The sequence below is a fragment of the Sciurus vulgaris genome, assembly GCF_902686455.1.
Source record: "Sciurus vulgaris genome assembly, chromosome: 7".
In the NCBI taxonomy this organism is placed as follows: Eukaryota; Metazoa; Chordata; class Mammalia; order Rodentia; family Sciuridae; genus Sciurus; species Sciurus vulgaris.
Genome location: NC_136467.1, coordinates 108,446,687 through 108,518,775, shown reverse-complemented (window position 1 = coordinate 108,518,775; position 72,089 = coordinate 108,446,687). Strand labels below are relative to the sequence as shown.

Here is a 72,089-nt window from a genome sequence, read left to right as displayed (position 1 = left end):
TGTTTAAAATCAATAAAAAGGAATAGGGTTTAAAATCAATAAAAAGGAGTTAAGGAATAAAGGTACACATGTATGCATTTATTCACCAACCTTGTGTTATAAAACAAAGTGTGTTCCTTTGAGTGTAGTGATTGAAATTTACTGTCTTTCTCCTGGCATAGACTACATAATATTGGCATTGGCTACAAGGTCCTATTCCAGGTTCTTAAAAGAGTGTAAAGCAACTTACAGTGTGAGTGAAGATTCTTCCTGGATTTGTGTTTACTTTCTGATCTCTTATTGTGGTCTTGCTTATACCTAATGTAAATGCTATTTATTTATTTCTTTTAAATTCTTTTTTGGTGTTTTCCTGATGTATTTAACATAAAAATTTCCACTTTCATTAAATACACTTCAAAAGCACAAGTGAGCTTTGAATTGGGTGTTTTGAAATGACTCCATCTAGGCCAATTACTTAAAATGCATTATTCAAACAAATATTGTATGAACTGAAAACACATAACTGAAGTTTGCCCTTTGTTCTCAGCCTCTGGGAGGTAACCCCTAAGTCCTTGGTATGTTCTACCTGATAAGAATGTGTGTGTGTGTGTGTGTGTGTGTGTAACATGTGTGTGTATATGTATGAATGTATATATGTATATATATGAAACCTGGAGACAAAGTCTATGTTAATGATTTATGGTATGAGATTTGGAGTCATGTGGCATCAGCTTAACCTCAGGAGGGCCTGAAAACTAAGATCAGCCATGTGAGTTGTCAATCATATCTATACAACCGAGTTCCAAAACAGGCCCAGGTGAGTTTCCCTACTGGCAATGCTCCAGGTGTGATGACACACATTACTGTTAAAAATGATCCTTGTCTGCTGGCCTCCAAGGGGAGCGGACGGCCAGAAGCTTGTGCCTGAAATTTTTTTGGCGCCCACCCTGGGCATCTCTTTCCTTATCTGATTTTAATCTGTATCTTTTTTGCTGAAATAAACTATAGCTGTTAATGTAATGTATTTGCTGAATTCTGTGAGTCTTTCTAACAATTATCAAACTCAAGGGTGGTTTGGGGACTCCTGAACTTTGTGTTTTCTACTATGTTTAATATAGGGTCATCTTTCTCTTTAAGTCCACCAATAAAACATGTGAACATTGAATGGAACATTTTGAAAGGCAGGTTGCTAGAAATCATATCACTCAGACTAATATTAAGTGAACTAGTAATGTTTTTTAAAATTATATGATTATAATAGCATGTATAATGGGTATAAACATATTGGTGAACACAGGAGGAGACTGATGATCACTCAAACTAGGGAGCATCATATCGTGGGAGTTTTCAGCTTGCTGTGGGCATCTTGGTGTGGTTCATAAAGGGGACTCGACAGCCTTGCTTGATTTCATGAGCTGGGTAAAGAGGATAAAGAGGGTAAAGCAAAGAAAACATACGGCATGTTGATTAGGGAAGCGATGAGAAGACTCCTTTTGCCTGATTGTGTTCACTTTTGATACAAGATTTTTACACTAATGACTATGTAAGAACATATAATTGTATTACCCAGGACTTCGTTCAAAGATGTTGGAAGGACTTGATGCTGTTGGTGACGTCCAGCAGTGGCAGCATCATGATGTATGTCAGTGCTTGTGATCTGGTTCCTGCATCCCTTCCCGCCTTCCTTGGCAGCATTTTATCCATACGAGACCCCTATGTTCTGTACAATGTCATCAAGGCATGTAAAACTCACTTCAGACTAAACAGTGACTTTCTGCTTGAAAGCAAGTATAAGCTGGATTTCCTTAACGGAGAACAGATTAAACATCTGGCACATATTGAATCCACCGCCTATGGAGCAATGTTATTCAGATGTTGTTCATTTCTCATTTTGTGTATATTGCACTAGAATTTTGAGAGAAGGGTGGCTAGTAATTTGTCCTACTCAACATAGATGTAGTCCCTCATTCCTTCTATAAGATTAAAAGACTTTTGCAAAGTAAAACGGAGGTAATTCCATAATGGGAATCCAGAAAACAGACTTATCCTGAGGTGTGAGGTAAGTACTTTTTATTCCCTGTCAAAAATTGCAACTCTTTTGCTTCATCTTCCCCTCCCATTTCTTCTTTTAATGAACAATTCAGTTACATGACCATAAAGTTGAACAAAACAAGGTAGGCCTTGGTCTGGTGCTGTGGGCTGGCACAGCTGGTGCAGGTTGAGGTGGCATCCGTGCAGGGAAACACTGGCGAGGGGGTCTGATCGTGGGTGGTGAGGAGGCCATCTGCATGCAGGTTGGGGCAGCAGTACTGATGGGAGATTATTCATATCAGGAACTTGTTCCATTAAGTAACTATAATAAGGAGAATAGGCATCAAATTTTATTAGGATTGAGGAAGGGGACTCCAGCACAGAAAACTAGAATGAATTCTGGAACATTGGATTGAATTTAGACATATTCATGTAAATTTATAATTTTGAATAGTGTTCATTCTGTTATAACAAGATACACGCATTACTTAAAAGTATTATGCCATGGAAAATCACATAAAAGAAAAACACAGAACTTATGAGAAAATGGAGTTGGAGCACAAAACTCAAATATTTTCATCAGGAAAACACACACACACACACACACAAACGATTAGAATATAATAAAAATGGTAGGACAATATGCACATATTAAATGGGTAACATTGTAAAGAAAGGTAAAAAGAAACATGGCACTTTGTGCAACTTGTGAGTAATTGTGAAGCAGTGGAAGGAGGGTTACTTGTAATCAGAAAGCTTTGACACCAGAGGAAATGAATGTGGCTCTTACACCTCAGATGAACGGATGGAGCTGGTTAGAGGTTTGTGTATGTGTACATGCATAGGCACATTTTTTGGACTTTTTATTTATTTATTTTTTATTGTAAACAAATGGGATACATGTTGTTTCTCTCTTCATGGCATAAAGGCATACCATTTGTGTAATCATAAATTTACATAGGGTAATGGTGTTTGATTCACTCTGTTACTTTTTTCCTTCCCCCCACCCCTCCCACCTCTCTTTTCCCTCTATACAGTCCTTCCTTCCTCCATTCTTTTTTTTTTTATTTTTTTTTTGTTTTTTTATTTTTTATTTTTTTTATTGTAAACAAATGGGATACATGTTGTTTCTCTGTTTGTACATGGCGCAAAGGCATACCATTTGTGTAATCATAAATTTACATAGAGTAATGTTGTTTGATTCATTCTGTTATTTTTTCCCTTCCCCTCACCCCTCCCACCCCTCTTTACCCTCTATACAGTACTTCCTTCCTCCATACTTGCCCCCCTCCCTAACCCTAACTCTAACCCTAACACTAACCCTTCCCTCCCCCCCATTATGTGTCATCCTCCACTTATTAGCGATATCATTCGTCCTTTGGCTTTTTGAGATTGGCTTATCTCACTTAGCATGATATTCTCCAATTTCATCCATTTGCCTGCAAATGCCATGATTTTATCATTATTTATGGCTGAGTAATATTCCATTGTATATATATACCACAGTTTCTTTATCCACTCATCAATTGAAGGGCATCTAGGTTGGTTCCACAGTCTGGCTATTGTGAATTGAGCAGCTATGAACATTGATGTGGCTGTATCTCTGTAGTATGCTGATTTTAAGTCCTTTGGGTATAGGCCAAGGAGTGGGATAGCTGGGTCAAATGGAGGGTCCATTCCGAGTTTTCTAAGGAATCTCCACACAGCTTTCCAGAGTGGCTGCACTAATTTGCAGCCCCACCAGCAATGTATGAGTGTACCTTTCTCCCCACATCCTCGCCAACACCTGTTGTTGCTCGTATTCTTGATAATCGCCATTCTAATTGGGGTGAGATGGAATCTTAGGGTGGTTTTGATTTGCATTTCTCTTATTACTAGAGATGTTGAACATTTTTCCATATGTTTGTTGATTGCTTGTAGATCTTCTTCTGTGAAGTGTCTATTCATTTCCTTAGCCCATTTGTCCACTGGATTATTTGAATTCTTGGAGTAGAGTTTTTTGAGTTCTTTATAGATTCTGGAGTTTAGTGCTCTATCTGAAGTATGATTGGCAAAGATATTCTCCCACTCTGTAGGCTCTTTCTTCGCATTGCTGATAGTTTCCTTTGCTGAGAGAAAGCTTTTTAGTTTGAATCTATCCCAGTGGTTGATTCTAGCTTTTATTTCTTGTGCTATGGGAGTCCTGTTAAGGAAGTCTGATCCTAGACCAACAATGTGAAGATTTGGACCTACTTTTTCTTCTATAATCTGCAGGGTCTCTGGTCTGATTCTGAGGTCCTTAATCCATTTTGAGTTTAGTTTCGTGCATGGTGAGAGATATGGGTTTAGTTTCATTCTGTTGCATATGGATTTCCAATTCTCCCAGCACCATTTGTTGAAGAGGCTATCTTTTCTCCATTGCATATTTTTGGCACCTTTGTCTAGTATGAGAATATTGTATTCATTTGGGTTCGTGTCCGTGTCCTCTATTCTGTACCATTGATCTACCTCTCTATTTTGGTACCAGTACCATGCTGTTTTTGTTACTATTGCTTTGTAGTAGAGTTGAAGATCTGGTATTGCGATACCCCCTGTTTCACTCTTCCTGCCAAGGATTGCTTTAGCTATTCTGGGTTTCTTATTCTTCCAGATGAATTTCATAATTGCTTGCTCTATTTCTGTAAGGTATGTCATTGGGATTTTAATTGGAATTGCATTGAATCTGTATAGCACTTTAGGTAGTATGGCCATTTTGACAATATTAATTCTTCCTATCCAAGAACATGGAAGATCTTTCCATCTTCTAAGGTGTTCTTTAATTTCTTTCTTTAGTGTTGTATAGTTCTCATTGTAGAGGTCTTTCACCTCTTTTGTGAGATTGATTCCCAAGTATTTTATTTTTTTTGAGGCTATTGTGAATGGGGTAGTTTTCCTAATTTCTCTTTCTGAAGATTCATCACTTATGTATAAAAATGCGTTGGATTTATGGGCATTGATCTTGTAACCTGCTACTTTACTGAATTCACTTATGAGTTCTAAGAGTTTTCTGGTGGAATTTCCAGGTTCCTCTAAATATATAATCATGTCATCAGCGAACAGGGATAGTTTGAGTTCTTCTTTTCCACTTCGTATCCCTTTAATTTCTTTGGTTTGTCTAATTGCTCTGGCCAGAGTCTCAAGAACGATGTTGAATAGAAGTGGTGAAAGAGGGCATCCCTGCCTTGTTCCAGTTTTTAGGGGGAATGCTTTCAGTTTTTCCCCATTTAGAATGATATTAGCCATGGGCTTAGCATAAATGGTCTTTACAATTTTAAGGAATGTTCCCACTATCCCTATTTGTTCTAGTGTTTTGAGCATGAAGGTGTGCTGTATTTTATCAAATGTTTTTTCTGCATCTATTGAAATAATCATGTGATTCTTGACTTTAAGTCTATTAATATGGTGAATTACGTTTATTGACTTCCTGATGTTGAACCAACCTTGCATACCTGGGATGAAGCCCACTTGATCATGGTGCACTATCTTTTTAATATGTTTTTGTATGTGATTTGCTAAAATTTTGTTGAGAATTTTTGCATCGATGTTCATTAAGGATATTGGTCTGAAATTTTCTTTCCTTGATGTGTCTCTGTCTGGTTTAGGTATCAGTGTGATATTGGCTTCATAGAATGAGTTTGGGAGGGTTCCCTCCTCTTCTATTTTATGGAATACTTTGAGAAGTATTGGAATGAGCTCTTCTTTAAAGGTTTTGTAGAACTCGGCTGAGAATCCATCTGGTCCCGGACTTTTCTTTGTTGGTAGGCTTTTGATGACTTCTTCTATTTCAGTACTTGAAATTGGTCTATTTAAATTGTTTATGTCCTCCTAGTTCAGTTTAGGCAATTCATATGTCTCTAGAAACCTGTTGATGTCTTCGAAATTTTCTATTTTGTTGGAGTATAGATTTTCAAAATAGCTTCTAATTATGTTTTGTATTTCACTCATGTCTGTTGTGATATTTCCTTGTTCATTCCGAATTTTAGTGATTTGGGTTTTCTCTCGTCTTTTCTTTGTTAGTGTGGCTAAAGGTTTATCAATTTTGTTTATTTTTTCGAAGAACCAACTATTTATTTTGTCAATTTTTTGTATTGTTTCTTTTGTTTCAATTTCATTGATTTCAGCTGTGAGTTTAACTATTTCCTGTCTTCTACTACTTTTGGTGCTGGTCTGTTCTTCTTTTTCTAGGGCTTTGAGCTGTAGTGTTAGGTCGTTTATTTGTTGAGTTTTACTTCTTTTATTAAATGCGCTCCATGAAATAAATTTCCCTCTAAGTACTGCTTTCGTAGTGTCCCAGAGATTTTGATATGATGTGTCTTTGTTCTCATTTACCTCTAAGAATTTTTTAATTTCCTTCCTAATATCTTCTGTTATCCATTCATCATATAATAGCATATTGTTTAATCTCCAGATGCTGGAATAGTTTCTGTGTTTTACTCTTTCATTTATTTCTAACTTCAATCCATTATGATCTGATAGAATACAAGGTAGTGTCTCTATCTTCTTGTATTTGCTAACATTAGCTTTGTGGCATAATATATGGTCTATTTTAGAGAAGGATCCATGTGCTGCTGAGAAGAAAGTGTATTCGCTCTTGGTTGGATGATATATTCTATAAATGTCCGTTAAGTCTAAATTATTGATTGTGTTATTGAGATCTATGGTTTCTTTGTTCAATTTTTGTCTGGAAGATCTGTCCAGTGGTGAGAGAGGCGTGTTAAAATCACCTAGTATTATTGTGTTATGGTCTATTTGATTTCTGAAATTGAGAAGGATTTGTTTGACATACATGGATGAGCCACTGTTTGGGGCATAGATGTTTATGATTGTTATATCTTGCTGATTTATGCTTCCCTTAAGCAGTATGAAATGACCTTCTTTATCCCTTCTGACTAACTTTGGCTTGAAGTCCACATTATCGGAAATGAGGATGGATACTCCAGTTTTTTTGCTGAGTCCATGCACATGGTATGTTTTTCCCCATCCTTTCACCTTTAGTCTATGGGTATCTTTTTCTATGAGGTGAGTCTCTTGCATGCAACATGTTGTTGGATCTTTCTTTTTAATCCAATCTGCCAGTCTATGTCTTTTGATTGATGAATTCAGGACATTAACATTCAGGGTTATTATAGAGATATGATTTGGTTTCCCGGTCATTTGGTTCATTTTTTAAATTTTATTTCTTTATTTGTTTGACACAACTTGTTTCCTCCTTTATTTGACAATTCCTTTAGGATAATTCCTCCCTTTGCTGATTTGCTTCTTTGTTTTTCATCTCTTCCTCATGGAATATTTTGCTGAGAATGTTCTGTAATGCTGGCTTTCTTTTTGTAAATTCTTTTAGCTTTTGTTTATCATGGAAGGATTTTATTTCATCGTCAAATTTGAAGGTAAGTTTTGCTGGGTATAAGATTCTTGGTTGGCATCTGTTTTCTTTCAGGGCTTGGTAAATGTTGTTCCAGGCCCTTGTAGCTTTTAGGGTCTGGATTGAAAAATCTGCTGATATCCGTATTGGTTTCCCCCTGAATGTAATTTGGCTCTTTTCTCTCACAGCCTTTAAAATTCTGTCTTTATTTTGTATGTTAAGTATTTTAATTATAATGTGCCTTGGTGTGGGTCTGTTATAATTTTTTGTATTTGGAGTCCTATGAGCCTCTTGAACTTGATTTTCTATTTCATTCTTCAGATTTGTTAATTTTCTGATATTATTTCATTGAATAGATTGTTCATTCCCTTGGTTTGTTTCTCTAAGCCTTCCTCAATCCCAATAATTCCTAAATTTGGCCTTTTCATGATATCCCATAGTTCTTGAAGATTCTGTTCATGATTTCTTACCATCTTCTCTGTTTGTTCAACTTTGTTTTCAAGGTTAAATATTTTGTCTTCAATGTCTGAGGTTCTGTCTTCCAGGTGTTCTATCCTATTGGTTATGCTTTCTATGGAGTTCTTAATTTGATTTATTGTTTCATTCATGTCAAGGATTTCTGTTTGTTTTTTTTCAATATCTCTAACTCTTTATTGAAATGATCTTTTGCTTCCTGTATTTGCTCTTTTAACTGTTGATTGGTGCGATCATTCAATGCCTGCATTTGCTCTTTCATCTCATCATTCGTTGCCTGCATTTGCTCTTTCATCTCATTGTTTGCTTCCCTGATCATTTTAATTATGTACATTCTGAAGTCCTTTTCTGTCATTTCTTTGCCATGCTGTCATTGGGTTTTATTGATGTAACATCTAGATTTGTTTGGGGCATTTTCTTCCCTTGTTTTCTCATATTGTTCCGGTATCAGTGGACCGCTGAGATATTGCAGATTTCCTCTATTGACTTATAATGTCCCTGAAGATTTCTAGTATACCCCCTCTTAGCCTTCAGTAGGCTGAAGTCTTGGAGGAAGTTGATAGTGCAGTGCTCCACAAGGAAGCTGCCTCTCTAGGGGTGGTGGCCTTCAGGTGGGGTATATTCCCTGCTAGTGGGCAGAGGTGGGTCCACTTGTTGACCAATGGTTGTCCAAAGGGGAAGTAGGCTGCAGGGTGAGGCAAGGCCTGTTTGGGCCTGTGTCCCTGGTTTTTCTGTCCTTGTTGGAAAACCTCATCTGGCAGGGAAGACTCACCTGGTGGGGAGGTCTTGCTGGTCAGTTCCCTTCCTAGAGGTTCCCCTCAATCTACAACTACCGCTTGGGCTGGGCTGCCTTCCTCTGCAACATTCCCAGTGACCTACCTCCTGCGTCTGGGAGCCTCACCCTTCTTAGACGAGTCTCCTTAGGCTGCTTCTCCTCAGAGAATCTGCCTGCAGTCCTGGAACCTTCACTCCGCCCCTAGCATGTCTCTGAGTGGCTCTGCCACCAAGAAGCCTCCTAGGTCCTGGGACCCTGCTCTGCACCTAATCGCCTGACTATGAGGCCCCTCCTCTGAGCAGCCACCTAGAGCCCCGTACAATCGCTCCGAGTCCCAGCGACCCGCCATACGCCTCTTCCTCTGGACAGCCGCCCAGTGTTCCGGTGCAGTTACTAGGAGTCCAAGCAACTCAGTGTGCGCCTCATCCTCCCACCAACCGCCAATAGACCTTGGCAGTCACTCTGAGTCCAAGTGACCCACCCTGTTCCTCCTCCTCCTCTGGGCAGCCCTCTGTGTTCAGGAGCAGTCGCTTCGAGTCCAAACAACTCACCACTCACCTCCTTTTCTGAGCAGCTGCCTGGAGCTCTATGCAGTCACTCCGAGTCCAAGCAACTGACTGCGCTCCTCCAGGCAGCCCCCCCGGTGTTCAGAAGCGGTCGCTCTGAGTCCAAACAGCTCGCCGCACAGCTCCTCCTCTGGCAACTGCCTGTATCTCTGGTGCAGTCACTCCACGTCCAAGTGACCTGCCGCATTCCTCCTCCTCCTCAGTGCAGGCCCCGGTGTTCAGGAGTGGTCGCTCTGAGTCCAAACTGCTCTCTGCCCAGATCCTCCTCTGGGCCACTGCCCGGAGCCCCAGTGGTTGCTCCGAGTCCAAGCACTGTGCTGAGCGGCCTCCTCTACGATGCTCCCAGTTGTCCGAGTTCACTGCTCCAGCGGGGGGAGGGGTGTCTCGCCAGGCAGCTCTACTTCACAAAGTTCCCTGCATTCTGGGACTACCGCCCCATCTGTGATGCCTCCCCAATGGGAGAGACTCACCCGGCTGCTTTGAGTTGGTCCCAAGTCTCTCAATATCTCCTCTTTTGAATTCTGAGTCCTGGAGCAACATGAAATGCTGCCACCCTCTAGTCCACCATCTTGAAAACCTCTTTTGGACTGTCTTGTTCAGTGAGATGCAATTTTCTATGTTCACTTTGTGTTTCTTGCAAATGAGATCGTGCATATGTAAACATAAAATTTATTCCATGATTAATATGTTCCTTAATATGTCAGTTGAACTGGAACACATTCAGATTTTCAAAATGAGTGTTATAATAGCCCTCATTGTATATAGAAATATTTATATCAATAAAAATAATAATAGATGCAAATGTATATATTCTGACACATGTTTATATTTCCTATCTTTGACAATAACAGAGAGGGCCAAGAAGAGGCAATCTAGTTTGCAGAGAGGAAGTAGGACTCAGAGAAATGGCTGATGCCAGAGCTGGAGTAGGGAAAACAGAAAATGTCAGAAAGATATAGAAACCAGCTGGAACAGGTTTGCATAGGTCAAATCTGGGACAGTTTCCTCATAACAATTTTGTCTTGTGTTGTATGTAATCGAATGAAATAAAAATCATGAGACTATAGTGATATAAATTAGTAAATGAATATTTTTCAAGATTGAGGAAGAATAAGACATTGGCAAGGGGCATAGAACATTTTACATTGCTTCCCCACAAAATAATATTAATTTCAAAGGTAGAAAGAAGACTTTTTAAAGTGAAGAAACATGCCATCTTAATCACTGAGCTAAGTGAGCAACCCTCAATAACAGAACAAGAAAAACTGCTCCATGGGTAAGATGTGGTCCAGCAATTAGATTTCTTTTTATAACACCTCTGGTAAATTCATTTAAGCTGAATCTAAAGAGGAAACAGCAGACAAATGCAAACTGGGAATATTTTGTGACATAACTGGGCTATAGTCTTCAAAAGGGTAAATATTATGAAAAGGGGAAGATCGAGAACTTTGTCATTTATGTATTTAGAGAGTCTGGAACAGAGAAGAAAAAGTTTAAAAATATGTCCCTTTACCTTTATTTTTTTTTAAAGAGTGATTTCCTTTTTTAAAAAAACACTTCTCTATTCTTTAAAAAAAAATTATTTTTAGATGTGGTAGACCTTTATTTTATTCATTTACTTATATGTGGTGCTGAGAATCGAACCCAGTGCCTCACACATGCCAGGCAAACGTTCTACCATTGAGTCACAACCCCAGCCCTGGTTTCCTTTCTTAAAAAAATTCATTTGTTTATTTATTCATTCACTTACACAGCAAGCATCCATAAAATTTGCTTTTTATTACAAATGTGAAGGTTATGAGAAAAAATTGAGATGTGTTAGTTCTTAAGAAATTTATTTTGTCACACCTAAATGTAAAATACATGAAACCTCTATATCCAATTTAAGTTGGGGAGTTGGAAGCTTGAATGGGTCTCTTCTGATCTCATCCCACAATTTAAATGAACTATAGGATCTTTCCTGAGCTTGGTAGCAACCAGACCTGGAAAATGTAAAATTTTGGATTCTGTTGACCATTCGTATGGATTCTGGGGGAACAAATGAACAATGTTGATAGAAACTTTTCCTCCTTTGTGTTGGAGGAGAGTTTAGAGACTCTTGGAGGAGACCCAACAGGTAAAGATCTGAGTATTATTGGTTCTCAGAGATTTGTGAATTTCCAAGGGTTGGTGAAGTAGCTTCTCAATTGATGTTTCTGGGTTTGTAGTGGGTATTCCTGGTCCCTCATGAGCTGTAGAAGGTCTTAAAAGAAACATTAAGTCCCTTTCAGTCACAATTCTAGGTGAATACTAAGCTTTGCATGCTAAAAAGACTAGAAAACAGATTTTCTTGAGTTGTTAATCTAGAGGAAGTGTGTTTTGGTCCCCAGCAAATCTCTGAGTCATTCATTCAGAGATTGATGTGCTTCTCTATTATTATTATTATTATTTTTTTTTGGTACTGGGTAAAGGGGCACTTTATCACTGAGTTAAGTCACCAACCTTTTTCTTTTTCTTTTTTTTTTAATTTTGAGACAGGGTCTCACCAAGATGCTTAGGCCTTGCTAAGTTGCTGAGGTTGGGCTCAAACTTGCTATCCTCCTGCCTCAGCCTACTGAGTCACTGCGATTAGAGGTGTGGGCCACCATGCCTGGTTTACATTTTCAAGATTGTTGCCACCCCAGGAACTTCAGCTACAGGAACTCAACTTTTAGTGAATAGACAGAACAAATTGACAATCTACCTAGTAGGGTCCCAACACTCAGAGTAAAGAGAATCAAGAGACCAGTAAATTGTGTTTAAACAAAAATGGTTTCTAACAAGGCGAAGCTTGTAGAGACTCCCTTTGATCCCATCAACAGAGTTCTCTTATCTTGTGCAATAAACAGTTTAAAGACTATGAAAACAAGAGCTGGAGAAGCCTGAAGCTATCTCAGCTTTCAAAAAACTTTCTGAAATTGCAGTTAATAATTACGGGCCAATCTTTCACATTTAGACAGGAGTAAAGAATAACAAAAGCTTCCTGAAACTGATCATCTAGGTAGAACTTGAGATTTTTAATCATAGCAAACAGCTTACAAAATAGTGTTACTTGACAGCTTTATATTTGTGGGGAATAGATAAACAATAAATAATGTAATTTAATAGTAGGATTAGACTTCAAACTTGAACATAAATAAAACCTTCCCAATAAAAAAATTATGAAAAATATTAAGGAGATTTAAGAACAGCACATACACACCTGTGCACATATACACAAAACTTCATTGGATCTATAAAAATGGACAACAATTTTCAAACAAACAAGCAAAAACAAATTAAAGGAGTAAATGAAGTGAACCAATGAAATAGAGAAAGATAATAGATTTGGATATCAGATCCAGCAGACTTTTCATGAGACTGACATAAGTGCTAGAACAAAAATGAATAGAGGAATTTTATTAAATAGGAAGACAATTTATAGGAACAAAAGATTCAAGTCTTCAGATTAAAGAAATTCACTAAATTCCAGGTAAGATAAAAAGAAGTGATGCACTACTGAGAAAAAAGGATGCTAACTCAGAATCCAAAAAATAAGACTTTACAGTTTGTAAGAACTGCATTGCAGGGAGACAGATCTGAGTATTCACAATCCAGAACCTAATGACCCTCTCTACATAGTTTCTGAACAAATAAAAATGCCTAGACCTGAGTACAGCCAAGACCCTCTGAGATCTGCCTCACTATCAGCAGGGGCTTAGGCAGCCTCATACTACTCAGTAATGAAGGTGCTTTGCGATGATTGGCAAGGGAGGGGATAATGGACTTATTTGTAAAACAGCACACTTACAAGAGCTGTTTGAAGGAAGTCATGGTGAAAGAAGTCATCTAAATAGCCAGCGCAGTATTTAGGCTCTATAAGAAAATTATAATTTTTTCCCTGGAATAAAATATTAAGTGATATACTGCTAGTTGTAATTTTTAAGTCCTAGCAATCAGAAACTCAAGTTATGTTAATTATGGGGAGGCCCATATCCTTATTGATACTATACTCATTCTGGAAAAATTTCAGGACTTCAGGGATAGAGGAAAAATTTAAAAGCTTTCAGACATAAAAAAAGTTATTTGCATTTCCTGAAGGTTTTCTTCCTACCTTCCTTCCTTCTGTCCTTTCTTTTTACTTTCAGAGTCCTGGGGATCAAACCCCTGCCTCACACATGCCAAGCTTGTGCTCTACCACTGAGCCATATCCCAAACCCTAAAACTCAATTCTTTAAAACATTCTGTAAGACAATTACTTGATTTTTAAATACATAAGCAATACATTTTAATTAAGTATGGATGAAATATGAGAAGTATGTATGTATTACTAAAATGAATTTCAACCAACATAAAGGAGATCTAAAGACTAATACTTTATTTTATAATAACATTTAATTCTTTGAAATTTTATACAAAATGGATTTTGATCATATAGCATTTGAACTCTTATTGCGAATACTAAACATGCAAAAGGAATTAAGAATAGGAATATTCAAGTAAAAATGTAACATTACTAATGTGACCTATTAAAATACAAAAGCACTACCCAAAATAATAATACTGCTTTATATACAAGCATTTCTTTGATTTTTATTATATAGATTTCTTGTATACATTGTTGTTTCATTGGCTTCAATTTTATAATCATAGGGATTGAAGGAATTGTATCAATTGTATCTACATTAAGAGATTGACATGACTAACAAGTATTGATTTCTATGTAACCTACTTCTTTGGGAAAAATTCAAGAATATACATTGATTATCACTCTGTACCTACTCACTGGCAAAAGCATACTGGGTTCTGGATAGAATCCATTGACCATCTGTTTCATGAGCCACATCTCTTCAATTAAGCAATCATTTCAATATGAAGAGGCATCTTCAGACATTTTTACATTGGCTATATGGGAATTAGCATCTGTCCACTCCGGTCTGTACTCTCTTCAGATGCTACCTTTTTCTTTATTTAACCTTGACTCTGTATAATAGGAAAAGAAGCTGGAGCACAGCAATGGTATTAGACTTCAGGTTCCAGCGGGTTGTGATCCTGGAAGTGGCTGTCATGTTCTCTCTCTATAGGTACCTTTAAAGAAAACAAGATTGGGGCAGTTAGTAGTTTCTTTCACTAAGCCTGACAGAAGTTAGTATTTGAAACAATGGTATTTTCTTAATTATTATCTAAAGTTAGAACTGGGAATAATCTGGAGTTGAGGAAAAAAGTTAAAGAACAAAACCATTTATCTCATCCATCTTGATTCCACTTCCTCTTTCCCAAACCTCCTCTCTCCCTGGAAGTCCTACCTGACTTGAACTTTGCAAGAAAAAGTAGAACAAATGTCAATGGAGTAAAGAGGTAGAAAGTTGATGATAGAAAGAAGCTGGTTTTGTTATTATAGGACTCATCGATGTGTACTTGCTGAGTCTTCAATCTTACACATTTTATTTGCTTCTGTCTACTTTTACATTTTTATTAATATCTCACACTGTTGCTCAGGACTCATTTCTTTTTATAGGTAGCTCTTTTTAATCGTTATCAGAAGAGTGAAAGGACATTAGCAACTAAATTTTGTCTTTTCTTCATTTGGTTTCTGCTTTGGAAAAAAACCATAAATTCTGATTTTTATCTGGCTGGATGTACAGTCTCTATTTTTGTCTAAATGGAGATAGAAACCATTTTCATTTACATCTCAGGCATGTTTGCTTAAGGTGAGCAAAACTTACTAGTAGAGTTATCATTTACATTCTTTTTGTTTTGATTTTTATTTTTTGATACTGAGGATTGAACCTAGGGGCACTAACCACTGAGATATATCCCCACTTCTTTTATTTTCTTATTTCCAGACATGGTCTCACTAAGTTGTTGAGAGTCTTGCTAAATTGCTGAGACTGGCCTTGAATTTCTATCCTCCTGCCTCAACCTCCTGAGTTGCTGGAATTATAGGTGTGCACCACAGTTCCCAGCTATACTTTTGTTTAGGATTCTGTACAGTACCTCCCAATAAACAGAGTCATCATAGCAATTCTGGTCAGATGGCTGTTCCCAGATAGGTATCTTTAGAATTAAACCTGTGAGGATAGAGGGAAAATAAGTCATACTGTGATGCTGAAGAGAAAATAGTAATTAAAACACTGTTATAAAATCACCCCCTTAAACTGACATAATTACTTTACAGTCAGAAGATAAGAATATTCCAAATTTGCCATTTGACTTGCTTATTAATCAGCTATTATCCTGAGACCATAGGGTAAAGGGAAGTGACTTTTTTACTGACCTGTAAGAAGACCTCCAACAACTGCTGTTCCAATGGAAGAACCCAGGGCCGCTGCCTGCATGGCTATGGTAGACCTAAGAAGACAAAAGAATTTTGTTTCTCTTGGACACCATCCAATGAATCTCACCTACTGAAAGTGTGGGTTTCTGCCATCTTCAGGACAGAGACCAGCATTACACACTAGCAAATGTACAATCATTTGTTACAATATTTTTCTTTCATATTTTTAATTTCTTTGAGACTTTGGAGCAGTGGAAGAAAATTCTTAAATAAATTTAAGAACCATCTTTCGATCTTTTGGTGTTATCTCTAGAAATGATAAGAAGACCTTCCTTGGAAAGGGTTTAGCACTCTGAAAACCTGATCCCTGATTTGATTCATTCAATAAATATTTATTAAGTACTAGCTCTGTGTCAGCTTCTTTTTTTAAACAACGATTCATGTATAAAACAAAATCTACTATTTCTTCATCACACGTATAAACATTCATTGCAAAATTAGAAAATCTAGTAAAAGGCTATAGAAAGTTAATTTTAGTATATGTGTTAGAACTCATTGAAGATACTTAAGCTAATGCTGTGATTTTAGAAGTAGTTACCTTAACATAAAATTTGTAAAAAAAAATACCTCATAATTTTGGGAGCAGAAGAATGTGATAAAAGGTGATTGAAATGCTCCAGGGTGTTACATGAGTGACAAAGGAATTAGGAATGTGGGTGTCTCCTGGGCCTCTCTCATAGAAGCAATTAATATAGTTGTTGAAAGATGAAATGAGTGATTGCAGGAAAACAAACAACTGGGAAATGAGAGCTAATTGGTGTTTCAGCTTCATGATCCAAGGGAAAGAAGGCACTACACTCAGATTTCTTTTTTGTTTTTGTTTGAAAGTTTTAAAATTTTTCTTCTACATAAGAAAATTGTACAAATAACAAGATATCATTCTAAATATTAGTAACCACAAATAAATAAAAAGGAAGGGAAGAAGTTTAATATTCCTCAAAACCTATCAAAATAAAAATATAGAGAATTAAAAAAAAAAAAAAAACAAAAACAAAACCAATCAGGCCAGGCACAGTGGCACATACCTGTAATCCCAGCGGCTTGGGAAGCTGAGATCAGGAGGATCACAAGTTCAAAGCCGGCCTCAGCAATTTAGCAAGGCCCTAAGCAACTTAGTGAAATCCTATTTCAAAATGAAAAATAAAAAGGGCTGGGGATGTGGCTCAGTGGTTAAGTGCCCCTGGCTTCAATCTCCAGTGCCAAAAATAGATAAATAAATAAATAAGTAAATAAATAAATAAATAAATAAATAAATAAAAATACAATCAGGTTATAGCACTGATTTCCCCATTACATGTCTGAAGTATTCTTTCATTGCAGTAAATGTAGAACTGGACCATAATTTGAATTGCTACAGCATATGACTGAATAAAGGTACTATGATTATAGTTCCATAGGTTGATATTTAGGCTCCTCCCCGCATTTCATATTTTTAAAAATGTTGTAAGAACACAACCTTCTCCAAATACAATTTCAAACTTGTCCAATTATTTCCCTAAAATAAAGCCTATTTTAGAAATGCTATTATCAGTTTTTTACATATATATATTTCTTATGGCTTTTTTCAAAATTAAAAAAATTATTGTATAGTTTCTATCCGCACTTTTCTTCTTCGACCACCATTCGATATTATTATTCGTTTATTTTTTTATCAACTTGATGTGTGAAAAACTGGTAACTTGTTTTAATTTGCATTCCTCTGATCACTACTGTGGTTGGATATTTAAAACAAATTATTTGATTTCCTTCTTTCTAATTTATGTGCTAATTTTATAGGAATTTACTAAGATCATTTACAGAGTTAAAATATATTTTTGATGAAAATTATTTTCTTATCAAATAGATATGGAAACCACTGAGTTAAGGAAAATTAATAACATTGTTAGAGTCAGGCTGCCATCATCTGCAAAAATATCCCTTAAAAATATTTACTTCCCTTTGTTCTAGGTGTACCAAAACCCGATTTGAATTTCAACATTCCAAATGGACACATGAGTGTGTCTTGTCTCTCAGATGAGTTATTTTATTTTAAGTGTGAATTTTAGCCAGGTACCCCAGCTCTCGAGGCTTGCTCTCTTCAGTTCCCTTGCCATTACCCACCCTTCTCCGTGAATAAATGGAGAAGCTATTACTAAACCTGTATATGCAAAGCCTAAACCTTTAACCATGAGAGTAACACAAGGTTTGGCCACCCAGTGAGGCCTAGCTCTCAAGAGCTGGATAGACTTGTTTTATTACATCTGTGTTACTGGTCTGGGCATGATGCTCAAGAATTCCCAATCACGAGGCACCTCTTAATGTTGTTACACAGTGTGTACACATTATAGCACTTAGGAGTTGAGTTCATTGGCACATGCTTTTATCATTGATTTGCAAGAAAACATTTTCGTGTTCATTCTCAACAGCTTGTTAGGTCTTGGAGAGAACTGAAAAGAAAGAGTGGCTATTTCTGGGGTTGTCTTCCAAATTTCAAAAGAGGTTAAAAAAGACCATGTAGACGAAAGTGGTCAACTATATGTTTGAATTTGGAAGCTCATTTTCTACTCAGAAGAAAATGTGATTAAATGAGTTTTTCAGAAAGTTATTGCTAGTCTCAACAGGGTTAAATTTTAATTTGCTAATATTAAAGAGCTTTTTCTTTATAAATTATGCAACTCTAACCAGTGGCTATCCCGAGACATTTCTAGATATACATTCACTTTTTCTTCATGCTTCAACTGGCTTTTATTTTTCTATTTTTAATTTAATTTAATTTAATTTTATTTTTTGGTACTAGGGATTGAACTCAGGGACACTTAACCACTGAGCCACATTTCCAACCCTATTTTACATTTTATTTAGAGACAGGGTCTCACTGAGTTGCTTCGGGCCTTGCTAAGTTGGTAAGTCTGACTTTGAACTCGAGATTCTTCTGCCTCAGTCTCTGGAGTCACTGGGATTACAAGTGTGTGTGACCCCATTCAGCAAAACTGGCTTTTAAGACTGAGCATTCTGCTTCTTTACTTACTCTCTGAGTGATCATATCAAATTGTTTCAATCTTGTTGCTTAAAAGTGACAGTGATAGCCTTTGGTATCACTTCCATTCTGGGCTTGACTGCTGTTTTCCTTCTGGCCATTTACATAAACATTTATGGTCCCTTTGGGAAGAATCTATGTCCCTTAGAGCTAGAAGGGATTTTAGAGAACAAATAGTACAGTCTTCTCATTTTACAGAGGAGGAAATGGGGAACCAGAGAGGTTGAGCAACATGTTAAATGTCACATAACTAGTTGGTAACTGTGTTGGGGCCACACGCTAGTCTTCCTGATTTGCTAGATCCAACATGAAGCTAACTCATTCTTCATTTTGTAGATTTCCTGGAAGTGACTGTTTCAACTCACCTCATATGCCCCTCCTCTATTTTGGTGGGACCAGGAAAAATAGTAAGCCTACTGTGATCTAATTATGATCATTGAATTGCCTTGTCTGTCTGGAGACAGTTGTTTAAAGTAGAGAAATTTAAACAAACATCATTAAATAAAAAAAAAAAGGGCATTAATAATTTGTTAGGTTGCATCTTTCAATACAATTCTGTCTTCTCAGTTCTGTCCCTTTGACTGCAGTAGAGAGACTACTCACACATTTTGGCCTGAAATACTAAAACCAACCAACCAACCAACCAACCAACCAACCAACCAACCAACTAAACAACCAAACCAACCAACCAAACCAAAACCCCCCAAACAACCTTGTTTCCCCATATAGAATATCTCAAAGAATTAGAGAAAACAAGATAGTACCAGGAAAAGGACAAGCCATTCTTTGACTCACTGTTTAGACTTTCCCATGACTATGACCACGATGCTTGCGAGGCCTCCTATCACACCAGGTAAGCCGTGCAGATTGTGCACCCCGCATGTATCATGGATCCTCAATTTAGCAGCAAAAAATGGCTAAGATCATAAAAAAGGAAGGTTTATTATTTTGTTATATATATTAAATATAAAATAACCATACAGAAGAAAGATTTTATAAATTGATTTTTACTTTGTATCTTTAAGACACAAGGTATAATGTTATGGAATACATATAAACAGTAGAAAGCTTACCATAGTGAAGTGAATTAACATCTCCTTAGTTATCCCCTTTTTTTGTGGCATGAGAACTAAAAACCACTTATTTACCATGAATTTCATATTCGGCACACTTTTACATCTGTATCCCTCCTGTTGTACATTAGGTTTCTAGAGTTGTTTATCCTATATACCTGCTACTTTGTATTCTCTGACCTACATCTTTCCAATTTCCTCTCCCACCTCAGAAATAGAAAATTTATCTATGACTTGGTTCTCTTTCCATATCTGAAATCCACCAATGTCAAATATTTGAGTATATTGGTGGCAAAACTACCATTTCCGTCTTTAGTGGATGGGTTGGAATGGGAGTGATTTCAGGTCCTACTCCTCTCACTTTCCGATGACGTACTAAAAGAATACAGAGCCCTTAGTTACACAAAATAAACAGCAACATCAACAACAAAGTCTTCAGTGGAACTTCCCTGGAGGAAAGTCACACACAAGCACCTGATATTAAATTTATACTAAATTACAAGAAACTGATGTCAGAAGTTACTCCAGTTACTGCACAGAAGTCAAGGAAAAATAGAACTTCTGGACACCTGAAATAGGGGTGGGTATTTCTGAAAAGGTGATGACTCTCTTCCAAGCAAGGAAAGGTACTTATGAAAGGAGACTTAGGATCTTTCTTCTGCGGTTGGGATGAGAAAAGATAATGGTGCATATTCAAGGTTTGACTTAGAACATCTGCCATAAATCTGCCATACTTACAGTCAGGAACTTGTATCCAAGCACGGAGACAACTCCTGCAGTGCTCCCAATGATCATAGCCACAAAGGGACCAATATCCATGTCTGCACAGGTGCCTACAGCAACTCCTCCTGCGAGGGTGGCATTCTGAATGTGCACCTGTGTGGAGAATCATGAGTGAGGGAGCAGAATGAGGGAGGGTTCAGAAGGACAGCAGAAATGTGACGTTCAGTGGCTCACAGGCAGTTTTCAATTGCAAGGGACATTGATAATATAAAATTTTAAATATTAATTGCTCTCAATGTGTAAAATATTAAAACAGAAACCATAAAAATAACATGATTCATGTTAAAAATAAAAGGAGTAGCTGCAGATTTTTCTTTCAAACCTTTGACATTTGATTTTTCCAGAGTCTTTCGGTAGTAGATGGGATCAGTGGTGGGAGGGATGTGGGAAAACCCAAAGAATTTGTAGTGGAGGATAGGGTTTATAGAGCAAATATTCTAGCACTGTTTTGCCTATTTATGCAGATTTTGGAAAACATTTGTGTCTGTCTCAATCCAAAAGGGGGCTATGCAATGTGCCAATATTCAAACATTTGATATTCAATGTAGAAACATGGACATGTACACATTACATAGGAAAGACAACAGCTTTTGCAAGTAACACTATACTGAGAACATTTGGGGATGCAGAGAGGAATCAGTTTCTCCTTACCAGAATCCCTCCCAAGCCACAATTTAGTTGTTTGACTGAGGAAGAGAGGTTATCTGTACATTTATTTATTTGGTACTGGGAATTAAATCCAGGGATGCCTAACCACTGAGCCACATCCCCAGTCCTTATTATTTATTTATTTTTAAATTTTGAGGCAGGGTCTCACTAAGTTGCTGAGGGTGGCCTTGAACTTATGATCCTCCTGCCTCAGCCTCCCAAGTTAGGGGGTTTTGTTTGTTTGGTGGTACTGGGGATTGAACTCAGGAATTTACCCATACAACTGCCACTGAGCTCTATCCCCAGACTTATCTGTACTTTTTACAGTGAGTTGTAAATATGCGATTTTTTCTTATCATTGTTTCTAATTGCTTAGTTTATAGAGAATTGAAGTACACGTCCTCGCTCATGCTTTAAAAAATAAAATTATAATACCTTTTTTTCCTCCCTGAGGCTAATGGAAAGTGGGGTGGTCAATCTGAGGGTTTCTCCTTTACTACTTAGGCAATAAGGTAGACCACCCATAGGCAGATAGGTTAAGTGCCTTGGAGCAAGGAAAGAGGGAATGAGACCATGACATCCAGTAAAGAGACATGGGGTTTGGGGAACACCCTGTCACTGTTGCTGACAACTTCAATCACAACAGCTCTTCCTTAGTTACTCCTACCCCTACTCCTAGTGATGGCCAACCACAAAATCTTCTCTAAGCATTTCCTGTTGTACCAACAAACCCTCACCCTCACTCTTATGCTAATAAAGTCTTGAAAAACTGCTCTCCCCAGGTTTATTGAAGAAAACAAAATAGAGTTCATTAGCCCCTTTCTGGGTCCTATATCCCATCAGTCAACAATAGGGACAAAAACTAGATGGTGGATGCCTGTCTTGGGATCCCTCCCATCTTTGGGCTCTGCTTTCTTTCTATTACTCTAATAAATCCCATTACTTTGCTTTCACCTTTGTATCTGTGGATCGTATTCTTCATATTCGTGAGACAACAAACCCATCTGATATCCATGCTTCCTGTTAGACAACTTTTTCTCTAGCTCACAGGCAAGAAGCTCAAGATACCAGCTAGCATGCATTTTAAACAGTATGTTATGTTGGACTAGTTTTAGACATGTTAAAGTTGCACAAATACTTCAGGGAGTTTCCTTATATACCTCCCTCATCTTCCCCCATGTTAACATTTTACATAACTACAGAAAAATGAAATTAGCACTGAGTCAATAATTTAAAATCCTATTTGATTTTCACTTTTATTCCCACTGTCCTTTTTCTTTTCCATAATCCTATTTACGATCCCACAATGCATTTAGTAGTTATTTCTCTGAGAGTAATATGTACAGTTGAGAAAATTAAATCAACATATACCATCTTATTCTTTTTTTTCCTTCTCTGATGGGTCTTGTATTTGAGGAAGATCTTCTAAGAACTTGGGAACAGTAAGGTCTACTATTAAAGAAGTATACCTTAAAGCTTTGATTTTTATACTTTGATTATATAGACTGTAATTCTCTTGAGAGCACTTTAATTTGTCAGTGTACACATTTGATGAAGGAATGAACAAATATTATCATTTTTTTCAAAACATGCTCCAAGGTCTGCAGTTTTGTGGTTTGTCCTGGTAGCTGAGCAGTAAGGCAGGAATGGCCGACTTACTGGGGCAGCTGTTAGTGTCACTAAGTGAAATTTCCCCTGGGGTTGACATGGCACTCACCATATTGAGCTTGCCTCGGTGCGTGACAAGGCTGGAAAACGCGTAGGCTGTGAGCACACAGGCAGCAAGAGAGAGGTAAGTGTGGATAGCGGCCCTATTCTGTTTGTTTCCAGGTTCCGCAATGGCTGAATTAAAGCTGGGCCAAAATATCCATAGGAAAAGAGTCCCTGCAAATCATAAGAAGAAAAGAGTATTAGTTCTGAAGGGGGAAGACCATGAAAAGGAGGCAGTTTGCTCAGGTCACCGACTTTGTTTCTAATTTTAGACTTGATGATCTACATTTAGGAGAAAGGAGGAGCATTGAGCCAGCATAAACAGGGTGGTCGGCAAAGGAGGTTCCTTTTTAAGCATCTTCACAACCACATTGAAGTAACTTCCCTGCGTGCCTCACCAAAGAGATGAAAATCAGCCAAGGTCATCTCCACTCACCAATCATTGCAAACAAGTCCGAGTAGTACACAGACTCTTCGTTCTTATGCCTCTTTCTCAGACCAGATCGATATAAAATGCCTGCTACAGCCAAGCCAAAGTAGGCTCCAAAGGCGTGGATTGTCATTGATGCCCCAATATCAGAAGCCTGAGGGGAAAAAATGGCATATACGTAAATAGAGGTGAAACCAAGCTCATTACAGAAAGAATGTCAATGAAAGAACTGATTCACTAGTTATATAATAAAGAAATAGAGTGGGGGGGGGGAGAGAGAGAGACTAATTTGAAGGGTCATGTTTTAGTTGCCTCTTGAGACATGAGTGTAACCCGGTTTTCTGCATTTCCTGTCTCTAGAGGAAAGCAGAGTGCCACGGCTCCTTGGTTGTTCCACACTGATTCAGACAGTAGAAAGATACAAATTTAAGATTTTCAAATTGGTTTGGAGGTGAGGTAAAAATATTGTCCTGGTTGTGTCCATCTTCGGACATGGACAGATCTAGTTCCCTTGAAGATCCACACTAGGCTGAAATGAGTCTGGGCATCCTCATAGCACCTCTGAACTTTCTGGCAATCTTCAGTCTCCCAACAACACTTGGTCCCCTCCTAGTTGGGAAACCTTGCTGAGCTTCACCTTGTGGTTTCAGGAGAGTGGGTGGCAGCAATTAATCCCGCTTGGACTTTACAAACACCATGTGAGTCTGTGTCTCTCTTTAAAAGCCCACATTAATTTTGGCAAAAGAAACTGTTCTGTTTCTTCTTCTGGAGCTATCAAATCTCTGTAGAGTCTTTGATTAATCCAATTTTCTTACCTTTGTGTCTTCATTTGTACCAGCCAGCACCTTTCCTTTTGCTTTTTAATATTTTATTTTTTTGGGTCCCAGGGATTGAACTCAGGGACACTCAACCACTGAGCCACGTCCCCAGCTCTATTCTGTATTTTTTATTTAAGAGACATCATCTCACTGAGTTGCTCAAGTCCTCGCCAGTGCTGTGTGCTCGATCCATCAGTTTCAGCTTCCTGAGTTACTGGGATTACAGGCATGCGCCACAGTGCCCATGATCCCTTTGCTTTAATTAGAGGTTTCCCTTTGATTTCTTAATACCAGTTCAAGGCTCTATGCTTGCTGTTACCTTGGTTTACACTTCTCCCTATTAGTTACTTGGGAAACCCCTGCATACCCTTCAAGTCCAGCTTAACTGTCACTTACTTAGAGAAGACGCTCCTTGATTCTACAATCTAAATTAAATACTTTCTTATGTAGCCCTCACTACTCCCATTACTTATTTCTTGTGCCTGTAGCAGGTGGGATGGATGTAATTATTTGTTTGATTTTTGTCTCCCCCTCTAGATTGTAAGCTCTGTCAAGATAGGAACCTTAACTATTTTGTTTCTCAGTGAATCACCAATACCTGGAAAGTTCAAATATTTCCAATTGTATTAAATGTTGATTAGATGTAGAAACAAAATAACAAAATACTGGAGAGTACCTTGGAATACTCTGTTTATGATCCTTGGGGGAATCAATGAAATTTTCACGGAGAGAAAAATTTGACCTAGACCTTAGCAACAGCCTGTAAAGGATTTTTATAGGGTAATTTTCCTACTAGTTGGAATATGAACAGGAGTTAATCATTTGATAAGCAATACAGTGTAATAAAAAGAGTTGTGGAGTTAGAAAAAGGTGGGTTTCAATCCAGACTCAGGCAAATATTTTAGCATCTGTGGTCATCAGCTTTTTTTTGTGTTTTTATTTTATTTTATTATTTTTTTGTACCAGTGATTGAACTCAGGGGCATTCTGCCACTGAGCCATATGCCCAACCCTATTTTGTATTTTATTTACAGACAGGGTCTCACTGAGTTGCTTAGTGTTTTGCTTTTGCTGAGGCTGGCTTTGAACTCATGATCCTCCTGCCTCAGCCTCCTGAGCTGCTGGAATTATAGACATGTGCCACCATGCTCATCTTGGTCACAGTTTTATTGTGTATAAATAGTCACAACAATTATACTGCCTTACAGTGTTGTGAAGATGGGATGAGATGGTGTATAGAAACTCTTGTTTACAACACCACTCAGTAAGCCATGGTTATTGTCACTGCTGTGCTGTCACCCGTCATCGAGATTTACCCTAGCTTGGAAAGGCCACCCAGTACTTGTGGAGGCCAGAGCTCTTGGCTAGAGCCAGCAAAGTATAAACACCTTAATCCTTACCTGAAATATCTCACCAACCAGATATTCATTGCCAGCAAAGGCAGCAATTTCTAAAATTGTCATGACCAGCATTTGGATGGGACTTGTTTTTCCTAGGACAGCTCCAAAAGAAATCAAAACTGTGGCCGTACTGAAGTCTGCATTTATCATACTGAGGGGAAACAAAGAATAAATGAAAAGTAACGCATTCAAAATGTGAGTCCTAAGGTGAAACCACAGCACCACCCAGGTGGGGCACAGCCCCTCTCCCTCGGGCTTCATCCTGCATTCCGCCCAGGCCCACCCTTACCTCTCCACGTCCCCCCACCTCCTTTCATCCATATACTATTCAGTTGCTCTCACCTTTCTTTGTTTTAACTCACTTTGTCCTTTATCTCATTTAGAGTTTTACTTTAGTTTTGTTGATCCGAAAACAGAATTATTTCCTAGAGCAATTATTTAGGATCCCACAACAAGAATATATAATTCCATTTAAAAAATAATCTTCAAAAAGTCTAATGGCAGATTTTTGGTACTTATAGCCGAGATGAAAGGAACAATTATTTTATGAATGGGGATTTCTCATTCCCATAGGCTTTTAAGTCAGAGAGTTTACAGACAAGAATGGATGATCCAGTTCAGTAGAGCAAGGCACTGATGTGGACCCTTAGATTTCAATAATCTTCTGTTGCTTAAGGAGACAATTTACTAGATAATTCAGAGCCACAGTGGCAATGGAGAAAGCAGAGAAACAACTGATTTGAAAAATAAAGGATGATCTTACTCTTCTTTGGTTGCTAGAATAAAATACCATGTTAGTGGGTAGCTTATAAGCAACAGAAATTTATTGTTCATAATTCTGGAGGCTTAGAAGAGCAAGATCAAGAGTATATGCTGTCAGATTCAGTGTCTGGTGAAGACTTGCTTTCTGGTTCATAGATGTTACTTCCAGCTGTGTCCTCACAAGATGGAAGGGGAGAAGAGTTCCTCTTGGGTTTCTTTTATAATGGCACCTAACTTTTATGGAAGTTCTACCCTTCTGACCCAATCAATCACCTTCCACAGACCCCACCTCCTACTATCACTTTAGGGGTTAAGATTTCATCAGATGAATTTGGTGGGGAGGAGGCAAATACATTCAGATCATAGCAAAGATGCTTACCTTTTGATTCCAATCTGAATTTTCTGTCCACGGCTGTGCAGGATCCCCTGTACAATAATGCCCCATTGGAGGCCCAAAGCAGCAACAAATAGGTTGATACCCACACTGCTGAAGCCGTATTTTTTCAGGAAGGTCATGAGGAAGCCAAATCCAACAAATATCATCACATGCACATCTTGGAATACTGAAAAAGAGCAGAGGACAGTCTGCATGAGGGGAGCACAAAGAACGCGTTGTATCATAGTGGTAGCAATTTATTAAATCCACCTTTGCACAAAACATTGCAAGAGGAGAGCATCAACTGGGTAGCAAAAGTCTGATTCCAAAGCCAGCTTGGCTACTTACCAGTTACAAAACCTTGGCAAGTTATGCGCAACTTGAGTTTTTTCATAGAAAACTGCATACTATAATACCAGTGTGATTTTCATCCTCTCCCTAAAGATTTTCCAGGATGTGTGTGTGTGTGTGTGTGTGTGTGTGTGTGTGTGTGTGATTTTTTACCCAAGGAAAGCTTTCCAAAGCACACTGTGAATATTACACCCTTTAGAAAGACTTTCCCAATACTCCCAGAAAAAATTATATTTTTGTCATTTACACAGTTTCTGTATTTATCTCAGTTTTATTATTTGTCAAGATATATTTATCTTGCATACATCACACTGTAACAGTTAACCATTCTATGAGGCATTTATCTCCTGCACTAGATTGTAACCCTCTTTTTTTTAAAAATGTTTTTATTGGGAGCATTATAATTATGCACAATTGAACCATTATGTACAATTACAATTCACCAATAAAAATATGAAAAATAAAAATAAAAAGTGGGATTCATTATGCCTTATTTTGATGTTCACATAATATAACTTGATCAATCTCATTCCCCAGTAGCTTCCCATTCCCTCCCTACCTCCCTCTTCCTGATCCACTTGCTCTACTTTACTGATCTTCCATTATTATTATCATTTTATGATTTTGATTAGTGCATTACAGTTAAATATATAAGTGGGATTCACTGTGGTATATTTGTACTCAGACAGAGCATAATTTGGTAGATTTCATTTCCAGTACTTGCCCATATCCTCTCCTCCTCCCTCTTTCAATCCCCTTCCTCTACAGATCTTTCTTCTATTTTTGTGTCATGCCTTTTTGTTTTCTTTTTCTCTCTAGCTTTTGCACATGAGAGAACATAGTCAATACTTGCCTTTCTGAGTCTGATTTAATTCACTTAGTATGATGTTCTTCAAATTTTTTTTTTAAGTACTCGAGTTTGAACCCAGGAGTATTCTCCACCACTAAACTATAGCCCCAGCACTTTTTCTCTTTGTTACTGTGAGACAGGGTCTTGTTAAATTGCCCAGGCTGACCTTGAACCTGTGATCCTCTTGCATCAGCCTCCTGAGTGGCTGGGATTACAGATGTGGGATTATACATCTGGCTTATATTGCGAGTTTCTCAATTGAAGGGATTAGGATGCATTCATCATTTTCTGCCCTGAATTTAGGAGGATACCTTGCATATAATAGAAGCAGCAATAAATGTCTGGTGGATGAATGAATAAATAAAGGAATATCCGTCTATCAAATGGGCATAATAGTACCAACCCTGGAAATCTCACCAGATCATTATTTGATCCAATTAAAAAATGTTGTAATAGAAATTTACAAACCTTTATAAAACCATGAGGTTATAAACAAACAAAAGTTATGCCCTATTGAGGAAAAAACACTTGACTTGGTGTCTGGGACCATGGGCTTAGGTTCCTCTATTCTATCTCAGGATTATGTGACCTTGAGTAGTATCTATTGTTAACGAGTTTCAGTGTTTCATCTACAAACCTTATAACATAAGTGGGATGACCTATGTGGAAGCATTTGCATACTGTAAATTCGATACAAATGAAACACAAGGTCAAATGTGGTATAGTGAAACACAGGCTATTCCCTCAAGGAAAGTAGAGTTCAGTTGGCTGAAACATGTATTTGGATAGACAAAACTGATATTTTTGTGCTGACCTTGCCACTGAAAATGGTTGACTACTGGCAATTCCTGTGGTTCAATCTAGTAGATACACAAAAATTATTAAATTGTAAGCAAGTGTGAAATTATAGGGAGAAAATGAAACATTTTAAAGTGTTGAATTGGTGTTAATTATTGTACGTGGAGGTGTAAGTGGAAGTGACAGCAGGAAAGACTGTATAGAACATATGTACCAGAGGAAACTGAGATTAGAGGTCAATCAGTTTCACAAAAGGTGGAGTCAGGATTTGAATTCAGGTCTGATTCCAGGTCTGATTTGTCCATTAATCAAGCATGGTGGAAGTATTCAGATAACCAAGATCAGCCTGATCTCCCAAGCAGGCAGTCACGTTCCTACCCATTGGTTCCTCTTCTGTTCCACCACAGGCTCAGAAGTAGCATTTCTGAGGGTGGGAGACCATGGTACCCCAGTCAGGCTAGCCTCTGTATTGAATGAAAGCTGATATACCTCTTCAGAATCAAAGGACATATACCTCCAGATGACAGCACTAAACTTTGAATTCTTTCTGAAAAATGTTCTTATTTTGCTCATGATCACAGCCCTTCCCCAGAGTGGTCTGTGCCATTTAATGACTGAGTCACATGAACATTCCCTTATCTCAGGAGAAAACCACCTGAAGATGGGTAATCCCAGCCTCAGAGCCTCCTGTGGGAAGAGCTGAGGCCTTCTGCCCAAACCCTTCTTCAACAGTGTTAATCATTATGGCATTGACCCTCATCCCATACTTACCTAGGGAACCCCAGAGCTGGGATTGCACCTGGGCTGCTGACAGGCAACTGTCAACTAACACCAGCCCGTGAAATATAGTTGGCCATATATATTCATTTCTCTTTACAAATGGCCTCCATTTAACTTTTATATGTAACTATGTGATTTATATAATAGACTAAGTTGGAGGGCGATTTAGAGACTCTTATTAACTGTGATTTTACTAAACCTTTCTGGGACTCCATTTCTTCTCTTCTAAGGAAGATTTGGATTAGATGATATCCAAAGTGTGATGTAATATTTATTTAATGTAATTTTCAGATTAGGACTCTAAGGCCCAGAGAAGTTAGGAGAGTTGCTTGTAATGACAAGACTAGAATAAAATAAGAATCCTATAAAAATAAGGATTTAGTTTTGTGCTTCGAGGTTCTGCCACTACCTGCTTATTTCCCTGTTATTGTCATTACACAAAGTTATTTTCCTAAAGGTTCTTTTCTTATTTCTTAATCTCATTCCCTTTGTAATATACTGATTTTAAAGTATGCAGTAACCAACTAATTTTAAAATCGTTTTAATCTAATTTTGCACTGTGTTACACCGGGAGAAGTTAAAAAGGGCTGCTTCTTTTTCCTTTGATGGAAAACTTGACATCGTCCATAGGGGAGGGAGATTTCTGTATTAACTGTGTGCCAATGTGTTGTTTTTGTCCTCTTCCCCCATCTGATGCTTGTTACTGCTCTTTACCACAAGAGGGCATTCAAACCTCATCTATTATTTGTATTATCATTTACCCCTGCTTTAAGAATTTGTGAGCCAACGGAGAAGAGGCCAAAGTGTAGTTTGGTGCTAGTTTCGGCCACTAAAAGAATAAACTATATACTTTGTAGAGGAAGAAGGATTTTGTTAGGGATTTGCACATTGATAAGATTTTCCAAAAAGTTTTAAAGATTTTCAGGACTTTCCTAAATTATTTATTCTCGATGGAGGATAGTTTCAGCACCTAGAGTACACTTAGCAGAATCTGGAGATGTCTGTGGTTGTTATGATGTGAGGGGCTGGGTGGGATGGGACAGTCAGAGTCCTGAGCCCAGAGACTAGGAATGCAATGGCCAGGACAGTCCCTCTCAACAAGGAGCTCTTAGGTTCAAAATGCTAATAGTGTCACTGTTGAGAAACCTTCATCTAAGTCATATCACGCTTTTAAAAGGATTCAGAGTGGTATGCAACTTTGCTTTCCTTTAAACATTATAGACTGAAGGAGAAAACGCTGCCTCAATGTCCCTAGACTCTGCCTGGTACACGGCATGTTTCACACTGTTTTGAACCAGGATAGTAGGGATGTGGGTCCAGTTTTCTCTTGCTCCCTTCTCCCCACTTGTTGGTCCAGAGTCCGCAATCCCATATTGTTTTTATTTTAAACGCTTTCCTGATAATTGCAAATAGAAAAAGGAGATACTGCAACATACAAAAGTAGAGGAATTTTAAGGTATTTAAGTCCTATAGTGTCCTTAGACTTCTCCTTCCCTGACTGAGATAAGATTGTGTCCTTCACATTTTAAGGAAGTGTCACACTCATTAAGAGCACCATGTTAGCACTATGATAAATAATAATTCTATACTCCATTTGAATTTTCAATACTCTATGTGACCTTGGATAAGCAATGGATCTCCCTGAATCCTCATTTGTAAAATGAATCTCACTTTATATGTCTCCAAGAGGACCTGGACTTTATCGCTTCATGTCTCCAGTACTGGGTACATGCTAAATAAATACAGAATAAGCATGTACAACTCAGGTGAATACAGAATACTTAGTTTTTATGTTTAGTATTGTTATATATTAAGAAGACTATCATATTCAGGATCAGTCTTAAGGGAGGCCACAATATTTAGCCATACACACACACACACACACATACACACACACACACACACACACACACACAATACATACACACATATAAGTGATAATTTAAGCTCACTGTGGTTTATCTTGGGTATCCTCAGCAATTGCTTGGAACTGTACAGTTTGTTCAAAATCAGGAAATGAGATCATTCATCTTGTTGTTGCATTGAGTAAACTCATTATCCCACAAAGAATATCTTCTTGCCCTTTGAAAGTCAATGGATGTGTGTGGGGTCCAGAATTTACTCTGATCAATCTACTGGGGACAATACATATATGTAGATAGAGTGCCTAAATTCCAACCTGGTAAACAACACTGCCCATATGATGTAGTGGTTAAAGCAACCAGGGCTGAAATTCAACTAGACTCTTTATATTACTAACCATCTGAACGGGAGCAAACTGCTTAATCTCTTTAAACCCAAACTTCATCAAAGGTGTTTCTTTTTAATATGTATACTACCGGTTCTTTTGAGGACTAGAAAAAAGCCATTAAACTTCATTATAATTAAGCTTAATTTTAATTACTGACTTTATCATAAATTAAAATGTATGCTACTTTGCTACTACAAAGGATTTGAATTTAAGGTTGGACACCATACCTGCCAGGACCCAGCTATCTTCATCATCATCATCAACAACACTCGACATTAGTGAAGTTTAATTCACTTTGCTATTTTTTCTATTTTACTTCCACATATATCTTGTAATAAGATGTTGGGCAAGCCCTAGATAATTCCACATGTTTAAAACACACGTTCTAATCCTCTATCACCCCAAACAAGCACAATGAAATGCAGCTCTCCTTTCCCTCTGCTTCAGATACATGCCCGCTGCACACGTTGTCCCCTTCACCCATGCCTAGCATCTCCATCTGTGGAAGTTTCTAGGCACCTTCCTGCATATCACTCTTCTTGCATTTAATTTGTCTATGTCTGTTTTGTTGCTTTGTGTTTATTCAAACAGACCATAGAAGGAGCATATCCAGAGAGACACTTTTCAGGGAAAAGTGAATGCAAGTCTGCAGGTAGGAATCATCAAGTAGTTTGTGCAAAAATCCCAGCACTTGGAGCTTTTCAGGAAATACCTCAGCTATCCCTGAATAAAGGGATCACAGGTGAGGGCCACTGGAAATTCCTCTAAATGAGACCACAGGCTTTTATTCAGAAAATGTGTTTGTAGGACTACTGGTGAAAATCGCAAAGCTTCTTTCTAATTAGAGACTTTCCTGTTTCTTTTCTCTCTCTCTCTCTTTTTAAATGGCTCAGGGAGGGGAAGATAAGTTTGCTGTACGTGTAGGAGTTTGGCCTTAGTGAATTCAGTCTTTTGAACCCGGGGGATTGTGTTCTGAACTCATCTTTTCTTTTTTTAAAGAGATGTTTTTATTGGCACATTATAATTGTACACAAGAGTGGGATTCATTGTGACCTATGCATGCAATAATTTGGTTAATTTTATTCCTCAGTACTTTTTTCTCCTCTTCTTCCCCCTTTTCCTTCTTTAATACTCTACTGATCTCCCTTTTATATATTTTTTAAATTGATGTGCTATAATTAAACATAACAGTGGGATTCATTGTGATATATTTGTATATGAACATAGCATAACTTGGTGGATTTCACTCCTCAGCATTTCCCCTGTCCCTTTCCTCCCTTCTTGTTGATCCCCTTCCTCTACTCTGCTGTTTTATTTTCTAATTTTATGAGATCCCTTCCTCTTATTTCCTTTTTCCTCTCTAACTTCCACATTTGAGAGAAAATAGGACCCTTGACTTTCTGAGCCTGGCTTATTTCACATATACTTGATATATTTTTTTCCATTCCTCTTTTGATGGACACCTAGGATTGTTCTTTACCTGGCGATTGTGAACTGGGCTGCTGTATACATGAGTATGCATGTATTGCTATAGAATGCTATTATAATTCTTTTGGATAAGTACCAAGGAGTGGTATAGCAGGGTCACATGGTAGTACCATTCCTACCCTTTTGAAGACTCTCCATACTAATTTCTGTAGTGGTTGCTCTAATTTGCATTCTACAAAAAATGTACAAGTTGAACTCATCTTTACTAAGAGAGTAGTGTCCTTAGAGTAATATCTTCCCTTCCCCCTCATATTTCAAATATTTAAAAGAGACAATACAATGAAAACTTACACACACTATTGGCCTACATTTTTCAGTTATGAATATTTCCTTCTCCTCTCCTCTCTGTACACACACACACACACACACACACACACACACCTAAACCATTTAAAAGTAATATTTTGTGATATTTTGTCCCAAACCACTTTAGCATGAATCTCCTAAGTGAAAGTACATCATTCTAAAAAACCACAGTATCATCACCATATCGAAAGAAATGCAAGACTGATTTGTAAATATTATACTGATATATAAAATACCCTTTTATGTAGATGGACACTATATCTTTATTTAATTAATTTATTTTTATGTGGTGCTTAGGATTGAACCCAGTGCCTCACACATGCTAGGCCAAGAGCTCTGTTACTGAGCCACAACTCCAGTCCCTACAATATTCTTTTTTTTTTTTGCAGTGCTGGGGATCGAACCCAGGGCCTTGTCCTTGCAAGGCAAGCACTCTACCAACTGAGCTATCTCCCTGGGGAGATATAAAAGAATATTTATAATATTCTTATAAATAATAATTTTTGAATTAATTATCGTCTACAACAAAATTGCTCTTTTGCAGAATTTTTTGCTTTGTTATCCACTCATGTTCTCTGTGTTGTCTCTGTATATCACGTGTCTTTCGACTCCCATATTCATGATGATTCTAAGATGTCATTTGCTTTATTCACTGTGTCGATATGTCCACATCTGGTGGAAAACGATGGTGTATAAAACTTCTTTTGCTTTGGCGGATATGAAAAAAGCAACACCAAAGTAAATACTGGTCATGCTAGTCTCCGCAACACACTTGCAAGGAAAATAGAAGTCGATTTTACTTAAGAATTCCTTGATGAAGAAGTAAAAAAATCCCTAATTTTATTAACTACTAACCCTCTCATACATGTCTTCTTAGTCGTCTATGTGAATCAGTCTAGTGAAATGCAAATGCATATACAGCACTTTTGAAATCAATGGTATCATAGAAAAAAGGCCCTTTATGCTTGTTTGAGTTGTTCACTGAATGAATATGTTTTTCTTTTTATTGGCTCTTTTTTAGTTATACAAAACATGAGGATTCACTTTAACATAACTATAAAAGCATGAAATATAATTTGCTCTGATTTGGTCCCCAATTCTTCCCCTTTCCCTCCTCTTTTCTCTCCCCTCCCCCGTTCCCCTTCCTTTCTACTCTATGGATCTTTCAGATATTTACTGTAAGGTTTTTTTTTTTTTTTTTTTAAGTTAGTGTCTTTGGATATACATTCCATGACTATGATTCACTGTGGTATATTCATATAGGTACACAGGAAAGTTAGGTCAGATTCACTTCTCTGTTCTTTCCTTGTCTCATCCCTCTTCCTTCTCCCTCAACCCTCAAACCCCTTCCTCTACTCCACTGATCTTGCTTCTTTTTTGATAGAATTCCCCTTCCCCTTTTCCCTTTCTTGTACTAGCTTTTGCATATCAGGGAAATTATTTGACCTTTGACTTTCTAAGTCTGTCTTATTTCACTTAGGATGATAGTCTCCAGTTCTACCCATTTACCAGCAAATACCATAATGACATTCTTCTTTATGACTGAGTAATACTCCTTGTGTATATATACCACATTTTCTTTATCCATTCATCTGCTGAAGGGCACCCAGGTTGGTTCCATAGCTTGGCTATTGTGAATTGTACTGTTGAATGAGAATCTTTCTAAGGAATTCGATTGTTACTTGAAAGAAAGACTGACATATAAATTAAATAAGCCAAACTCAGAAAGATGAGAGTTGTATGTTTCTCTCATAAGTGGAAGCTAGAAAGGAAAAATGAAATAAAAGGTGGGGGATCCCACAAAAATTGAAAGAAGATCTGTAGAGGAAAAGGAACAGGGGAAGGAGGAGAGGTGGAGAAGGGAAAATACTAAGAACCAATACTGACCAAATTATACTTTTATACTGTCTGCATGTATGAATAGTAACCACAAGATCCACTATTATGTATAATTATAATGCACCAATAAAGTATGGAAAAATGGCTTCAGATTTGGTTATCTGGCAGTTTTTTTTTTTTTTTTTTTTTTTTTTACAAAATGGATGAAGTGAAGCTGTCAAATCATTTAAAAGAATTGACAGTATTTGTTGCCATGAAATTGTTTGAGTTTTTATAATATTAGAATTTCAGAAAATTTGTCACTACAAGTTTATCAAGTTCCTGTTATTTACTTCTTAATACTTTTCTTGTGAGATTGTTGCTGATATTAACAAGAACTTTTTTGAGGGACATTTTGTAATGCAATGTGTTAACTTGTGGAAGATCTGCATCTCAGTGAGTCAATATGTTTCAAGTCAATGATGAATAATATACAAAATTACCCATTAAAAATGAAAGAATATACCAAAGGATTTTAGTATAACAGGAGTATGAAAAGATCATTGGTATGATTTTAATGTCCCTTAGATACCAATGACCCAAAATTTGTGTAGTTTCTAATAGGATGTAAAGGATCTTCAAAGGGCCTTTTCTTTCAGCTCAAGTTTTCTCTTATTTGTCTGTTTGTTAGCAAAGATTAACTCAAGCTTCAGTCCTTGTCAAATTCTTTGACTCGACAGAATTATCAACACTTTTGTAGAGAGATGGAAGTCAAAAAAAATCAAAGCTAGTTTCTCAAATGAATATCTCAGAGGTCATTCGTGACATGAAGCATGATATTCAGATTATAACACATTTCCATGGGATGTGTGCTACCCAAGGGTTGTATAACACTGTTCCTTTTCTACTATTCAAAGAAGCATAGAAGAATATAAGTGGGATTGTGGAGAACAAAATGACATCCACTTTTAACTCAAGCAAAATATTAGTTACCATACCTATTTGTGAAAAACTGCAAACTTTCACCAACCTGTGGCTGAGGATTCCTCCATTACACTGGACTTCTTAAGCAGTAAATGGAGCTCTCTATATATTTGAATCCCTGCACTTGGCACACTGCATGGCACTAGGTAGGCACCCAAAATGTTTGTTGATTTGACTTGAACCTTGTTTTCTTTTTTTAAATTGAATATTGTTTTCTAATAATGAAAATTAACAATTTGCTCTCCAATGACTTATGCTGTTACATAAACTTTGTATAATTGTTTTGAATGTAGGAAAAATATATGTTGAACCACAATCATGCAGTTTCTCAGACTATACTGTAAACTATGTTAGACAGGGATAGTGTGTGTAGCTGAACCGAAATATTAGAATAATCTAGAATTTTAGGTCTTGGGAGTACTCTTACCACAAAGAGTATTGTGTACAGTCTAGAAAATGAGCAGCATTTTGAATGGATGGAGGCTGCCTTGTGTAAAATTTTACTTTGTGGCATCTTACTACCATCTAAATGTGTACATCTACATATTTAAATGTACATACAAATATATCTTTGCTCATTTGAGTATCATTCCAGATGCAGGAGAGAAAATTTAATTAATTGCACACAATAATATTAGGGCTTACATCTCTCACATAATCCTGGATGAAAAAGGTTGAAAGGACATCTCTTGTCCTGATGCATTAATTTTCCTAATCCTGGTTCCCATTTAGAGCCAGGGCATTTTATTACTCTTCAATCCTATGTATGTGTGACACGCACACGCCTTTTCCCACTGGAATCTATATTTCATGAGGGTGTGGGTTTTGCCCATTTTGTCTGTTTTAGTCATTGCCTAGGGTCTAAAGTCTTGAAAATTCTTGACAAGAAGTAGGAGTCTAATAACCATTTTCTTAACAATTTATAAAATGAAGGAATTTATATATTTCCTACAAGTAGGAAATAGATCATTGATATATAAACATTATATATATTTGATATATAAACATTGTGCATTTGAAGTGTACTATGTACATTTTGATGTGTATATACTTTGTGAAATGATTATCATAATCAAGCTAGTCAACATATCCATGACCTCTACATAGTTACCACTGCAAGTATGTATATGTGTGTATGGTGAGAAGTTTGGAGATTTATTCTCTTAGCAAATTACAAGCACACAATACAGTATCCATTATCATCAACATGCTGCATGACAGATCTTGAGAAATTCTTCATCTATTGCTAGGCTATTTTTAGTAACTTCCCTCTAACTTGGTTTTTATTTCAAATTCTGAATTGAAATTTTACTAGGAGCTTTGACACTGAAACTTAGAAAGTTTAGCTTGTGCAATGGAAATTAAGGTCTTAATGTAATTTTATTTGAATAACAATCTTAGATCATATTTTTGGCATATTATTACATTTTATTTTCATGTTTTTACTTATATCTGTTGTAGACAGTGAAGTCTTACAATGAAGACATTGTATTTCTTTTATCTCTGAATAAATTTGCTAGAGCACATGTTTGGTACTTAAAATATTTATTCAATGAATAAATGAATGAATAAATAAAATGCATCCAAGCATACAGAGTTGAACCTAATTCTGATTTTTTTCTATTGATTTTGAACCTGAAAATTATAAAGTTTATTTAGTCAAGAACCCTCTTATTTACACAGTGTAAGGAAAATTAGACTTGGAGTCTGAGTCCTAACTTTGCTCTTAACTTTCCATTTTGTATTTTTGCTAAGTCACTCTAGGTCCTAATTTCTACATGGGACTATTCTCCATTGTATTAACTCCTTCAGAAAAAACATAGTTTTTAAAAAGCTTAGACATACACTATAAACTATAATAAGCTCTGCTACTATTTTAAATAATTAAAAAACTAAATTACCTGAGCTTTATTAAAAAAAAAAAATCGTATATGTAATAATGACTATCATCTCCCTTCCTGGTCAGCAAGATAATGAATATGTCTGGCTCATAATAAGCACTGAGCGAAGGGTAGCTATCATTGTTAACTGTTTCATAGCCTGCCCTTCCACACTTGAAACCCAATTTATCCTTTCCCTTAGTCACCATTTCCAGGGAAGGATTCTGCTTTTATAACATGTCAGGTGCTCACAATTTTCTTTTCATCTTGAAGGAACAAACTACCTTCCTTTCAGAACATTATAAAACCTGGAGTATCCCCTTCAACTGAACTCCAGTAACTTCCTCTGTCATCCTAAACACCACTTCTCACATCTGAGGACTCTGCCTGGAGTCCAGAATTCCTTTTCTATCACTCTATTTTGTTTCCATTCCCTCTCTTTGGTGTTGTTGTTGGGGGAGTTAATATTTTTATGATTTGTGGAAATAGTGACCAATTCAAGGGACAAAGAAGGTCATTTAGTAGTAGTAGGTAGGTAGGCAACACAACAAACTGATCAATTATTTTAATTTTCAGTTTCTTGTTTTGACATTTGATTAGGCACAGATTCTATCCAAACATCTTAACCATGGAGAGAAGATCAGATGCTCCAGAAGAAATGTATAATACCCTCAGCACTTGCAACTGTCACATAATTTTACAAGGTCAAGAGCTAACAGTATTACAGTATTCAAAGATCTCATATTCTGAGAACTCAAAGAACCCCCAAACAAATAATACGAAGTAAATTGCCTACTCACGAGGATATAACTGGAGGAATCTCTCTGATTTTGGTAGCTTGGTGGCATTGGTCTGCTTGATCACAATCGGATCCATCTCATACTCTACAAATAATGCAAATAAAACAATCATAGTAACCTCCAGGCCTAAGGCCATAAGAGGGAAACTGAACTTCATGTTTGTGGCAAAGAACAGGACGCACTGAGGCCTTCACAGACTGTAAGAGGGTGATAAGAAGAGAGGGCTGAGCTCTGTGTGAAATTAGGCTGCATGTTCAAGGCACCCTAATGACATCACAAGAAAGAAAATGGGCAATACTGGTTAAAATGCCCCACCCATTGGGAAAATTATGCTCTGTAATCTAATTATTGTTTTGAATGTTGGTTTGAAGAACATACATTGTGGATTGGAAGAAGTCAAGTCCATTATATATAAAAGTAGGTCAGGAGACATGAAAACATCTACTGTTATGTACATATGTGAATGTATTACTGTGAATTTCACCTTATGTATATCTATAAAGCACCAACTAAAAAAACTATAAATAAATAAAAGGAAGATCAGTAGAGTAAAAGAAGGGGAATAGGGGGAGGAATTAAAATGGAGCAAATTCTATTTCATGCATGTATAATCATGTCAAAATTAACTCCAATATTATGTAAATATACAGCACTAATAAAAAATGGTCTATCGCACAAGTTCTTAGAGTCCTATTTAACCTACTTCAGTAGAAACTTCTTAAGTGCTTATAACATGCCAGACACTACACAAGGCTGTATAGGAGACCCAGACCTAAACAAAATATAGAACAGAAATATGAAGTAGAAATTTGGAATTAGAAGGCAGAAATATAAGAAAATGATGGTAGAAAAACAAATAAATAATAAAAATCATGACTATAAAAATACTAGAGAACATAAATATGGCAGATCATAATTTCACCTTTAATATGTAAATAATATAATAGTGGCTATAAAAGTACTAGAGAATATAAATTATTATAGAGTTATTTAACTTTAATATACTTTGCTTTGGGCCAAGACCACTAATATGTGAGGTGACATTGATATGGAAAATAAGAAAAAAATAATGGACCTTTGGTAGCAGGAACAGTATAAGTCTTGGAAGAACATGGTAGGTTTGAGGAATATCAATGGGTTAAGTAAAACTGGAGAGTTAAGTAAAACTGGAGCATAGGTGAGATGTGGAGGGAGGGAGGAGTAGCTGAAGACAAAGCCGTACTGTCAGCTGGGCTGGATTGTTAAGGGCCTTGTATTCAATAGGAAGGATGCCAGTTGTTGAGTATTATCTCACTGGCAATGGGGAACAGATAGCACTGTATGAAGCAGTTTTGCTTATTTAGTTAGCATCATATTTTTTGATTTCTTACTCTGATTAACACATATGTATTTACAAGTAAAGAAACATATATATATATATATACACACACACACACACACACACACACACAGGCACACACACATACACATACACAAATACACTGGGATATACAGTGTAGTCTTAAAAAAGGAGAGAAAAAATATTAGCAAGGACATGGTGTATCTGTTATCCTGATGGTGCAAATAAGATGGTAAGCAATTCAAAATGACCAAATGGATGGAGAGCTTCTAGTCTCTAATCTGAAATTGTTCTTATAGGAGAATAGGTTGTTTTTGAGAACTTAGAGCTACCAGCAAAATAAAATTTCTTTTTTTCTTTTCTTTTTTTGGTGCTGGGGATTTGAACCCAGGGCCTTGTGTTTATGAGGCAAGCACTCTGCCAACTGAGCTATATCCCCAGCCCTGAAATTTCTTTCACTAATGCCCATTTCCAAAAGATTCGATGTAAAATATGGAGAAGAGAGGTATAAATGACTGACAGTACACCATAATGTTTATTTTTTAAAATAACAGCAAATGTGGTGCGTACGTGTGTGTGTGTGTGTGTGTGTGTGTGTATGTTTCTGGTACATTTTCCTACAATAGAACACCAAATATTAGGACTAAATATTTCCTGGAATTTCATAAATGTACAATCCAAAGCTTTAAAAAATGACTGTTTCCATTGCTCTTTATAATAGATTCACAAGCCTAACTGTGGAAATTACCGTGTCCATCAATACTTGGTTTTAGCTTTTGTAGTGGTATAGTCTTCGTGAGAACTCTAGTAAGCTCTCCATTTTATGTATTTATATTAATAAATGATACACATGTTTGTGAAAGTCAAGTAAAAAATTATCCATAACAAGAACATTCTAAGCAATACCAATGTGGCTCAAAATTATTTAGTGAAGTGGTAAAGTCACCCAAGATCGATCACATCACTGTTTCTATGTGACACTTCTATCAGCTCAGTAATCACTCAGCATACCAAGGACAGAAGTTTCTATCTGTATAGGTGATGGGGCTGTTGAGGGGTTTGACTTCAGTCTGTTCATTTTGAGGAGTTCAGGTTTGTTCCCTTTCTTCTGAATGTAGACTTTCAGATGCTTTATCAGGTATGACATGGAAAAGAGCTATTTCCTTTAGATTCTTGTGCATGATTTTCTTTCTAATTGAAATACTCTTTCCACAAATTCTGTTCCCCCAACCCATACACATATCTCTCTGGTATTAGTCAGCTTTCCATCACAATAATGAAATACCAGAGACAATAAACTTATAAGAAAAAATGTTTATTTTGGCTCACTGTTTTGAAGGTTTTAGTCAAAGACTGGGCAGACCTATTGCCTTGGTCTCTAGTGGGTATGCTGATGGCAGTGGGGAGTGTATGGTAGAACTAGTTGGTCATCTTATGGTCAAGAATAAAAAAGGAGAAAGAGAAAGAACCTAGTATTCCATAATCCCCTTTAATGGCATGCCTCCTGTGACTTAAGGCCCACCCAACCCCATCTCCTAAGGGTTTTATTACTTTCCTATAGTGCCACTCTGGGACCAAGTCTTCAGCACATGGGCCTTTGGGGGGATATTTGACATCCAAACTGTAGCACTCTTATTAAATTATGAACTTTTCTTAGCACCTAGCATAGATGGCTGTGTGTACCGCATCTGTGTGTAATTTAAAGCAAATGGTTGTTTCTCTTCTTGTTAGCTTCACGAGGATGGGGGCTGTGTCGCTTTTGCACATCATTTGTTATCTAGAGTGATACCATGCCTAGCACAATGTATAATCGTTAGATATCTCTGGAGTGAACTGAATTAAGGGAAAATTTGAAGGAGGAAAAAACATCAGAAAGCAGTCCAAATAGCATGAGGAAGAAAGAGAGGGACAACTTTACCTTAATGAATTGCATATTAAATTATGGACATGTTGAATCCCAACTTTAATGTTGTTACTTTCTCCTTGTTCAAATTGTGAGAGCTAATCTTTGTGTTTGGAACATAATTGAGGACTAAACTCAAACCAAAAAACTAGGAAAGATCAAAGATTTGGTAGGATGGACACATGGCGGTATGACCCTGAAGATTTCAACAACCTTTTATAAAAATCTGCCTTGTGACAGTTCTTGGTCATGAAAGAACAGACTGGAGGGTGCAGGTGTTCTAAAGTGCAAATGATTTACCTGTTGCTTTGTCTGTTCTGCAACCATAGGCTGGATGTCTTCTAATGCCTTTTAATAAGTGAGATAAAATTGTAAAGACTCATGAATGGGGAATGACGTTCTCATCTTAGATGTATTGTTAACTTGCTAGTAGCTTTAGAAAAGTGACATAATTTCTTTGTATCTATTGGTAAAATATATATGGAATGCACCTAATAGCTGTTATGAGGAACTCTGATGTGACTGCTTATTTCTGTTGGCAAATACTAATTGAAATAGGACCACCACTGCTTTGATACTGTCCCTCTCCCTCTACTTTGTACATCTGTAATAGCAGAACAGGGGGCAGCTTTAGAAGGATAAAAGTGCCAAAAGGTTTTCAACATTTCTCTCTTCTGGGTGCTGTGTTAGGTGTCTATTTAGCCACCTTCTTTAGTTTCAATGCAATTTGATACATCTTCATATTTTACAAACCCTAACTTGCTTCACTGGTTCAAATGTATTGCTGAACCATCTGACTGTCGGTCTGTTACAAAGTTCAGTGGGTATGTAGATACAGATACATAGATGAGCAATGTGTTGTTAAAGAGGTAGTAAGGTGACAAATGTATGCAGATGTTGTTTGGAAACATTTGAAACATCTGTAATTTGCTTAATAAATTGTAAAGCTGAAGTTATGCTATTTAAATAATAAAGTCATCAAAATGGTCATAGCCTATTAAAGATAGAAATCAGATCAAAGTTTAAATTTTTAAAAAATTTTTGAATAATTTTACATTTATAGACGAGTTGCAAAGAAAGGTATCAGGGAGTTGCTTCTTACCCTTTACTCATTTTCCTCCAGTGTTATCCTCCAACATGATCCTAGTACAATTATAAAAAACAGGAGGATAACATTGATCCAATAATACTAATTAGACTCTAGAGGTAAAATGCCCTTTCATCACATTACTATTAGGGCATACATAATATTGCTGTGTATTAGCACTGATGAAGTGAATCTTAATTATTTGGTTAAGATAGAAAAGATTTTAAATTAAAAAAATATTCTCTCTTCTCAACCTTGCCAAGAAAGAATTATGTCCCAAAAAGGTACCCCAAAATTTTCTAATTATAAAATGACCATGGTAGCTGCTATACAAAATTAATGAACAAAAAAGAAGGAGGAGCTAGCCAAGCAGAAGGTGGCATTGGAGGAGGGCAGGCGACAGAAATTTGCATCTGGGTTCCAGAGAGATCCCGCCTGATTAATGGTCAGGCAGTTGGGCCCTTAAGAGTATGCAGCTAAAATGAAAGAGAAGTCACCTAAGCCAGGCGCGGCCATGAGCAAGCTGCTTTTCAAAGATAAGGTGGGAACTGAAGGACTTCCTAGAAAACACGACAGGTCTTTACTTTTTTTTTCCTTCTAGAACTTGGTCTCATTCCCCACCACATTTTATCAGCACACCTCAGCTTGATGAGCGTAGGCATTAATAAGTCTTCAGAGTAAGCATTTGGTAGCATTTTTAACATTCATGGGCACCTGATTCCTGCCAAGCTCTTCACATGTCTAATTATAATCGTTAGAACCGTCCAGCAAGGTCGTTTTTTTCTCTTTATAATCATTCTACAAGTGAAAAAACTAACAAACTAAATGACTTCTGAATCTCAGAAAATCCTGGCACCTAAAATTAAAATGCAAATCTGTCTGATTTTAAAACTGTCATTCTTTTTCTCAGGCTGATTGATTTTGGTATGCTCCTCTTCTTTCCGGCATTATACCCTAGGGCAGGGGCTTCCCTTCACAGTGATAAGAACAATAACTTAAACCCACACAGGTCCAATAACATATATTTATAGTTTTTAAATTATGAAAACTGAAAAGAGTTTTGTTCTTTCAAATTGAGTCACATCAGAAAGAACCCTACAGAGTAAATGTGAATGTTCAGCAAGAGTTTGGAATTCATGTTTCTCATCTCCCTCTGCATAGCTATATACAAATATGTTCTCATATACAGATATCTTATTTTAAAATAATATTGTGATATAGTATTTTTATTGTTAGTTTTTTGTTTTGTTTGTGATAGGTTCTTGCTGTGTTGTTTTGAGCTCAAGTGATTCTCCTGTCTTGGCTTCCCTAGTAGCTGGGACTCTAAGTATGTGCTACCAAGACCAGTTTAGTGTATTTCACTTAAAAACTTAACCACATGTTTACGAATACCAGATTTACACTCCCCCCTTTATTTTACAGTACTGGGAATTGAACTCAGGGGCATTTTACCATTGAATTAACCATAGCTCCTTTTATTTTTTTATTTTGAGACAAGGTCTTGTTAAATCACAATGATTGGCCTTGAATTTCCAATACTCCTGCCTCAGCCTCCTGAATTGTTGGGATTACAGATGTGGGTCACTGCATTCAGCTACCTTTATGTTTTAAAAGATGGTACAACTATTGTATGAAGAGATGAACTATTTATATTAGTAGAGGTTTACTAAAGATTTTTACTACAGAATTATAACCCAATGCATAAAAGCTGTACCCTGAAACTTTCAGCATTACCACAAGCAGGGGCAGGAAGTGTTTGGGGACATTTTGGAGCATGCAGGATAGATCATTGCTTAGAATCAATCTCAGAGAATCCAGATTCCTCGCCTTTCCATCCAATCTTCTGTGTCTTATGATATTTGAACTTGGGCAGGTCACAAGTTCTGTTATTTGATTCCTTTTTTTACAGTATGGGAATAATTATTTCATAGGGTCATAATAAATTCCTTTAAGAGCATTATATTAATGCACATAAAAGGTAGAACAATCATGGGTATAGTAGGGACACCATAAATGCAATTATTATTCTTATTTTTGGCTACCCACATTTAAGATTTTTTTTTGTATTTTGAATACATTTTAAAATAAAGGCCTTACTTTCCACAGCGGAAAGTCACATCGGGGCAGGTATTTCCAGTTCTTCTTTCCTCCCTCCACTCTGACATTTAAAGCCTATGAACTTGACTTTGGTCAGTTGAATTATTTTACTTGGAACTTAAAGAATTGTGAGGGAAGTATGCAAAATGATGCTGTGACATCAGGAAACTTGGTGGGATGTGTATCCTGACCTTTGGGTCTCTAACCTTTGATTTTGTGTATTTCCTGGTACGCTTCTAACAATTCTCAGTTTAGAGAGGATATGGATCCTGCAGATTGTAACTAAGGCACTTACATTGGTTATTTAGTGTGTTCTCTATATCCTTCTTTAATTCACTATTCACTGAAAATATTGACTGAAAACTTTCTGTGTACTGACAGAAAGCAGTAATATGTGATATTACTGAGCAAAATCAGAGACGTTCTCAGGAAAAACACATTCACATAGTGGGAGACTCTGACCAAACTGCAAGGGCTTGTGGGATCTGCCAATGAATTTATGGTGTTTATGAAAGTCAGAATCAAGAGGCTGTTGTTAGAAATAACAATTTGCAGCAAGAAGTTAAATGGGTGCTGGAAAGCCAGTTGGCAAGGCAAACTGTATTTCTGCCAGAAGGGCGTATTACAGGAACCTGGCTAGCAAATGCGCCTGGGCAAATAGTCTGGTCTGCTTTCTGACTGAACACAGCGCTGCCCTTCATTCTGATTGGAGGAGTCTGGAGTTACAATCTACGTGATTGGCTAATTTTTAGAATTAAGGCGGACAAAAGGGAAGGGCTACAATTGGATCCAATTGAGGCTTAATATTATATCCTGAAAATGGACCACCATACTTTGTATTTCTCAAACTATTTATCTGCAAACACATTTGTGAAAAAAAGTCACTTTAACTCAAACAAGAAATTAAGCATCTATGTTCCATGTTTAAAAAAAGATTTTTTGAATGAAGTAAACTTTTATTCTGGAACCACTGTACATGTAGGAAAAGCAAATCAGCAGGCATCCTCCGTGTGTAACAACTTGGCAATTTCTACTTAGACGTTTGTCACTCTGCTTGAAGTGGGCATTGGATTATTTTTATGGCTGGAGCTTTTTATTTACAGTGCTGTCTGTTTGAGACAATGCATCAACCTGAGATCTTTCTGTTCACATTCAAATACATTTCCAGTTATCCAAAACAAAAACAAACAAAAAACCCCAAGAAAATCCTCAGGGTAAATATGCTTACTTGACTTTGTTCTTATCTCAGCTCCCAGCTTTAAAGATTAGTTCACTTAGGACCTAACTGCCCACAGAATAATGGACACAATTATTAGGGTATTTTGTGGTCTTTAATTAACTGTCTTTGGCTTTTTGGTTCTTGCCTCTGCTGTTTTGATTTTCTTTCACTTCAAAGGATCCATGAACTCTGCTCCTAGGGAGACAACACCACTCACTGACCAACACCTACAAAGCCCTACTACTGGGGATATCTGCTACTACCTTTTAGATTTAGATCCTGAACTACCAATCTTCATGAATTAATCAGGTAGTTTAATAAAGTGACATTTTAAGCAGTATTTCCTGATGCTGAATGTATGTTATAAGCAGTATCTAAAGACTTGTGATGGCCACTTCAGGTAGTATTTTTATTGTTCATTTAGGGCTTTTTTGGGAGGGAGTTACTGGGGATTGAACTCAGGGGCATTAGACCCTGAAACACATTCCTAGTTTTATTTTGTATTTTATTTAGAGACAGGGTCTCACTGAGTTGCTTAGCACCTTTCTTTTGCTGAAGTTGGCTTTGAACTTGAGATCCTCCTGCCTCAGCCTCTTGATCAGCTGGGATTACAGGCCTGTGCCATTGTACCTGGCTATTCTTAATATAAACCAGATTTCATCCATATCCAAATTTTTGAATGAAAGTCAATATACTCATTAATCATCTCTGATTCTCATAATTTCTAAGGCTGCTTCTGATTACAGAGTGAAAATTATAGTAGTGATTGATTATCATAACTGGGTGGTAGGATTATCAATACTTATAAATGTGACTTGCATTTTTATGTTGTTAAATTGTTTAAATTTTTTATGCATTATTTTTCAGTAAAAGAGATTCCAAATGTTTAAAAACATTGATGGATTATGGATTATACAGACCAGTAGGAATATAAAGGATTTTGTCAATTTTAGTTCAAAAGGACTTTTATTTATTTCTCACTGGTGGTAAAAAACCAAAGCCCTCAGAACTTAAATCTTGAAGAAAACAAATAAACAAAAAACAAAGACTAAAGAATTTCTGAATAATTTCTTGGCTTGAAGCACACCTTGATCATTGTCTTGTTTCCAGTTCTGTAACACAGTGTACCTATTATATATATAAGTAAACACACCAATCTAGTCTTTAGTATTTAGATTTGTGGGTACTCAAAATATAACATTTTGTGAACTAGGAGAAAACAGAAAGAAATTACTTTATGTTGATGAACATTTATGATAGGCCTTTTTAGATGCAATTTTCAATGTGATAGATTTATCATTAATAAAAGATGAATAATAGCATCTTAGAAAATATATTTATATTATCTTCTTTACTGTCATCTACAGAAGTATAATATTGGAAAAATGCCAGGTCTTTTTTTGGTGGGGGGGGAGTAAATTTCTATATTTTGCTTTTAACTGCTATGAAAGAAAAGGTCAACTACTTGGAAAAGAAATAGGAAGTTCATGTGAAAAGCAGAAATGTTCCTGAACAATTTACATCAGGTATAAATCAAATAGCACAGATTTGATAAATAAAGAAGAGACTTGAGTATACTATGAATTAATATTTTAAAATTTGGTAGATCTGTAACTAGCAAAAGGTTATGCATGAGTTGATATTTTCTCAATCAAGAAAGAGCTCTAGTTATCTTCAATTTAAATTGAAACTAAGTAGCTAAATATATTTTTTTCTAACCCAAAACAATCTAACAAAAATTAACATTATGATGACACTTATTTTTAAGTAAATGTCAGGTGTTATTTGGTATAATTTATAATTTGTAATAGTTAGAGGCAAGTGGATACATAACTTCCTATCCTAAAGCCAAGGGAAACTCATACAAATCTGAGCAGATAGCAAGATCACTTTTTTCTTGCAATGTTTGCAAGAGAGTCTAGCCTTCAGAACAAGGCCCTGTAGATAAAGGATATGATATTATATAAAGGCAAAAAGCAAACAAAATGTACCAAGTTAGTTGTTTGTTGATTTTTCTTATTGGTAGAAAAAGTACACAAAGTAACCAACATTTATTTAAACATTACAAAAAGGGTGTGTTTGAAAAATAATTTTTGGTGATTTTTTTTTAAAGACCAATGAAATCAATAGGAAATCATAAATGAGAAAATAAATTTGATTTTGTAGCCTATGCCTAATACTACCAATGTCAGATATTATATAAATTTTGGCTAAAATCTTAAAGCATAACTTTTCCAAAAGAGGTTTCCATTTCATTGTAATTGTGCCTGAAGATGCTTTCATTGCAGTATAATTGCAAATGTAAATCCTGAAATACATGGAAAATTGTATTTTATAATTGCAGAGACCATTCTGACTAAAACATGATTATTGCTTCATGTACAAACAAATGCCAAGGACCAAATATATATTATTTCATTGTCTTTACACTCTCATGTGGCCTTACAAGTGGTTTGTACTTCGTCGCTGCTTTGATCTTGCAAAATTTCATGGTTGCCACCTTTATTGTGAGATCTCCAAGGGTTAGCTGAAAGAAAGCAGAATGCAAAGTTATTGCTCATTAACAGATAAATTGTCATTGTTTAAGTAAGAGTTCAAGGAGAGGCAACAAGTTGAAAATTGATCTAAAATGAAGTTTGAACTTTGTATGTTTAACATACATATTGACATAGATACAATTAATGATTCACTCAGACATCTGATATTCAAGCAATAGTCAATGTTTTAGGTTATTTTATTATTTTTTAATAAAAAGAGGCAAATGATGTATGTTTAAATACGTTGCTATCACAACTAGTAGTAAGCATCTTTCAGAACATGCCCTGAAGTGATTCTAAAAGCCTATCAAGCATCTACAATGTTTACATCTAAAATTGATGTTAACAGCAGAAATAATTAAAAATATTTACCATGCTTCTGTTGTATGCTAAGAAGTACTCTAAGTGACTAGTGTACAAATTAACATAATCATATCAACATTCCAATGCTGAGTACCTATGTACAGTTTTCTATTATGACTGTTTGTGTACACACGAAGAGATCATGGAAGCAGACAGTTAAATTATGTACCTAAGATCACATAGCCAGGCAGGTGAAGTCAGGGCTCAAAGTGGTTAGTTCATAACTGGAACTCCAGAGCTCCACTCTCATTTACTATACTTTAAGATGCCTTTCTTGATGATTCTAAAATATAATCTTTTAAACTCTTCATATGTTTTTATGTATTATTTAGTTTCTGTTATGCATATTCTGCTAAAAAGTTAATTTTTTTGAAAAAAATTGAATTCTTTAAAAATTAAATTTCACATATGGCTTATGCTATATGGACTATTTGATCAATCAGAATACTCCTTAGTGATGCTGCAGCAGTCAAAGTCACCTCACTCTATGATTTCTTCCATATTACTGTGTGGTATTCACGATCTGGCAGAGGACCATCCCCACTTCTGGGAAAACAAGAAGACGGGAGTTCTAGTGCTGTGTTGACAAACTGTGAGGCACTGTGCCACACATTTCACCCTGATTTATCTTCATGCCTTCACATCCAAAGAGACGAGACTGGTTTTGTTGATGCTTTAGGTCCCTTTATGCACTAAGATTTATGATTATTATAGAATGAACTTCACTGTATTGCTTGGAGCCTAATGCATAGGTCAGTTACAAAATATGGATTATAGTACAATTAGATTCTTCATGTAATTTTAAGGTATTCAATATACATTCCAACTATACCATTTATGTCCCATATAGTACATTTCAATTCATAATATTTTTATCCTATCTTGTGTTCATTCAACTGTACAAATTATTTTTTTCTCTTTGCTAAGCTACCCTAATATATATGTTGCTATCTTTACTCTTCACACCCTAGTGCAGGCTATAAGACTGAGTGGATTTTTTTATGGCAATATCCTTTTTAAAAACAAAACACAATTGAACAAATTTATACTTCTGATGATTGTTAGTACTTCTGAGCAGAATCATTTGCACGACTTGAATAATCATAGAAATAACAACAGATAACTTTTTGTAGACTTTCACACCTACCATCAAACAGCTGGGGCAAAGTTGGGGACTATGAGGTATACTAAGTACTCACAGAATCATGTGTGGATCCAAGGGTTCAACATATGGAAACAAAGTGAAAAAAAGAGGAGAGTGGAGTGCATTATGATCTTTTCCCTGATCCTAGTTTTATGCTTTATAAAGTGGGCATTATAATAGTTATCTCATAGTAGATTGAATGGATTTTAAAGATAACGTACTTAAAAGTGTCTTGCTCATTACAAGGTTGTACAAATATTCAGGTTGGGGATGATGTAATGAGCATGAATGTTAGCATGGAGTCATCTTCACCTAAGTCCTATCAGCCTAATGGATGTAATCTCATTCTGCAGACTCATAATGGAGGTGCCCCATCAAGACCTTCTGGAATTCTGTATGCAAGTGAGAACCTAGTCAGATGTGATCAGTCCTACTAAGAGATGCAGATTACAGTGAAATTCAGTGCCACTTCTTTTTGGTCATCTTATAAAATCTCTCTGGAATTAAACTATGATTTATTATATTTGGTTACATAATAAATTCTTCCTGAAGATTTAATAGCATTTTTAGGAAGAAGTTAGCAAAGATTAGTTCACTTCATTTCATTTTATGAAAGATGAGTACAAGGCCCTGAGGGGATAAAATACTAGACAGAAGGATAGTGAAGAAGTAAGGAGTGTGGAGAAATCACACATGTTGACAAAGAAGATAACATTTATTTTTATCATGGATATCAGTGATGTTGGCAAGTACACACCAAGAAGTAGGGAAAGGTGACTAATAAAGACACTAATGGTGACTAATGGGAGGTAACAAAGATTGTGTGTGTGTGTGTGTGTGTGTGTGTGTGTGTGTGTGTGTGTGTGCTGGGAGATTGACCCAGGGCCTCATGCATGCTAAGTACACGCTCTACCACTGAATCACCCCCTACCCCCTACCTCTCCTTTTTTAAAATGAGGATATTTTAGCCTTAAAAAAATATACCAAGAAATAACTACTCACCTTCATGATCACAGCATTTTTAGATTGGGAGAAAATAAATCAAACCCACAAACAAAAATAAAAAAACCTTTAAAAATACCTCCATGATGTGAAGTTATGTAATCCATTGAGAAAATATTTCTAATTTTCTTGGTATTTCATTGGTAAGATTTAAATATTTATTTTCTGCTTAGTGATCTGCTTATCTCTGTAATATTAATTTACTTATCCATGTAAACATCTAGGGGACATGATGCCTTTGTTATTATCAATATGTGTACATCTATTATCTATACCTCTATATATAATAACACTTTTTTAAAATATACACATATTAGTAAGTATGAAGCCCTTTATATCTCATCTCTGTTTCTAACTTCCAGTTTTCTTGATAGTGTTTATTTCATTTGTTTACTATTTATTTACACTGGAGATTGAATCCAGGAGTGGGCTAACACTGAGCTACATCCTCAGTCCTTTTTATTTTGAGATAGGATCTTGCTAAGTTGTCCAGTCTGGCCTTGAACTTGTGGTTCCCTTGCCTCTGCCTCCTGAGTAGCTAGAATCACAGCTATGCACCAGTGCATCCAGTTTAATAGTGTTATATAGTAATATGTAGGGAAGGAGAAGGTGACTTTTTTCATCCCAGACTTACAGCACAAACCGTGGCTGTAATCAGTCAGGCAAGGACCACTCTCATACCCTTCATCCTGGGGTGTGAAGATTGAATCTGGCTTGCTTCCTCTGTACAGTAATAAAACAAAAATTAAAATAATAATTTTCATATACATATTAACTGGTGTTACAACACAAAAGCACCATGGAGATTAAATTCTTACATTAAAATAAGAATTTTATATTAAACCTTGACTCAAGTTTTTCATGGGATCTAAGATCTGAGCAGTTACAAGAAAAGAAATACAAGCAGCAGAAAAAAGTTCTAATGGAAGGGTAGAAGAGTTTGAAACATATGACCTCACAGAACCCTCACACTTGGTACAAAAACATTCCAAAATTAATTAAACTCCTGTGAAACTAAAAAGCTAGAGAACGCCAACTCTTATTCCTTATATTCCTCTACTGCAAAAGTGGGCAACTTGTCCTAGGCTTTCTCGGACCCTCTTCTTGAATTCATTTGTTTCTTCATGTCTTTCATGTTTAAAGAATAGATGAGGAACGAGGATGTCTGAGGACTGGAAAACAGAGGCCAGCACTTCACAGAGCAAAGTGTGCAACACCAGTGGCAGTTGAGAGGGTTTTAGGTGGCACATGAATGTGGCTTTACAACCTTGGATCACAAAGACAAAGTTACTATGTTTTCATTTATGTATTTCTCTTTTCTTTTTTTTTTTAGGTTTTCTTGTTTTATTTGTTCTTTTTAGATATACTTGACACTAGAGTATATTTTCACGTATTATACATATAATTTATTGTAATTAGGATCCCATTTTTGTGGTTGTACATGATGTGGAGTTACACTGGTCGTGTATTCATATTCGAACATAGAAAGTAATGTCCAATTCATTCTACTGTCTTTCCTACTCCCATCTCTCCCTTCCCTTCATTTGCCTTTGTCTAATCCACGAATTTCTATTCTTCCCTTTACCTCTCCCTTGTTGTGTGTTAGCATCCTTTTATCAGAGAGAACATTCGACCTTTGGTTTTCGGTGATTGGCTTATTTCCCTGAGCATGATAGCTTCCAGATATTTTTATTTATTATTTAATCCTTAGGATAATTTTTAAGGCTAGATTCATGTGCTGCAGTTTATATTTCACACCCATCTGGTCTGTTTTTTTTTTTTTTTTTAAAGTGAATGAATGGCCCCTGTAAAGAATTACCAATATACTGCTTTTATGAATATTTTTACATTTTTGTTTTGCTAACCTATTTATGATTCTGATTTTCCTTTATGGTATTAGCATAGAATTGTTTGTGTGTAAGTATATTTTAAAATAACATAAGTGGTTATAATGGTAATGCACATTACAGTTTTATCCAATGAAAAGTGTTGACTAAGATTTTGAAACTGGCACAATAATAATTGAATTGGCAAATATGGAAAAACAGTAATCACTTGAGGCTGTTTGCCATTTCTGGATACTCTAACTAATATGAACATTGCTTGATAAAATCCTCAATTTCACATTGAGGAATTGACAATTAATTTGAGACTATTTCATGAGGTAAACAATCTTTTAATATTGTCTCTAGCTGCTTTTCTCTTTTTATAGATTTCACAATGTTTCTCTGCTGTTCCAAGGTTTTATTCTTCCTTTGACTGTTTAACATTTCAATTCTAAACATGTACTTTTACTCAAAAAAACTTATATGTGCTTAAGGGTCCATGGCAAAATAATTATCCAGTTCATCCCTATACCTGGGCTTTATCTGTCCTTGTTTTCATGTTTTTTGTTTATTCTTTTTTCTTTTCTGGCACTGGGATTGTATCCATGGCTTTGGGCATGCTAGGCACGTGCTCTGCCACTGAGCAATATCCCCTACCCTTGCTATAGTTTTCATCAGCATCATTACAATGGTCATGAGGCAAGACAGTACCTTGATCTATTTTAAACATTAGAATCAGAGAAAGTTTTCAAAATGGTTATTATGGTTTCATACTTCTCTCTCTTAGTGGGTGTAGCCATTTTCTGTATGTTTGCTCATTCAAGTTTATGGGGAATATTTCAAGAACTGATGTGATGTTGGCATGATCATTGAAATAAATCAGACTTTGGAAGGGTCTTCCAGACCAAAGGAACTGTTTTATAATTATCTGCTCTTTTCTAGACCCTGTGATTTGATCTTTAGATAATTTCAATAATATCCATCATTCCAAAAGGCTGTTTTGTTCCAGAATTTCTTGGGGGTTTTATCAGGATCCTAACTTCAGAGAAAGTGAGTGGAACACGACCCTTGACAAGAAATGAGTCTGAAAGGAAGCTCTTTGTTCTTTCTAGAATATATCAACATGTATTCTCCAGAAGAGAACCCATTTACAGATGTTATCTAAAATTAGTAATTTAAAAATTATGTCCTAGAACTTAGAATTCCAAAATTCTGAAATTTTAATTTTGCTTCTGTGTAGTGCTTGTGCTTTTGATTCAGCATTCTTTCTCATCTTCCTCTTGCTCTTCTCCTGTTTTAAAATCTGGCTTTACATTACAAAATATAACATTTCATCACTTCCCATAGCAAAAAATGCAAATGAAGAAGGAGTAAGCATTGACTTTGAAGTAAAGAGATATGAAGGATTGATATGAAATAAATCATACGTACAATGAACCGTAATGAGGGGCATGAAAGTATTCATCTTTGGGGCTGTGAGCAACACCATATCCAATCTCATGACTGTTATATGGAATCTCCTGAAGATAAATACATTAGGTTATACATATTGGCCACATTGTCTTGAAGCCTTCATCTAATTATGGCCCCACTAAAGCTTCACCAGTAATCCATTCTATTTTCTTTGTTGTCTTCTGAGTGGCTTCGCTGCCTTTAGAAAGCCCAATGGTTAATTTCCTTCCTATGGCTTTTTCAATATAGAAGATTTTTCTTCTGTATTGATTTTTTTTCCTACCATCTCATTTCTGCTGGACTATGCAAGATAGGAAGGTATCAAAAAGTTAAATGGAGGAAATTTCTAGACCTGACATTATAAATTCTTGCTCTCTACCCCCCCCCCCCATTTTCTTCCTTGTTTTTTACATACAAACCTCCCAGTGCAGTAAGAAAAGGGCCATATGCATGGATTGGTAATATTAATTTGGTTCCATTCTCATGGAATTGCCTGTACAAGCACACCACATCATCTGTTATGGGAGAAGGCACTGTTTAGGGGCACTTGTAAAATGTCAGTTACAAAATCTTCCCTTTCTTCCCTCTCCTTTTTTTTTCTATTTGCCATTCTTCCAAGCCAGATATTTGTGTATTGACATTTTACACTTTTGTATTTAAGATTTTGAAAGCAAATCCTAAAATACAAACATCGTTTAGCAAATTTCTATTTAATAGCTTTGATTAAATTATTTTTATGAATATAGCTATAGAATTCCTTACTCTCACCGTCATGAATAGGTTTCAATTGTAGGAAGAGGTTAAAAAGGTATCATAATTTAGGATATTTAATCAGGCAAAAAGTTTTATAGTGGAGAGGCATAGGAGGGAACTCTTTAGGATAAGAGGTGATAATTGGAATAGTGGTCTCACAAGAGGTAACTGTGTAAACAGCATAATCCTATATCTAAAGATCTCTGCTGCATACTGTTTCTGTGCCCTTAATAAAATTACTTAAGTTTCTCTGAACCTCAGTTTCCTTGCCTCATATGTGAGAACTCTAATTTTCACACAGGTTAATATATTTGTGTAATTTAATATACTAGAAAGCACACAGTACATGGCATATACAGCAGAGGCTCAGGAAGGGTGTGCCTGGCAAAACAGTTAGATATAGGGGGGAAGAGGGGATGTAGATGGAGACTGTCAACTAAATGGAGAAGTTTACATGGTTTATAAAGGCAAGACAAATGCAACCTTTTCCTTAGTTTCTAATTCTAGTCACTTTAATGTCTAGAATTATTATGTTCTCAAAAGTGATACACTTACTTTAGATCAGAAAGAAGTGATGATGATTACAGATGTCTGTTGCTAGGCATTCCAAAGATCTTTTAAATGTAAAGAAAAAACTTGTTAAAAGAAGTGATATTCTCTAGTGTGTGAATGTCTCTCCTGTGTGTGTGTGTATGTGTGTGTGTGTGTGTGTGTGTGTGTGTATGTGTGTATGTGTGGTGTGTTGGTTGAAGTGGAAGCAAAGATGATCTGATTGTTAAGATGGAGAATTCAATGATTACTGAATTCCTTCCTTCATACCTGGATGCAAGATTGAAATAGGGCTTCTGATGAAACGGCTCCAGTATCAGAAAGGAATATAGCATCCTGTAATATCCAATCAAAGATGACAGATTCCCAGGAGATAGCATTAGGTGATTGAAATACGTTTTCACCGTATGGTTCATCTGAATAAAAGACGAGTCCAGTTGAATGATTTAGTTCCTAGGCAATTATTCTAGTGATAATGATGTGGCTGGTCATTCCTTGGCCTTGCTATGCACTGTTGTCTGCCTTTCATTTCACATTCTCACATTTTACGCTAATGGAAAGTAATTCTTTCAGATCATAAAAATAATTCCCAAGAGCTAATTAGAATTCTTAAGTAGGTTTTTTCTCTTTTGGATCACAAAGTATGATAACTAAATGGATGCATTGATGGAATTTATCCTTTTCAAGGCAATTTGCAGTAAGTGATGAAAATAGAAGGCTGCAAGAACTTTTAGATTTGAAACTTCAGAACATTCTTTATTTAAAATCCAGAAAATATTTGAGGCATACGTATGGATTTTTTTTCCAGAAAAGATGGTCTTTGGGAAAACATAAATAACTTAGAAAATGTCCAACCAGAGAAAGGTTATAGATAAATATCCAATGTTTGACCCAGATTGTATGAGAAATCTCCCTATTTTTTCATTTTTCCTTCCTGTTGAATTTTCAAGTCATCTTCCCAAATAAGAACTATTGTGTGTTTCTTATATTAAAACATTTGTAAACATTAATATTAAGAGAGTGATAGAAGTGACAAAGCAGAAACGAGATATGAATGAACAGTATGGAGGCAGACACACGGCAAAGAAAATCTGGTAAATGCTGAATTATTAGGATTTTTTTGGTCTATTTGTAGATGGAGCAGGAGAAATTTGCAAAAAGGGAGATATTGAAGGTAGGAAAGTCTGGAGTACTTATTGAACTTATTGATGGCATAAGGTTCAAATGTGATCAAACATAAAGGTAGAGAATAGTATTTTGGAAAGTTTAAGAACAACTCAGTATTACTTTAAAGAATTTGAAGCTGAAAGAGAGAAAAAATAAGAGTTCAAATCCCATGTTTTTTATTATTATTATTATTATTATTTTGCCTTTTGAATAGATGGTGATTTAATCCTCTGAAAGCTGATTATTTCAAGGCAATGAACCCCAGGGGAAAGACAAGGTGGCTTGAGGACAACACCTTAATGTCCACAGAGAAACAACAGACAGTGTTTGCCACGTTTCTGAACGATACCAAGTGATGGATCCGGCTACTCTGAGTATCGGCTTACTTCTGGATGTGTGCAGAAATGATAGAGAGCTACAGGATCCCTTCAGGAGGGTTTTTTTCTCAAGGTGTGGCTAGTGATCTATAGCACACAACTTTTGGGAAAGTTCTATGACTTACCATCCACTTCACTTTGATCTGGAGAACTGTCTGCCATCTTATATGTATCTGCTACACTTTGAACAGTGGTAACAGCTTCACAACTCCATTCCTCAGTGAAATACAGAAATGTTATTCATACACATTATTTGCCAAAGAGATAATACACACTCCTAACAAATATGATTCTTATTTACTCCACTCATTTCTCAGGAATTATTCCCTGGTGGTGTTTTTTTTCTTCCCCCTTTAAAGTTCTGGGTTCATAAAATTCTGCTAGTTATTCTTTAAACTTTCCAAAATCTGGATCGTTTTTTCCTCATTGAATCTTTACATATAACTACCTCTTGGATGTGTCTTCTACAGTCAAGTTAGATTAGAATCACTTCTTTTTCTCAGTGACTTTTGGTTTTGGTTGACCTTTACTCCTACTGCCTTTCCATCACTGTTTTTGCTAAAAGCTAATCCCATGCACTCCTTATCAGCCACTGAAATTTTCATCTCCTTTAATGGCTCCCTAACTCCTTCATTCCCCCTTTCTTGCTGTAACCTCTTTGTCAGTATCCTTCAATTTTAATATTTAATCATTGCCCCTTGGTATTTTTGCCTATTTTATGTATATATTCAATACCCTAACTCTTTTTAAAGCCTTTAGGTAGCAGAATAAATAAATTTGGATATATTTTGCTCACTTAGTACTAGAGAGTAAGTATGGTGTTCCAAGGAATGCTAACACAATTTTTTGTTTCTCACAGGCTCATACTGATCCAGTGAGGTGGGGCAATTTGTAGGACATTGAAGGCTAGGCCAGAGATTCCTAACCTCTTTTAGACCATAATACCTTTTAAGAATCTGATGAAAGATATGTATCTTTCCATGAGAAAATATGAAGCATTTCTATCTGCAATATTTTGCATACACTATCAAAAAATTCATGAACTTATAGATTAAACTTCCTAAAGACTCCAGCATAAAAGCCCATGGGGCAGATCAGAAGTTAAAAAATTCTGGCCTTTATAATCATTAGGCACTGGGCACAATTTTTCTATATATTGTGAGTCTATATAGGTATTATCCTGCTTTGATTCAGCATTGTCTCTAGATTCTCTCTCTTTTGTTTTTATTTTTTATTTATTTTTTTGGTTGTTCTGGAAATCAAACCCAGGGCCCTGCACATGCTAAGCAAGCACTCAATACCAAAGGTTTTTTTTTTTTTTTTTTTTAGGCATTGATTGTAGAAGCAACTTCTCTGTTCAGGGATATTTCCAAAAATTCCCAATTACAGATGCTATGGGACTCTGCCCATCTCTATAAAGTGACTTTTGTAACTTTTAAGGAAGATTTTTAAGATGAAATGACAACCAGTAAGCATGTGAGATTAAAATGTAAGAACAGTATGACAGTTTTTTGAGTGCTTTCAACGATATTGTCTGATAAATACTTTCCCTGTATTCTCTCACTTAATCTGCCCAACCACTTAACAAGATAGGCATTTAAAAAAAATTTTTTTTTAATAAGGAAACTAATATCAAGCAACCAAGAAACTTTCCCTGAACACATTGTTAGTCTGTGTTGGAATTAGAATTTGAGCTCATCCAATCCATATCTGTGCCTCCTCTCCTGAGCATGAGGCTACTTGCATTACCCTCCACACTTAGAGAACTTATGTTTGCACAGGAAGTGGGCAGTTCACTATGTAGTTCATTGTGCACGACCTCTTGACAATTTTTTATTCTGGAACCAAATATAGGAATATATGGGAATATACAGGAATTTGGCATAACCAGTGTTTCTTGGGTGTTATGAAATACAATTCTATTTGTATGGTTGGAAATCATTTTTTTCCTAGTCCATCTCTAGTGACAGTCATGTATAGCCCTCTGTTTAGTATTTATAAAAAAGTGCTATTATCTTTATTTCCAAATTGGTCTTTGCCATAGTGAGAAAAGGAAAAAGACCAGAACTTGTCTCAGTACTCCTGAAAGGATATCAGTGCCCCTTAATGCTAAGAAACCTCCACTTAAAAATCTTTTTATCATTTTCTTTTCTCTCATACAGCATTACACAGGAAATATTACCACCTTTAAGTTAAAGGATAAAAACATGCAATGGATAATTGACAGGCCTAAGACTGAGACCGGACACCTGCCTTTAAATAACTTTCGTGTTCACCATATTTATTCAATATTACTGTTTTTGGAGGCTCTGAAGAATATAATAATACAATATTTACTCTTTATAGAGTAAATCAAGAGTTAAGTGGCTATTCTTAAATGTACTACAGATTTTGGGATACTCGGTGGTTTGCATCTTATGGATTCAGCTCTGGGTTCAAAATTATAGTCATTGTATCTTCTAAGACATAATCCTTGAGGGTCAAGGTATTTGGTAAGTTTTTAGAGAGTATATGCTATATGTACATTACTGTGTTAGACAAAGAAAGAATAATGAGTAATATGTAATCCAAAAACTACAACAACAAAAAGAAATAAGTTAAATGCCATTAGAAAATTTAAGGTTTTAAAAGGAGAATTCAGAGAGCAATTGCATTAATCATCCTGCTGCCTTCCCCCAATAAATCACATCTGATTCACAGTATTATGAGAGCATTCATGTAAAAAAGAACATTTTAGATGGCCTTCCAAAGACCAGTAAGATTTTTTTCAAGCAAAGTGAGGAGAGGTGGAAAAAAAGTGAAATATTTCAAAAGGACAGAGTGGCTCATGGAAGGCTTGGTGAGAGTGTTCTAGGTAAGTACAGTCATAGAATGTAGCTGAAATTTGTGGGAAATCTCATGCAGTAGTTACCAATAAGCTGAAAACATTGCTTCTTGGTTGAGAGGAAGCTGTGGTGAAAGATTAAAAATTTTTTTGTGTGTGTGTGTGCGTGTTGATCTTACCTTTTCAGCACATTACTTACCGATGGTATTGCTGATGATCTTGATTCATTGTGAAGACCAAGGATTATATTTTGTACCTCTTCATTTTCAGTGATGAAGTCAGACAATGAAGCATCAGCCTAAGTGAGAGATACACAAGGATGAACACACTGCTCCAGCCTCGTAATGCGGTGCTGTCCTCTGGGCTCACCCAGGAGGCTTCTACGGCTATTCCCCAAAGGTAAGCTTTTTCTTTTTTTCTTTCGCCTCTTGCCCTATTGAGGTACAGTTGACAAATAGAAATTGTATATATTTGAGGTATATAATTTGATGTTTTGGTTTATGTATCCATTGTCAGACAATTACCACGAAGTAACTAATATGCCAATCACCTCACATAACTGTGCTTTCCTTCCTTCCTTCCTCCCCTGCCCGCCTCAAACAAATGATCTAATCCTCTTGACAGGCTTCCAGCATACAATGCAATATCGTTGACGACAGCCCCATGTTGAACTTAGTTTCTAGGACTGCTTGGGGTTGTTAATTGAAACTTTGTAAACTTCAACCTGTACCTCCCAATTCACCCTCCCCGTCAACCATCATTTTGCTTTGGGTTTGATGATTTTAGATTTCACATGTAAGTAAGATGGAGTAAATATGTATTATTTTCCCCCTGTCTGGCTTATTTCACTTAGCATAATGTCCTTCAGGCTTCTCTGCATTATCATAAAAGGCAGAATTTCCTATCTTTTTTAAAGGTTTAATAATATTCCACTGCATGTATGTAACATTTTGAAATTGATATTTTTAAATTATCAAGCTAACCAAATAGGAATGTGCTTGCTAAAAATGAAGTATAAATCACAAAGTAATACTATTCATTTCAGTGAGAAATTCTGAATACTTGGTTTAAAATCTAGTACGACTTGGTACTCTATTTATTAATTTGCTGGGTAATTTTCCTTGTTGCTTTTAAATGTAATTACTACATCCACAAGAAATTAATTAAAAAATAACTATGGGTAAACAGCAAAAAAGATCAATAGAGGTGAGGGAGCAGGGGGTGGGGAGAAGAAAGGGGAAGGAAAAAAATAAATATTAATATGTACGCTTTTATTCTACTTTCATTCCTTATGGTCTTTTTCTTGCTTTCCTTCACAGGTTAATAAACGATTCTGTCAGGATTAATACAGAGCAACACATTTGCAGGGCTTCCCATGAGTTCAGGAGACTATGTGCAGAGACAGTTTCAGTCTGCTTTTCTGTGCTGTGTTCCCAGCTCCTACCTGTTGCATGGAGCGATGAAGAACAGAGTCCAGACACAATAGCAAATGGAGCAGATACATCCTTAAAAGAGCAAAAGTCTGTTTCATTAAATGCTTATTATTTTGCACACCTTCAAAAGAGTAATGCTGAACTGTCATCTCCCAGGAACAAACTGTGACAATACTCTTTTTTCAGGCAGTGCATTAATCATTTATTTTAACCTCCTAACCCCCTATAATCAACACACCTTATGATTCTTTACTGAGGAGTAGACTGACTTATTATTTTTAATGCTATTTTGGTATTTACCACTTAGATAAAAACAGAAAAAGGAAATCATCCTTCACAGCTTAACTATTTTTTTAGCATTTGATTCACATGATCTTAATAAACTCTGATCTCAATTGTGCCTTGTACAGTGCAGTGTTTCTCAAAACAAGATCTGTAGAGAAACTGCATCAACCACATCCAGGATGCTTGCTCAGATTCATATTCCTAGATCCTACATAATCAGAGTCTTTGAAGGTGACAGCTGAAGCTCTGAATTTTAAGCAATTCCTTCATATAATCTCTACACATTCTTAAGTCTGATAGCTCTAGACAGGTACCTTCAGATATCAGAATGCTCACCTCCCTTCATGCATCTCTGTTAACCATGAAACCAATTATATTTGCATAGAATTTGCAATGACTAATTCACAATCCACCTGGGTTATGTTTTGTATTAAAAGGGGGTCTGAAGCTTTCTATTTTTCTCACAGGTTTTGTTTTCCTTATTTAATTTAGTTAATAATTATAATAATAATATCGGTATTCATGGTTTGAAAGACAATATTGTTAACATGTCAAGAAGATCCAGGTGAACTATAGAGTCCATGCAATCTCTATCAAAATACTGATGATAAATGCTTTTTGTAGAAGTAGAAAAATTCATACTAAAATTTCTGTGAAATCTCAAGGAACTGTGAATGGTGAAAACAATTTATAACAAAGAAGAGTTAGAGGATACATATTTCCTGTTCTCAAAATTTACTACAAAGTTACAGCAAACAACACAGTGTGATATGGGCAAAAGTGAAGACGTGTAGATCAACGGCAAAGAAAAGAGAGTGCAGAATAAACTCATTTATGGTGTTACGATTTTCAGCAAGGTTAACAATAACATTTGATGAAATCTTTTCATGGGAATAGGGATGGCTTTGGAAAAACTGGATTTTCACATGTGAAAGAATGAAGTTGAGCCCTTATGTATAAAAGTAATTTAAAAAATAGCATCAAGTGCCAAAATTTAAAAAAAAGAGAGTTAAAACGAAAAAACTCTTAAGGAAAACAGGAGAAGTTTAATGACAAATTTGGCTATGATGTCTTGGATGATATCACAAACACAGGTAACAAAAAAAAGTAGATAAATTGGGTTTCATCAGAATTTAAAATTTTTGTCTGTCGAAAAATACTATCAAGAGAGGGAATAGCTACCTACACAATGGGAGAAAAATATTTGCAATTCATATATGTGATACAGAATTAATACTTAACAGATATAAAGAATATCTATAAAGCAACAAAAACCCCAATCTACACAATTTAAAAATTGGGCAAAAATATTGAATAGATATTTCTGCAAAGGATATATATACATATAGCCTTTGTGTATGTGTGTGGGTTTGTGTGTGTATATATATGTATATACACACATATGTATATATATATGTATATATAAGAAAAATTTATTTTCACCAGAAAAATTCTAAACAGAAACAAATGAATGAGAAAATGGACAAAAGACTTGAATAAATATTTTTAAAAGGACATATATATATATACATATATAAATATATGTGGCCTTTCTGTGTGTGTGTGTGTGCGTATATACCAGAATAATATATTTTCACCAGAAAAATTCTAAACAGAGACAAGTGAGTGAGAAAATAGGCAAAAGACTCGAATAGATATTTCTACTCAAGAAAACACTACTTAAGATTGTATCTTCTGATCACAAATATAGGTTTAAGATAAGATGCTCAAACTATTCACATTTGGAGAAGTTCAAATAAAAACCACAATGAAATGTGAACTATAATTCACACTCATTAAGTTATCAGACCAAACCAAACCAAACAAACAGAAAACCCCAGAAATAACAAGTGTTGTTAAGGCTGTAGAATGCTTCTGCATTGCTGGGGCATAGTAACTGGAGTGTAGTAACTGTGGAAAGCAATGTGGTGATTCCTCCCAAAATTAAGTAATGGAATTTCCATGCAACCTAGGAATTCCACGTGTGAATGTACACCCTAAAGAAATGAAAGCTGTAATTAGAAAGATATTTGTGTACCAATGTCCACAAGAGCATCATTCATAATAGCACAAAGCTTCAAACAGCCCAAATGGCTTATGGCATATGGATAAACAAAATGTAGTACATACACACAATGGAATTTAACCTTAAAATGAAACCTTGACATATTCTAAGACAGAGACAAAACTTGAGGACATTATGCTAACTAAAAGAAGCCAGATACGAAGGACAATTTTGTAGATGTGTGATTTCATTTTTATGAGTTATCTGGAGTATCAGGTACATAGAGACAAAAAAGTGTCACGTCATTAGGACAACTCATTTAAAAATATTTTTCCATTCCAATAAAAATTGCCTAGTTTAGCTATTTCTGCCTGTATTTTTCATCTTCCTATCAGTTTCTCCCTCCCTCTTTCCCTTCCTTCCTTTTTTGCAATTGTCTAAAAAAATTAGGAAATAGTTTACACAGACAAAATTACATTTAGCTCAATAGAACAATGTTTTGGGGCATTTAATGTTGAAATTTTGGAGTAGATTATCATTTTTAAGTAATCATAATTACTTGATTATGCATTTCACTCTATATATCAAAATATTCACTAAGCTGTTTAGAGACATATAATTATATTGCCATGAGACTGAAAACATTCATGAAATCTAGTTGCTGTTTTAAAAAAATCTTTATATTTCATTGTTAAGCCTGTAAAAGGCCCATGAAAATATATTTGTTATCACAATAAGTAATGGAAAGTTGTAATTAATCCTTTAAAATATATAAGCTTCTGTAAATATTTTTGTTTTGTTGTTGTCTTTAAGAAATCATTTTTATCCCAAGAATGTTTGGTTAACAGAACTATATTTGGCTGCAAGAATTAAAATTTTATATACACTCTGAAGTAGTATTTTAACTATGTATAAATTTTAATACTTTGTAAATGACCTTACTTTTACTCTTTAAGATGTATATTTAAATAAATGATCTTCCTAGAAGAAAAAAGAATAGCATTTAAAATTTAATATGCAATTAGAAGCAAATATTTTCATGTTCATTTCTATGCTTTTATGTGTTACTAGAATTATTTAAATAATAATCTGAAGAAGTATTCGACTAATATTAACCTTTCTTTAACTTCTGTCATTTATAGAAATGTTACTCATGTTACCTTTATTTCTGATATAAAATTCCTTTGGATCCTCTGGACAGGTAGCATGAGTTGGTCATTTTCTGTTTCTGAAGCTGTATATATATAGCACACAGGACTCCTTGTTTGAAACTGCATATAAAATAAAAGCAGCAACAAAAGTAATATTGAATCTTTTCTAAAATATTTATTAGTTTTAAAAATTATAGTTGATTGCATTGGCTCAACTCTATTTGCATCCTTCTTATTTCTGTGTGCAGAACCTTCTCTTCCCCTACTATTTACTGTGATTCTGATAGAGAAGCAAAGGTTCTAGTGATAACTTGCCTGCTTATATTGTTCCTGCCTGTTTGATGAGGGGGTGGGGAGGTGGTTGATGATTGAAACCTCACAGATAAAGCTCTGCATATCCTGGAACTGGAGAGAGTTTGATTTTTTTCCCTGATTGCTTCCATCTCAGATGCTTTTGGGGTAGTGTTACCTTTAATTATAAACATGGGGCAGAATCACTTGGCAAAGGGAGACAGTTAAGTATATCCATGTAAGAGATAATAATCCTTTCCCTTGCTGGGCCATCCAGTAAAAGATCCTTGCCCTACAGGTATTAACTTTCCTCTTTTCTGGAATCTCTGAGGATGGTGTGAGATCCTTTGTGATGAGTTTGCTGGACTCTGGTTAGAGAATGATGTTCAGAAGAAGGTGAATTCTGTGAGCTGTGGTCATCTCTCACTTTTCCTCTGACATAGACTATTACTCAACCCAGGTGTCTTATCAATGTGTGTTATTGCATTTACTGGGGAAGACTATTAGAATGACTATTCAAAGTTTATGTCCTGTATGAAGAAGGTGAGTGTGACATTTTTGTACACATATACAGAGAGTTGAACTTCACAGGGAAAAAGCCAATGTTAATTTTATTACTATCCCTGCTTGCATGCAAGGTAACCCATTTCTCTATTTTATATCTTGTTTTTCCCTCCCAAGAAATCATGTTGCTTGTATGAACAGAAAAGACCTCTGGAATTAAACCTCTTCTGAAATATCAATTTTGGAATTGACCAGTTTTGAAAAACTTGTTCAAGTTAGGTACTTTTTCTGAATTTTAATGTCAGTTTTTAAAAATTGAGAATACTTGCTTTATAAAAGTAAAACGGGAGAGATTTTACAGTGATTGGCACAAAGTAGGTTGTCAGACAATGTGAGTTTTCATTATTTTTCTACTACTACACATTTATAGTGGTCTCAAGAAAATACATAAGCTGTTTGTAATATATTTATTAATCTACTTTGAAATACCAAAATTACAATTAGAATGATATGACCATAGATTGTGAAAACTGAGATGTAGTTATATAAATTGTACATGAATGTGAGGACTCCTTTTATTGAAAACAAACAAGTGAACAAAAAATTGGCCAGTATAGCACTTTTGGTTATATTAATGTTGAAACAAAATGCAAACAAATCATGTGAAAGCAAGATTAAGCTGAAAAACAATTGAATTATTTTTGTTGTATTTTTGTTGTATTTTGATTGTTTGTTGATAGCACTTCAGTATTTGGGACCTAAAAATACGAGTTGTATGCCAATATTTTGATTATAAGGATCCCTCTTTAAATATTCATCAATCCACATATGGTATAATAGTTTGGGGATTTATTAAGAATATGCATAGTAAGAAAAATCTAATGAGTTTCATTCCATTTTTCTGCAGCTTTGTCTTTTAATTATTTCATCATAAGAGTATATGCGTAAGTCCTATATCCTAGTACATATTCTATGAGACTGGAGATCATTGTTGAGCATATCTAAGTCCTACAATTTAGAGGCAAAATCAAGAGAGAACTGTTTTCATTAGTTTTTGTAGAAATATCAACCTATTTTTTTTCCACAGTGAATAGAATAGCATGGAGGGATATTTGAGGTTTAAAATGCAATAAATCAATTTCTTTCCTCATTCTGTCAAAAAATTCTTAGTGAGATCTAGCTGTGGTTCTGGGGGTAAAATAGTAAATAAAAGAGAGGTGCTATCCTCTTGGCCACTTATAGATTTGTGAGTGAGAAAGATAATAAGTAATTTTTTATGATATAACCTTAGCATTAACAGTGATTGAATAAGGGTAAGAGGTGAGAGGTATGTGATTTTATATATGTGTGAGACAGATGAAATTTTCTCTGAGAAGATGATCAGCCTCTGAACAAGGCCCTAAATGAACTGAGTCCACCTGGGGACATGTACATATCTGGGAGAAGGTCCTTTGGTAGTGGAGTAGCATGTCCTGCAACAGTAAAGGAACTGTCATGCAATAAAAGCACAATAAAGTCAATCTAAGCTATGACAGCATGACAAGGAGGGGTGGCAGGAGCAGAGTTCAGAGATGGTGGGTTTTGTCATCTGGGCCTTGTGTGCGATTGTGTTTATCAGACAGTTTTCAAATGGAAACCTAAGATTTTTGCTGTCTAATAGTCTTCTAAAATTTAGGAATAATAGCCTTCAAATGCCTGAATTTACATGTGTATACAGGAAGCTATACATTACCCTTTTTCTTTTTTGTCTTTTTGTCATGAATAGTTGGAGAAATAATTTCTTACACTTTCTGGCTGTATCTCAGAACTTCATATCTCTTCAAGAGTGGTCAAGAGAGGAAATAGCTTTCTGCTTTATAGAACTATTTCTTAACCATTATAGGGTCTTTTATTTTACTATCAGCAAGAAAATCATTAAATGGGAATGTTGAATGATGATTACTGATGAAGAATTGGATTAGAGAAAGAAAAAACAGGCAGGTGTTTTTGATTATGAGTTTCATATGGTTTCGATTTCACAAAAAGCTTGAAATACTTTCCATGTCAAATAAGAATAACGTTCCTTGTCATTTCAATATTTTCCTTTTTCTTCTATACACTCTCCTTCTATCACTTCATCTAATTCTAAGGTTTCAATGTGAAAAATCTGTTTGCAGTTATACTATTTCTTCTTAGGTCCAGAGTCCTCTGTTGAATAAATTATTGAATTTTCTGCAGACACTTAAACCATTGTGTCTAAAATTAGACTCACCACTTTCTGACTCAGAACAACTTCTGCTCCCATGTTCCCAATTATAGTGGCAACCCCCTCTACTTCTCCCGGGGTAGGATTTGAGTCACCTTTGCTCTGTCTTTCTCTTCTTCCTTAAGCCTAAGGTCACAGAACATTATTCTACAACAAGATTTCTCAAGTCATACTTGGCATTCTTATTTGCTACTGTCTCTCACTACTGGCCTCCTATTGGTTTTCCCAAATCTGCTCATCTTCCATTCCATTTTCAGGTGTGTTTATAAAAGTACAGTATGAAAAAGACTTTCTCTTGTTCCCCATTGTCTATAACGACAGCTGCAGATCTTTTTACCATCTTTTATACTCTAAGGTCATTAGTCTTTAGACATTCACCTGTGATTTCCCTCCAGTGGTCTTGTTCCTCCTCTCCCTGGGACACACATAGTTGTCTTAAAGCATGGGTTCAATTAATCTTCATATAGTGTTTAGGATTTCTCTCCAATTGCTTGGTTATTAGCCCATTTTCCTCTTCATACCACAACTATCTGTTTTCCCAAACCAATCAGATAGTTTTCTTCTTCTCTTTTGTACATCCTTTCCTCCTGTCTGCAGGATACTTCACTTTATCAACCTAGTAAATTTGAGTCCATTCTTACACACCGGGCACAAGCATTTAATCACACTAACCTTTTTCCATTTGGGGTATTAAACCCTGGGCCTTTCACATGCTAAGCAGATGCTGTACTACAGAGCTGCACCCCCAACTCTAAATCTCACTGGTCTTTAAAGCTTACACATTTCCTGACAAAAATCATATTGGATAAACTCGTGAATATTTCCTCACATAGATTTTCCTATATGTGTTTCTGGAAGGTAACAACTGTGTCTGATTTAATTTTGTGTCCCTCTCTCAGAACCTAGCAATGGGACACAGTAGCTTCCCCAGAAAATATTGGCAGACCGATCAAATTATTCATGATTGAATGGAGGAAGACATAGTGTTTCTTTTGTGCCTGTTATAATTCAAAAGCCACTTACAGAGCATGAGTGCACTGTGGTTTTCTGTGGGCCTAGAAGAACTTGGGGTACAAAGTAAGCACCTCATAAGTATCAGAGTGATTGAGTTTGAACATAAAACCCTGAAACTCTATTGTCAATACTAGTGACATTAAGTAATAAAGGAAAAAAAAAAAAACTCTAAAGAGAAAAAGAAGGGGAAAATAAGCAAAATATACTGAAAAAAATGATATCCTAGCAGAGTATAATGTCCTCCCTTGAGCATGGGTCCCTTTCCTGTCCCAGTACTATTCATTGTGGATTGACTACCCCTGTTCAACTAATGATTCAATTACTGCAAGATGTTATTATTCAGTTAGTGGCTAACATTTTTACAAGGTTTTAAAAAATTCCTTTGATTTTTGCTATCATGAAGCTTTATTGTTTCAATCTTCAGAACATTGAAAAAAATGATCATTTATGAGTTGGTTTTGGGTGCAATAAAGTTGTTTAGTTGTGGGCTTAGATCATTGTGATCAAGTACCAAGTAAAGCAAAAGAGAATAGTATATGAGGAAGAAAAGAAAGAGGGCTTTGGATTTATGTTACAAATGAGAAGCTGTTGAAAATGGAATGGCATGATACAAATTATCTTAAATTATGACTTCCACAGGAGTGTATCTCAGGTGATAGGAGAAAGAACAAAAGTTGCCAGAAGAGGTAAAGGTTTTTCTTCCAGATCCATTACAGAGAAAATGGTGGTTCAAACCAGTTTTTTTTTTTTTTTTTAATTTCTTCATTTTTTTTGGTGCGTTATAGCAGTACCTGTTGAAGGGATTTGTTACATATTCATACATGCAAACAATATAATAATGTAATTTGGCCAGTATCATTCCTCAGTGCTTCCCTCTTTCCTCCCCTCTTCCCATCCCTTAGCTTCTTTCCTCTACTGATCTTCCTTTGATTTTATAGGAGATCCACCCAATCTTTTTTTTTTTTTTTTTTCCTGTTTCCTCTTTAGCTTCCACATATGAGAGAAAACATAGGGCCCTTGACTTCTGAGTCTGACTTATTTCACTTAACATGGTGATCTCTAGTTCCAACCATTATCCTGCAACGGACATAATTTCATTTTTCTTTATGGCTGAAACAAACTCCATTGTGTATACATACCACATTTTTTTCTTTTATTCGTTCTTTTTATTTACACATGACAGTAGGATCCATTTTGATATAATCACACGAGCACGGAATATATCTTATTCAAATTCAGGCCCTAGTACCTCTTCTTCTCCTTCCCTTTCCCCACCTCCTGCTCCCTTCCTCCTATTGATCTTTCTGCCATTTACCTATGGTTTTTTAAAAAAATAATTTCTTGTGTATGAATATAATCATAAGATTCACTGTGGTGTATTCATATATGTACATAGGTTTCTTTATACATTCATCCATTGATGGACATCTAGGCTGGTTCCATCGTTTGGCTATTGTGAATTGTGCTGCTATAAACATGGGTATCCATGTATCATTGTAGTAAGATGCCTTTAATTCTTCAGGGTAAATACCAAGAGGTGATATAGCTGGGTCATATGGTGGTTCCATGCCTAGTCTTTTAAGGAACCTCCATACTGATTTCCATAGCAATTGCATTGATTTACTGTCTCACTAACAGTGTAAAACTTTTCCTTTTTATCAACATCCTATCCAGCATTTATTTTTATTTTTATTCTTGGTTTTGATTTGCATTTCCCCAATTGTTAATGATGTGGGGAAATGCACTTACATTTTTTCATGTATTTGTTGGCCATTTGTATCTTCTTTTGAGAAGTGTCTGTTTATTGAACTGGGTTTATAGCAGTAGAAATGGAAAAAAAAATGGGTTAAGTTGGGAAATATTTTTCAGAAAGCTGACATATTTACTAAGAGACTGGAGGTGGCACTTAAGTAAAAGAAAAGAATGAATTCTAGGTTTTTGCTTGACAAACTGGGCAAATAATGAATAAGTTAAGTAACTAATATGGGGAAGAATTTGGAGTAAGAAATCAGTAGTTATGTTCCATTATGATTAATGACTCCTATTAATGGTACTAGGATGGAACCTAGCTTTATGTTCATCAAAGATACCACCCACCAAGACCGGGAAAGATGATTATCACAAGGTCTATACTCAACTGAAGAAAGAGCTAGTAGGCAAATGAAAGATGGAAAAGAGCTCAAATAAGGTTGATGTTATGGTAAATATGAGGAGTTTCCCAAAAGCTCATTCATGAGAAAATGCAAGAATGTTCAGAGGTGAGAGGATTGGGTTATGAGAGGATTAACTTAATCAGTGGATTAATGCACTGATATGGATTAACTTGGTTGTAGCAGTCTGCAGGTAGAATGTGGCTGGTGGATGTAGGTCACTGGGAGTGTGTGCCTTTGGGGCTTAATTTTTCCCTGGGTCTGGGTGAGAAGAGCTCTCTCTGCTTCTTGATTGCCATGTTCTGAGCTGCTTTCCTCCGTCACACCCTTCTGCTATGGTGTTTTGTCTCACCTGGGTCCAGAGCAATGGAGTTGGCTGTCTATGGTCTGAGACCTCTGTAACTGAGTACCAAATAAACTTTCTCTCATCTAAAATTGTTCTTGTTGGATCATTTGGTCCCAGTGATGGAAAAGCTGATTAAGATAGTTGGAAAACTTATGGTCCTAGTTCC

The 72,089-nt window shown here is 36.0% G+C and overlaps 2 protein-coding genes across 4 annotated transcripts; both read right to left on the bottom strand.

Moving 5' to 3' along the window:
- Positions 1 to 13,554: 13,554 nt before the first annotated feature.
- RHAG (Rh associated glycoprotein) lies at positions 13,555 to 39,017 on the bottom strand (the record flags this gene model as incomplete). The annotated part of the gene is made up of 10 exons (XM_079147343.1): positions 13,555 to 14,290; positions 15,200 to 15,273; positions 15,480 to 15,553; positions 19,351 to 19,472; positions 20,367 to 20,504; positions 22,777 to 22,943; positions 23,206 to 23,353; positions 25,417 to 25,567; positions 26,558 to 26,741; positions 38,861 to 39,017. 10 exons carry the CDS (start codon positions 39,015 to 39,017, stop codon positions 14,225 to 14,227), a joined length of 1,281 nt encoding a protein of 426 aa, XP_079003469.1. The 3' UTR covers positions 13,555 to 14,224.
- Positions 39,018 to 47,912: 8,895 nt separating this feature from the next.
- On the bottom strand, positions 47,913 to 65,640 carry LOC306665325 (cysteine-rich venom protein-like). 3 transcript variants are annotated; one of them, XM_079146730.1, is made up of 8 exons: positions 65,383 to 65,640; positions 61,944 to 62,004; positions 60,699 to 60,797; positions 57,801 to 57,891; positions 56,402 to 56,547; positions 54,809 to 54,897; positions 52,186 to 52,274; positions 47,913 to 49,032 (listed from the first exon to the last, which is right to left on the bottom strand). In XM_079146730.1, exons 2-8 carry the CDS (start codon positions 62,001 to 62,003, stop codon positions 48,938 to 48,940), a joined length of 669 nt encoding a protein of 222 aa, XP_079002856.1. In that variant the 5' UTR covers position 62,004; positions 65,383 to 65,640; the 3' UTR covers positions 47,913 to 48,937. The 3 variants fall into 3 exon arrangements, with proteins under 3 accessions (XP_079002856.1, XP_079002855.1, XP_079002857.1); XM_079146729.1 differs by lacking the exon at positions 61,944 to 62,004; XM_079146731.1 differs by lacking the exons at positions 56,402 to 56,547; positions 57,801 to 57,891; positions 61,944 to 62,004.
- Positions 65,641 to 72,089: the final 6,449 nt, after the last annotated feature.

Coding starts and splice junctions, on each gene's coding strand:
- LOC306665325 (XM_079146729.1), bottom strand. CDS start 65,580: ATGCAATCAACTATAATTTTTAAAACTAATAAATATTTTAGAAAAGAT. Junction 56,548..57,800: donor AGATCAAAGTGAAGTGGATG/GTAAGTCATAGA, acceptor TCTTTTATTCAG/ATGAACCATACGGTGAAAAC. Junction 49,033..52,185: donor TTACAGCCACGGTTTGTGCT/GTAAGTCTGGGA, acceptor GCTTTCTTTCAG/CTAACCCTTGGAGATCTCAC.